We start from the raw sequence: 70,610 nt of genomic DNA on the forward strand, positions 1-70,610 counted from the left end.
TTGATAATTTGTACCTGATGTATCTGACAAAGGAAGCTTTGACTCTTGAAAGCTCATACCCTAAAAATCTTGTTGGTGCTACTGGACTCAAATCTAGCTATTTTGGAAGGATGTGTTTCAGAATGCATCCCTATGCCTGCCGCAGAAAGGGAATGGTTCAGCTATCCTTTAACAGGGAGTTTTTCAACAGTAGTTTCAAACTTGACTGTATTGTTTTATTTTTGCTATATTTTGTTGGACTGCGAATGTTATGGCTGGCTGGTTTTATTAGATTGTGTCTGATATATGACGAGCTGTTGAGCATGGGGTGAAGACAGAAGATACATCTTATTAATATTTATTTATTTAAAATATATATAAGCCAGCTTTTCTCCCAACATTTGGGACCCAAGGCAGGTAGCATCCGGAGTTATAAATAAAATAAAATACACAATGCAACAGGGCATTCAGATTCAGGTCCAATAGCTCCTTAAAGCCCAACAAGATTTCCAGGCTATAAGCGTTTGAGAACTAAACCTTCCCTTGTCAGACACTTCATCAGCATCTGCCAAAGAGAGCTTTGACTGTTGAAAGTTTATAACCTGGGAATTTTGTTGGTCTTTAAGGAGCTACTGGACTCAAATCTTGCTCTTTTACTGCAGAGCAACCATGTTCCCTGCCTGAAAAAAATGCAACAGGGATAGGGGAAGATCACAAGGTTGTTGTTTTCTATCATCTTTATCATTTGGGATTTAAATTCTGCTAATCTGGTTAATTTTCAAATGTCTTGGCTCCTGCCTCAACTTTCCCTCCCTTCTTACCCATTATCCCTGCGCAGAGAAAACAACTTTCAACAAGTATGACCAAAGACGACTCAGCAGAGGCCCCGTCCGAAGAGGACCACCAACCTCCGGCGTTCCAGAGCCCTGTTCTGGAGAGGAGGAAGAAGCCCATTGTCCACCCTTCTGCGCCTGCTCCACTCCCCAAAGATTATGGCAAGTCCTTTCCTTTAATGCTGTGGTTTTCAGAGTGTGATGCAGGCTTCTCTAAAGAAGTGTAGACTAGGTGGTGCCTGTGGGCACCACGGCACCCGTGAACACATAGTTTACACATAGTTTAAACATAGTTAAATTGTGGAACTCCCTGCCCCAGGATGTGGTGATGGCTGCCAGGATGTGGTGAAGGCTTTAAGAGGGATGTGGACATGTTCATAGAGGAGAGGGCTATCCATGGCTACTAGTCAAAATGGATACTGGTCATGATGCATACCTATTCTGTCCAGGATCAGAGGACCATGCCTAATATATTAGGTGCTGTGGAACACAGGCAAGATGGTGCTGCTGCACTCATCTTGTATGTGGGCTTCCTAGAGGGCCCTAGTTGGCCACTGTGTGAACAGACTGCTGGCCTTGATGGGCCTGGGACTGATCCAGCAGGGCCTTTCTTATGTTCTTAACACCATTCCTGGTGCATGCAAATTGCTTTCAGAAAGTGGGTGGGGCTAGGTAGGGCTTTCGCCCAGCAGCACTTCTGATTGGTTGTGGAGATAAAGCAGCATCCTGTTTGTGGTTGGCTTCCCCTCCAGAGGAGCCCACAGGCTCAAAAAAGGTTGGGGACCCCAGTGTAGATGGTTACCAGAGGAGCCTTGAGCGGTCCAGTTTGTGCATTGGGTCAAGAGAAGAATAAGTAATGTGCCATTCCCTTGTATGTGGTGTTGAGTACCATCAGAGTCTGGATCATGCACTGGATCCTTGAGGTCATCTCCCGATGCGAGGCTCTCCAGAGGAGTGCTTCAGCTAGTGGAACGGATCCGCAGGATTCCAGCCTCATCTATGCTTTGTGCTTAAATAGTAATCAGAATTTCTGTGCCAAGAAGTACTCAGTTTTGTGTGTCCTGTATAAAGTAAGCAGGCTGGCATCTGTTTCCTTCCTCAGCATAATTTATCCTTCTGCAGGTCTTGGGGGTGGGTCTCCGCCATATGGGGCACGTAACATCTGCCCGTAACCACTGGAAGTGGTGCTTTTTCTGTGAACGGGTTTGAAGTGTTAACTTGGCATTCCCAACACATTTTAAATCCTGTCTTTGCACTATGAAAACTCAAACTGTCCCCTTCTCATACATTAATACAGCAAAGATTCCCAGGTGCTGAACTGTGTGGTGCCAAATTCTAAAACTTTTAATGTGCTTGCACAATTGGCAGAATGCACACATCCCCTACCTAAGAAACATCCCCCTCCCCAATCAGGACAGATGTAGAAGAAGAGATGGTTTTTTCTCTCTGAATAAATAAATACTGCAAGAAGTCTCAAAGCGGCTTATAATCACCTTCCGCCCCTCCTAGGGTTGAAAGGTCCTTCTTTGCCACTGGCAGGAGGTTTTGGGGTGGAGCCTGAGGAGGGCGGGGTTTGGGAAGGGGAGGGACTTCAATGCCATAGAGTCCAATTGGCAAAGCGGCCATTTTTCTCCAGGTGAACTGATCTCTATCGGCTGGAGATCAGTTGTAATAGCAGGAGATCTCCAGCTAGTACCTGGCGGTTGGCAACCCTACCCCCACCCCCCGCAACAACCTTGTGAGGTAGATGGGGCTGAGAGAGTTCGGAGAGAACTGTGACTGGCCCAAGGTCACCCAGCAGGCTTCATGTGTAGGAGTGGGGAATCGGACCTGGTTCTCCAGACTAGAGTCCGCTGCTCTTAACCACTACACCACACTGGCTCTCCTAACAAATGAATAACTTGGAGGGCCAGACCACTGGTGGTATCCACTTCCTGACATACTGATGTTGTCCCGTCCCCCCCCCCCCACATTCCCACGTCATGCTAGCTGCTACTTGTCAACTTTCTACTGGCTTTCTCAATTCTTACAGGCCCCTCTTCCATTACATATGACCCGAAGATTATCCAGCTGTCCTCGACCAGAGCCAGGGCTTTCTCGGCTGTGGCCCCAGCCTGGTGGAACTCTGTGTCTAGGGAGACCCAAGCCCTGGAGGACTTAGCTCAGTACCACAGGGCTTGTAAGGCGGAGATGTTCCACCAAGCCTGACAGTTCTTTATATCACCTGGCCTTCTAAGCAATCACCTATGCTTCCATCTATTATGCATATTTCTGGTCTCCCATTACCACCTACTAAAGTTATTAAAATCACTGAATGTCCAACACCACAGTGGAAGCAACTACTAGCTGCTTGGTAAACTGAATCAGGAGGAACATTAAATGGCACCATAAGTCTATATTTAGTTGTTTTATAATGAAATATAATTAGGGTTGCCAACCTCCAGGTGGTGGCTGGAGGTCTCTCACTATTACAGCTGACCTCCAGGTGACAGAGATCAGTTCACCTGGCTACTTTGCAAGGTGGACTGAATGGCACTGTACCCCACTGAAGTCCTTCCAACCTGGAGCTGGCAACCCTAGGTATAATTTTATTTTATATTGTAATTATTGGGTTTTATATGAATGTGTTTTAATGTATATCGACTGTTGTAAGCTGCCATGAGGCCCGCTTAGGTGGGGAATGGACAGGGTAGAAATTGAATAAAATAAAATAAAATAATACAAGGCCCAGAAAAAAAATCTTATATCGACTACATAGGGTTGCCAACTCGGGGTTAGGAATTTTCTGGTGATTTGGGGGTGGAGCCTGGGGAAGACAGGGTTTGAGTGTAAAGCCCTAATTACTTTTAGCATTCAATTAAGTAATTAAAGTAAGAGGTTAACAATCAAACAGGTCTTTTATTGATCAATAAAAGAGCTGAGCGCACGTGGAAGAAAACTCTTTAAAAAGTGTCAGAGTCTTCCACACAGAACAAAGAAGACAGCATATTTTATAGGTTATTAAACAGACAGCACTAATTACAATTGCATATAACACTTGAGCCAGTGACCGTTAGAAACGTATAAACAGCTATTTGCATGTCCTATGAGGATCTTCTAAAGGCGTTGACTTTAGCTATTGATGAATAACCGAGAGTTAACATTCCATAATGACATTTCTTGTCTTAAATCAAAGCTTCAGCCTTAATTAGAGAGCCTGACTGTATCAAGTGAGAATGATCTCACTTTGCAGCTGACTTGCAAACTGCTTGCTGGGTCAACCTGACCCAGGCCTCACACTAGTGAAATCTTTGACCAAAGATTTCTGCTTTATCCATCATGCATAGTGATTCTAGATCTGTATATAAGAATATATATGTGTGTGTCTCATGCTATGTGAATATACATATATGTGAAAGAATATATGTTTTCCCCATAAACTAAGTTAATAAGGCATTACATGAGAAGGGGAGGTACCTCAGTGGGGTAAAAGAGCATAGAGTCCACTCTCCAAAGGAGCCATTTTTTCCAAGGGAATTGATCTCTCTAGTCTGGAGATCAGCTGTAATTCTGGATAGGGTGGCCAACTCCGGGTTGAGAAATTCCTGGAGATTTGGGGGGGGGGATCATGGGGAAGGTGAGGTTTGAGGAGGGTAAGGATCTCAGCGGGGTACAATGCCAAAGAGTCCTCCCTCCAAAGCCACCATTTTCTCCAGGGGAACTGACCTCTGAAGTCTAGAGATCAGTTGTAATTCTGGGTGTGGTAGCCAACTCCGGATTGAGAAATTATTGAAGATTTGGGAGTGTATTGTGGGGAAGGGGAGATTTGGGGAAGGGAGGGACCTTAGCTGGGTACAATGCCATAGAATCCACCCTCCAAAGCAACCATTTTCTCTAGGGGAACAAATGTCTGTGGTCTGGAGATCCACATGAAAGTTGGTAACCGTAATTCTGGGAGATCCCCAGGCCAACTGGCAACCCTAGCTAAATGGTATTTTTTTTTATTCTACATTTATATGCATGTGCATGACAGACTACTTCCAGGTAACTTCTAGAGAGCCACAGGATGGACTGAAATTTTAATAGCAGCAATTCACATTAACAAAACGTTTTTAAAGGTACCCCAAAAGTGAAAATAGGGTCTGTTGTTTAGCAGAAATTTGTTGGGTATTAGATAGCGAGCGCCTAACAAAATTAGGGTCTGCTATTGGCAAATAGCAACCACTGGATTATAGCTGAAGATAGGGTTGCCATCTCTGGCTTGGGAAATTCCTGGAGATTTGGGGATAGTATCCAGGGAGGGCACAGTTTGAGGAGGTAAGGGAGCTCAGTTGGGATGGTGTGTCACTCTAGGGCTTCTGTTACTTCTACACTCTGTAGTATACCATTGAGTCCGGCATCTGAAGCTACTGTTTCCTCCAGGGAACAGATCTCTGTCACCTGGAGCTCTGTTGTAATTCCAGGAGAACTCCATGCCCCACCCAGAGGTTGGCAGTCCTAGCTGAGGGCCACAGGGCAGGTAATGACCCCAAGGGTAGGACTGGTCACACTTTAGGGCTTGACTAGGGTTGCCAGCTTGGACTGGTCACACTTTAGGGCTTGACTAGGGTTGCCAGCTTGGACTGGTCACACTTTAGGGCTTGACTAGGGTTGCCAGCTTGGACTGGTCACACTTTAGGGCTTGACTAGGGTTGCCAGCTTGGACTGGTCACACTTTAGGGCTTGACTAGGGCTGCCAGCTTGGACTGGTCACACTTTAGGGCTTGACTAGGGTTGCCAGCTTCCATGTGGTGGTTGGAGATATTTTGCTATTACAACTGATTCCCAAGCGACAGAGATCAGTTTACCAGGAGAAAATGTCCGCTTTGGAAGGTGGACTCTATGGCATTATACCCCGTTGAAGTCCCCAACCCCCCCTCCTCAGGCTCCACCCCCCAAAATCTCCAGGTATTTCTCAACCTGGAGCTTGCAAGCCTAGGCTCTACCCTTTCTTCTCTCTGTTTTTGTGGGCTGCAGCCTGGCATGAAAATCAGGTCCTGGGCAGCCCGACTTAGACAAAACCCTTAAAAGGCAGCCCACGTAACGTGGCAAAGGAATTGAGCTATTTGGGGACGCCCGAGTATATGAGGGCTGTGCCGTGGATGCTTGGCCGCGGCCTCCATTGAGTGCTTGCCAGGTTTCCCCCGCAGGCTTTGTGTTTTGTTGGGACACCGAGCACAGGGAGGGCTGGGAAGAAGCCGGGCAGCCAAAGGAGGCTGAGGAGAAGGGAGAGAGTGAATAGCTGGGTGAGAGGAAGCCAAAGGCCTGGGCATGATTTAGGCAAGAAGGCTGAGGAAGGAAGGCCAAGGGAGCAGTTGTGGAAGACTCTGGAGATTGCCATGGAGACGCCAGGGCCCATCTTGGCTACGGAGGGCAGGAGGAGAGCCGATTCAAACGTGTTGCGGCTGACATGGAGGCAGAGTGTGCGCCCAAGGAGCTTGGCCCTCTCTGCCGTTGTTTTTCATTTTAACCTTTCCCCCCCCCCCCAGTGTTTGCGCACGTGTCTTAGGGTTGCCATCCTCCAGGTGGGGCCTGGGGAGCCCCTGGAATTGTGGCTAAGCTCCAGACGACAAGAGATCAGTTCCCCTGGGGGGGAAATGTCTTCTTCGGAGGGTGGGCTCTATGGCGTTGAATCCCAACGGAGCTGTCTCCCCTCCTCAAACCCTTTTGCCCCCCAGGCTCCACCCCCAAATATCCAGGAATTTTCCAACCCAGGGTTGGCAACCCAAGTACACGGCTGATATTCACTCCTTTTCCTGAGTCTCTCACAGTTGAACGTCTGAGTTGGGATTGGGAATGTATGCATCTTGACTGTGGTTGGCATATATCCGAACATTGCCAACTCTGGACTGGGAAATTCTTGGAGATTTGGCGGAGGTGTCTGTGGAGGGGGGTGTCTGGGAAGGGATTTCACCTAAAATCTGTATTATACCCTCAAAGGTATTTGGTTCTGCCCTTCAAAGCTGCTGTTTTCTTCAGGTGAATTGATATACGTAGTCTGGAGATCAGTTGTAATTTCAGGACAACTCCAGGCCACACCTGGAAGTTGGTAACCCAATTACATCCATGTAGACTACCACATACAGTAAGCCAGTGTGGTGCAGCGATTAAAGTGTCAGACTGGGATCTGGGAGAACCAGGTTCGAATCCCTGCTCTGCCATGGAAGCGTGTTGGGCGACCTTGGAGCAGTCACACCCTCTCAATCTAACCCATTTCGCAGGGCTGTTGTGAGGATAAAATGGAGGCTAAGAGAATTAAGTAAGCCAACTTGGATCCCCATTGAGGAGAAAGGTAGGGTAATAATGAAGCAAATGAAGCAAATAAAATATACACGAAGGCTGCAAGTGAGAGGCTCATTTTGAGCTGTTATGTAGGACAATGTATTTTAGGACACAAACAAGGAAGAGCTTTGTGGCACCCTCAAGGCAAACAGATTTGTTGTGAATTTCATGGACTGGCGCCCACTCTGAGGCATGTGGCAAAGTCGGCTGTGGTCCACGGAAGCGTCTGCTACAAGAAATCTGTTTGTCTTTGCCATGTCACACAGGGTTGCCAGCCTCCAGGTGGTGGCTGGAGATCTCCTGCTATTGCAGCTGATCCCCAGGCGACAGAGGTCAGTTCCCCTGGAGAAAATGGCTGCTTTGGAAGGTGGACTCTATGGCATTATAGCTCATTGAAGCCCCTCCCCTCCACAAGCCCTCCCCTCCTCAGGCTCCACCCCCCAAAATCTCCAGGTATTTCCCAACCCTTGTGTAACAAGACTCCTTTTTGTTTCTTCTGCAACAGACTGACATGTGTATACCTCTGGAATATTATGTTTTTCTAACATCGGTCCCTTTTGCCTTTTTAATTCCGTGTTCAGACCCACCAAGCTCTAGAAGAAGTCCAATGGTGAAGGGCACTGTGGTGGGGGGGTGGGATTTGGATTCAGGGCACGATGGAATTTAGTGAATTGTATACTGTATTAATGGATAAGTAGTGCGCTGAACATGTATTTCTTTTTTCTTTTTATATGTATTATTATTATTTTTTCTTTCTTTTTATTTTTTTATTTTTTTGTGTTTATAATAAAAAATTATAAAAAAAATAGAAGAAAAAGGCTAAAACAGGGAACGGAGGGGAGATCAGTTCTGACCAATGAAACAACATGGGGGGTTAAATTCCCTCCACCCACATTGCTAGGGTTGCCAGGTCCCTCTTTGCCACCAGCGGGAGGTTTTTGGAGTGGTGGGGTTTGGGGAGGGGAGGGACTTCAATGCCATAGAATCCAATCGCCAAAGGGCCATGTTCTCCAGGTGAACTGATCTCTATCGGCTGGAGATCAGTTGTAATAGCAGGAGATCTCCAGGTAGTACCTGGAGGTTGGCAGTCCATCTTCAGGTAGTACCTGGAGGTTGGCAGACTACACATTGCAGTCCAGTCCTGCTCCAAACTGGGGTGTGTGGAGTAGGATTGCCAGCTCCGGGTTGGGAAATACCTGGAGATTTTTGGGGTGGAGCCTGAGGAGAGCGGGGTTTGGGGAGGGGAGGGACTTCAATGTCATAGAGTCCACCTTCCAAGGCAGCCATTTTCTGCAGGGGAACTGATCTCTATCTGCTGGAGATCAGTTGTAATAGCAGGACATCTCCAGCTAGTACCTGGAGGTTGGAAATCAAGAGAGCAGCACAAGACAATTCTTTCTATAATGAGAAGACCAAACTATAGCAATTAATGCTATTAAGAATATGTATTGGAAACATACAAAGAACAAAATTCTGGAGCAAAAAAGTATCACATAGGTAATTAAGACCCCAACTTTCAATAAGGGCTTTACAATACAAATATGAGCCCAAATTCTCAATCCTTATTCAGTCTACATAAATAATTTCATAAAGTGCATGAGTGAACCACGGGAACAATACTCAGTCCTTATAGAGTCCGCATGAATAATTTCATAAAGTTCATCAGTACCTGGAGGTTGGCAACCCTACTTGGCATAGTGGCCAATGCAACAAAATTGCTGCCGCAAGAGGCAGAGCCAGCCACAAAATGATTGCCACTGCTTAACTTCAGTGCTGTGGTGGCAATTACTGCCAAAGCAACATTTTAAAAAATCTGCACAGCCAACCAAATCAAAAGCCTTTCTGGGCAAAAAGCCCATCTGGCCCCAGCCACTTCCTAAAATCACTTGGCGGGCACCAGAAAAGGTGTTGGTGGGTGCTAGGCTTGCCAGGCCCCGCAGCTCCACCGGCGGGAGCTTTGCCGGGCCGCGGCAGATGTGCGCACCCGGTGCGACGCGCCTACGTCGCTTCCTACATAGCTCTAGCGATCCCGGCCGAAACTCAATGGCCAGCGGGCAACCCAGTGGATTGGCGGGATTTTACCCGCCGCCACCGGGCACCTGCCAAGCACCCCCTCTGGCCATCGGCGGGGGGTGGGGGTAGGGTTGCCAAATCCAGGTTGGGAAACTCCTGGAGATTAGGTGAGGACAGGGACCTCAGTGGAATGCCATAGAGTTCACCCTCCAAAGCATCCATTTTCCCCAGGGGAACTGATCTCTGTAGTCTGGAGTTGACCAGTCTCACCTGGAGGCTAGCATTCCTAGTGGCCATGGGCACCACGTTGGGGACCCCTGGGTTAGAGCATGCCGAGCTAATAAAAACCCAAGATGTTGTCAGTCTTGCACTGTAAATAGATATTTACATAATTTCAAGATATACACCCTCCAAAAGGAATTAGACTCAGCTGGTTTTGTGGAAGGGAGCCAGGATGTGGATATTTATTTATTTATTTATTTATTTATTGCCTGTCTTTCCTCATGGTTCAGGGCAGCTTACAGTAATAATTAAAACTTTTTCAATTACAATTGATTGCCAGACCGCCAAGATCAGTTCCCCTGGAGAAAACTGCTGCTTTGGAGGGTGGGCTCTATGGCATTATACCCTGCTGAGGTCCCTCGCCTCCCTAAACCCCACCCTTCCTGGGCTCCACCCCCCCCCCCCAAATCTCCAACCCATTTTCCAGCCAAGAGCTGGCAACTCTAGTTAAGAACAAAAAGTAAAATAGCAAATCCCAAATCTCTCAACCCCAAATCTCTCCCCCTCCCGCCCCTCTTAAAAGATGCCTGCCATTCAAAACCCCTTCAAAAGCCTCAGGACGACCTGCTTCCTAAAAACATAGCAGCTTTGGTGACTCAGTGATACAGGCAGAAGCCGTGGGTCGCTGAATGGAGTGATGCTTTAAAAATCCCCCTCCACATCAGCTGCTTTCCCCATCAGTTGATTCTGCACAAAATGCAACAAAATATTTGTGAGAGAAGTGAAGCATCAACAACGGGGGGGGGGGATCTTGCTTTTCAAAATTTGGATTAGCGCCTTCCCCCGTCCCATAAACCAGGATTTGTAGGGTTGCCAGGTCCCTCTTCACCACCAGTGGGAGGTTTTTTGGGTGGAGCCTGAGGAGGGCGAAGCTTGGGGAGGGGAGGGACTTCAATGTCATAGAGTCCAATTGCCAAAGCAGCCATTTTCTCCAGGGGAACTGATCTCTGTCGGCTGGAGATAGCAGGAGATCTCCAGCTAGTAATAGCAGGAGATCTCCAGCTATTACCTGGAGGTTGGCAAATTTAAGGATTTGGGATTTTTATCTCACCATTTAAGTGTTAACTACCCCAGCAGAATGTTGGGACTCCCCACCCTTACGGGTGGTGACTCGCTTAGCATACTGACGAATGGTCCCTTTGCTTTTTAAAAATTAGATTTGAATTTTACACGAAGACATTTCCCCCTGTACTTCTTGCATTGTCTTCAGACCCTGCTTCTTACTTCCCCTCCTAAAAATAACATACAAAAAATGTCTGCATAGTGAGGATCCGTTCACTGCATCTGCCTAGGCTTGCCAACTCTGTGTTGGGAAATTCTTGGAGGTTTTGCGGGAGGACCCAGGGAGGCCAGGGTTTAGGGGAATAGAGGAAACTCAGTGGGGTGTAATGCCTTAGTGTCCACCCTCCAGAGCAGCCACCACCTGGAGGTTGGAGCAACCCAAAACAGCACTATACTACGTTGCTAATGCAAAAAATGGTGAATTTAATTATAGTGAAAAAGTGCAAAATATATACAAATATGTACAAATTGAAGATACAACAGGATACAATGTACAATCCAAAGAAAATGACCATTGAAAGGATATAATAGTCCTAATTATACAGGTCAGTCAATAATACACGTTCCATTCAGGTATTGTTTGAGAAAAAGTCTCTGGTTATTGCAAGATTTACTTTCAGGTTGTAAACGATGTTATGCAACACCAAAGAAGAAAGCCACGGAAGACAGATGTACGGACGTGTCGTCTAGATCGGGACCACGTTTCGCTTATGGCTTCATCAGCTACCAGTAATATGAATATCAAAATCCTAATATCAAAATCCTAACATTTCATAAGGACCGCAAATAGTTGTATGTGGGTCTCAAAAGAACAAATAGTTGTATGTGGATCTCAAAAGAAACTGAAAGTAAATCTTGCAGTAACCAGAGACTTTTTCTCAAACAATACCTGAATGGAACGTGTATTATTGACTGACCTGTATAATTAGGACTATTATATCCTTTCAATGGTCATTTTCTTTGGATTGTACATTGTATCCTGTTGTATCTTCAATTTGTACATATTTGTATATATTTTGCACTTTTTCACTATAATTAAATTCACCATTTTTTTTGCATTAGCAACGTAGTATAGTGCTGTTTTGGGTTGCTCCAATTATCCTTACAGCACTGAGCCTTATTTTTGTGGTGGACCACCTGGAGGTTGGCAACCCTACAGCTGACAAAGTAGGCCATCATCCCTGAACCCCTCTGCTGGAATGCCATTTTGTTTGTCTCTAAAACGCCACAAGATTGTTTTTGCAGCAACAGATTCACTCAGCAACCCCGCTGGAACTGTTCTCCATTCATTTCTGGTCTTCATTACTACCCCTCCCCCCACACCTTCCTGGGTTTGCCTAAATTTGAATGCCCTGCAAAGGACCGCTTCCTTTAAAACCAAATAAATGTATTTATAGTAAGCTTTTCATAACAAGCATATTCTTATGTTGTCTAACAAGCAAGAAGTGTTGGATACACCTCTAAGAAAATAACATGTTTGTGTGTTTGTGTGTGTTTTTAGACCAGAACTGTCAAAAGTGACGCTCGTGATTTGGGATGTGGAAAACATCTCTGTGGCACAATCACTCTTTTGTGGGTTTTGTTGGTGTTGCCCTTGATGGTGCTGAGCACTGTGTCGAACAAGCTGCTTCTCTGGTTCTCATCTCCCTTGTCCCCTTGCCTCCCCCCCCCCCCGTAAAGTTGGGACCTGGAGATCTCCCAGAACTCTAGCTGACCTCCAGACTACAGAGATCAGTTCCCCTGGATAAAACAGCAGCTTTGGAGAGCAAACTCTATGGCATTATGCCTTGTGTAATGTCTCCTGCCTTATTGTATCAATATTCAATCACAATAAAACAGTTGGAAGTTGAAGGTTCAAAGCAGTTTGTTTTATTGGCCAATATGCAAAATGCTGGTGAAAATTGCCTAAAGCGCAGAGCAATTTCCACGCACATCAAAGGATTGCAAGCATGGATATAGACTTTGATGATGGGTGGTTACAGAGGCGTAATACACACATAAGACTGAACTGTCCAATAAACCTTTTGGACGTATAAGCAATTATTTGCATATCCAATAGAAAATGCTCTTCAAGGCGTTCCCTAATGGTTACCGAGGAGATACAAGTTTACATTCTAGGATGACACTTCTTGTCTTAAATCAAAGCTCCAGGCTTAATTAAGAAACCTGACTGTACCATCCAAACACACATCAGAAATAATGATCTCACCTGCAGCTGCCTTGCAAACAGTGTGCAGGTCACTCTGACCCAGTAGTAAATGTCTCTTGACCAAAGAATACAGGTTACCCATAATGCAAAGTGATTCTAGACTTGTACATAAGAATATATATATATGTGTGTGTGTGTTATGCTATGTAAATATGCATATATGTGACCGCATATATGTTTTCCCTATAAACTAAGTTACTAAGGCACTACACTTGCTGAGGTGCCTCTGCTCCCCAAACCCTGCCTTCCCCAGGCTCTACCCACAAATGTCCAAGAATTCCCCAACCCAGAATAGATAGGGTTGCCAACCTCCAGGTGGTGGCTGGAGACCTCCCACTATTACATCTGATCTCCAGGCGACAGAGATCAGTCCACCTGGAGAAAATGGCCACTTTGGAAGGTGGACTGTATGGTATTATACCCCATTGAAGTCCTTCCTCAAACCCCGCCCTCCTCAGGCTTCACCCCCCAAATCTCCAGCTATTTCCCAATCCGGAGCTGGTAACTCTAAGAATAGACAACCCTACCCATTCCGCTCCCACAAAAAAAACAGGGCTTAATTTCATAGAATCATAGAGTTGGAAGGGACCACCAGGGCCATCAAGTCCAACGCCCTGCACAATGCAGAAAATTCACAACTACCTCCCCCCTCCACACCCCTAGTGACCAGAAGATGGCCAGCACCCAAATTTGTAATCTTGGTTTCCAAGTTCAGTTCTTAAAGACAGGGAAGTTATTAAGAGTGTCTGATCATGTGCAGAGTGCTTTTGCCTCAACATTTTCTTATCTTCTTCTTTTCCTTGCTGTTGCAGCTTTCACATTTTTTGATCCCAATGATCCGGCATGTCAAGAAATCCTGTATGACCCCATCACCACGGTCCCTGAGCTGTTTGCGATCATCCGCCAATGGGTTCCCCAGGTCCAACACAAGATCGACATAATTGGCAATGAGGTGAGTGGCAGGGAGTTGCTTCTAAGGTTGCCAACCTCCAGGTGGTGCCTGAAGTTCTCCTGGAATTACAACTGATCTCCAACTAACAGAGTTCTCCTGGAGAAAATGGCAGCTTCAGAGGGTGGACTCTATGGCATCCCATCCATGCTGAGCTTCTGCCTGTCCCCAGATTCCACCTTTCCCTGGCTCCACCCCCAAATCTCCAGGAATTTCCCAACCCAGAGTTGGCAACCTTGCCAGCTCTCCGCTCCCAAGAGGGGCATTGAGGGCAGGGTTGCCAGCCATGAGTACCACTGCACAACCCCCAAGTGTGGGAATAACCCTTCTGTAAGATTCAGTGGTAATTTCTTCTACTGGACTGAATTTTGATTCCCAACTGAGCACATGAGTTTGCCTTAGTCTGAATCTATCCATTGGTCTATCAACATCAGCCTTCTGACTGGCAGTCGGTCTCCGAGGTCACAGGCTTTCCCATCGTCTCCTACCTGATCCTTTCAATTGGAAATGCTGGGAACCTTCTGCATACAAAGCAGAGGCTCTACCCCTGAGCCAAGTCAGGAACTTTCTGCCCGCAGAGAAGCAGCAGCAGAGAAGAGCTTGATTTGACACCCTCAGAGAAATCTAAAAGGCATAACCTGTTTCTACCCCAAAATTATTAATTTGTATTTTTTTAATTGTTTGAGCTTCAATTTTTTAAATTAAGCCATATCTACATTAAGTATAACTGCAAATATTCCGTATATGACTAATTGCTTATAACAAACCGTTTAAGAACCCGTTTCAACTGTCATAACAAAGCTCAAAATTCTTGTAACCTTTGCTATATCTTGGGATTTCTGCAACTGAGTTAATTTTAATAGCTTTCACATTTCTTTTGCTTTATTTAACAAATCTTTTTTTTGTGGTCTTCACATTGATTTCCTGACTTTTGCAAAAAAACAAAACAACAATCTTGCTACAGTCAGCAAATATAAAACCATGCTTTGGTATGGTTTTGGAACAGACAGTTTTTCTCAAATTTATATCAAAAGCCAAAGACGTGGCTTTTGGTCTTTGCTCTGCCCCAGGGGTGGCAAACTCATTTATTATGAGGGCTGTACATGACATAAATGTCACTTGGTCATGCTGTGCCATGCCTCACCAGCCCAGATTGGGAGCAGGTGTGCGTGTGGGGCTGCCTCGACTGGCTCGCGGGCTGGATAAGAGCTTTCAAAGGGCCAGATCCGGCCTGCGGGCAGTATGTTTGACACCCCTGGTCTATCCAAAAGTTATCAGCTGTTCCTTTGACTCATTTCTCTCCTGGTATATTGCCTTCTTCAGATCTTGAAGCGTGGCTGCCACGTCAATGACCGGGATGGCCTGACTGATATGACCTTACTTCACTACGCTTGCAAAGCGGGAGCACATGGTGTTGGTAAGTGGGTGGAGAGGGGTGTTCGAATTCTAGGAGGTGGCATGCACCTGGACTTCTTGGCCAAATCTCTCAGTACACCTGCTTTTATCTTTCATCTTGGTCCAGTTTCGAAACCGCCTGGTTTCTTTAAAGCAGACATTCCCAACCTTTTTGAGCCTGGGGCACCACTGGAATTTTGAGCGGGGATGGTGAGCCTCCACTCCACAGTGGTGGCGGCCACAGAAGGCAAAGCCAAACCCAAAATGGCTGCTGCAGGAGGCCGAGCCAAATGTGATACTTCCCTCCTTGATTTGCGAAAGAATCACAGAAGGGGAATAAAAAGAAATGAAGGAAATCCCAAGGGGATGAAGAAAAAGAAGAAAAAGAGTTGGTTTTTATATCCCACTTTTCTCTACCTTTAAGGAGTCTCAAAGCAGCTTACAATCGCCTCCCCCCCAATAGGCACCTTGTGAGGTAGGTGGGGCTGAGAGGGTTCACAGAGAACTATGACTAGCCCAAGGTCACCCAGCAGGCTTCATGTAGAGGAGTGGAGAATCAAACCTGGTTCACCAGGTTAGAGTCCGCCGCTCATGTGGAAGAGTGGGGAATCAAACCCGGTTCTCCAGATTAGAGTCTGCTGCTCTTAACCACTACACCACGCTGGCTCGAAGGGAAAAGAAAAGAGGCAATAAAAAGGACAGCATGAAGGGGAAATAGAACTACGCACCGACTTAGGAAAGCACAGACGCTTATCCGTCCACCTGATCCTATAGTGGCTGTGCAGAGGAAAACCCTTTAATTTGACTGAGGCTGGCTAATAAAAAGCCCTGCCTTGCAATGGCCCTGCCTACTTTCTGAAGAGCTCGGTGGGTGCCAGCGAAAGTACTGGCGGGCGCCATGGTGCCCATGGCGCCGCGTTGCGGAACCCTGCTTTAAATTGTCTTTGTTCTGGGCTGTTTCTGGTGAACTGCAGTGTCTCTCTAGGGACTGTTCGTTCTGTTCTGGGAAGGGGTGGCTTCTTCTAACCACGCGGCTTTTACTTCCTTTCCCTACCGCTTGCCCAGGTGACCCAGCCGCTGCTGTGCGTCTCTCCAACCAGCTGCTGGCCTTGGGCGCAGATGTGACCCTCCGCAGCCGCTGGACTAACATGAACGCCCTCCATTATGCTGCCTATTTTGATGTCCCAGAACTCATCCGGATTCTTCTGAAGGCCTCCAAGCCAAAAGGTGAGGGGCAGGTGGAGCCTTTCACAATGTAAGCGGGACTTCACTGTACTAATAACTGTGAGACGTTATGCACTGGGTAACAGGGTGGTCTATTTATTGATTACATTGTTTGCATATAGTTTAAAGTGTTCTGTTCCCTGCAGAACCACCCTTTTAGGGTTGCCAGCTCCGTGTTGGGAAATATCTGGAGATTTTGAGGGTGGAGCCTGAGGCGGGCGGGGTTTGGGGAGGGGAGGGACTTCAATGGGGTATAATACCATAGAGCCCACCTTCCAAAACAGCCATTTTCTCCAGGTGAACTCTGTCGCCTGGAGATCAATTGTAATCCCGGGAGATCTTCAGCCACCACCTGGAGGTTGACAACCCTATGCCCTTTGCATAGGGTTGCCAACCTCCAAGTACTAGCTGGAGATCTCCTGCTATTACAGCTGATCTCCCTCCGCAGGCACAGATAGCGCTGTCTTCCTAGGCTGGAGAGACGCGCCTCCCAGAGTGCGGGAGATAGCGCGGGAGATCTGGACGCCACACATAGGAGTAGGAACCAGTGCAGGTCCATTTACTTCTTCTATACAGAGGCTTTTATGCCCTTCTTCATAAGGGGGGGGGGGCAATTTACCCACATAAATAATATATCAAATTAAAAACAGGAAGACCAACTAGCTGAAGAAGCTTCAAAACGCCCACCAACCTAGAGGTGACATCCAGGTTGGACTTTGCTTTGCGTTTCCCTCCTGAATCGGTGGTGTCATCTGTCCCATGGAGAGTTCCGGGAACTCTTCCCTATCTCCCGCGATCCGGGAGATTCTTCCCTATCTCCCATGCTCTGGGAGGCGCGTCTCTCCAGCCTAGAAAGACAGCGCTATCCGTGCCTGCGAGCGGTGGGCTTTCCAGTCTTGCGGCTTTGCTGCTCCGTGAGTATTGCTGCTCTTCACCGCAGCGTGTGTGGAGCCTTCTGCGGCTCCTGTTTCCACCGGACTATCACGCCTGGATCTTGGCCGCGGGACCTTGTTCTGTTCTTCGCAGCTTTTACTGGCTGTAGCCAGTGTGAGAGAGACTGTTCACGACATTACTATATGTGGACATTACTTTGTTTATTTTGAGATATTTCTTTATGCCTTTTTGCACTTGTGCTGGGATTTTGCATTTATTGAATTTAGATAACAATGGTTTCTGTGTGAATTTAACACAGTTCATTTAACATTTGTTTCATACTGAATATAGCACATGATACAATGAACACAATTGTGGTTTGTGGAATTTTGAATTTATGTAACAGAGGAATTGAAAGTGGAGCCTACGTGCTGGTTGTTGTTGCACCTAGATGTTGGCAACCCTACCATCTGTCTGCCCTGCCTTCCTCTGTGCCTGAGGCATTGAAAGAACCTCTGCCCAGGGGGAGGACTGTAACATGTCTCACCTGAGACATGTTATGTGCGAGTTTTTTAGCGCTCTTTTATTGTACTCTAATATTTGTTTAATGCAATTTTTAGTGCAAGCCCCTGTGCGTCCTGCTTTGTGAGAAAAAGGGGGAATAAAAGCATTTTATATAAAGACAATTTTTTCTTTAAAAAAAGAAAGAAATCAGCTTCTAGTCCTCAGTGAAGAAAGGGTTGTAAATGTACAAGAGTTCTAATTAAGCTATGCAATGGTTCCCCTTTTGAAGGAAGTTATAGCTGATGCTGAGACTGAAGCAGACGGCTGCGTTCTCCTTGCTGTCTCGAGGGAATTCATTCACCTCCCTTGGCAACCCCAGTGGTTGCGCTGCAACCGTACGTAAGAGCTGCTTGCAAGCTTCAGCTCTCTCTGCAGTGTTCGAGTCCTTGGAGGGAAAGGAGAGCTTGCACTGAGCCATCCTTGCCCTAGAAGCTGCTGGCTAAGGGAGAGCTCAGCTCTGAAATGCTGGAGGTTCTGACACACTGCAGAGATCTTCACGGTGCAGCGGCTGGAATGCCAGACTGGGGCATGTAATGCAACCCTCAACCAGAAAACTTGCAATAAGTTGCTGGGGAGAACGGGAAGATGTGTGGGGTCGATTGGCTTTGCACTGCTTTTCTTTGGATTTGACTCCTCCCCCCAAAAAAACAAAGAGCTTAGTGAATTTCTAAATCCATTGGGGTTATAAAAATGTTTGACATAAATTGATCTTGGTGCGTCAGCATTGATTATGTTTCTTGTGCTATATTTATTGGGAGCAACCCTCTTCTTGGATGATTTCTTAGGGGAGAGAAGCACTCTGCACATCCCCAAAGTGCTAAAATATGTTCTTTAGTATTACTTCCCAAGTTCCTTACCCAGTGAGCTTCATGTCTGAGTAGAGATTTGAACCCAGGCCTCCTTGGTCCTGTTAGACCCACTACACAACACTGGCCTTCAGTCTTGAGAACCTTAGGCTCCTGGACTAGTGCTGCTCCAGCGCTGCCTGCTTGCTTCCAACCTGCTCAACCTGTATATTTGTTTATTAATATTAGGTGGAAACCACTGGTTCTGAGAACTAAGCCCTCACAAGGAAACCAGCAAACGTTTCTGTGTGGCTTCCTACCACACCAGGTCATACCTGAATCTCATCATTCCTGCATCTCTACTAACACCAGATTGTCCCCCGGTCCATTCCCACAATTCATTTGTTGGGCTCTCTTCTTACCTTGTCTTCAAGGCAAGCTCTCTGGGCAAGGACATCCATGATTCTTACTGAACCTAGCACACTGTGAGTGTGAAAGGCAATGAGTAGTTACAATCTGATTTTCATACCTACTCAACCTATGTGTTCTTTCCCCTTAAGTTCTCAACTCGACATGTAGTGATTTCAACCACGGGACAGCTCTGCACATTGCTGCTTCGAATCTATGTCTGGGGGCTGTTAAGTGTCTCCTGGAACATGGTGCCAACCCCGCTGTCAGGGTGAGAAAAGGACGGGGCGCGGAGTAGCAAGAGGTGGGAGGGGGCGGGCATATCATTGGGGAGGCGGAAAGTCCAGATTTCTAGATCGTCTTGGAACTTAAAATGTTCAGAGCCCTGTCTTTTATTGGACCAAATGGGTGGTTGAAAGTACCGTCAAGTCACAGCGGACTTATAGCGACCATGTATGGCTTTAAAGGCAAGAGACATTCAGAGATGGTTTGCCATTGCCTGCCTCTGAGTAGCAACCCTGGACTTCCTGGGTGGTCTCCCATCCAATTACTAGCCAGAGCCAACCCTGCTTAGGTCCTAAATAAAACCATCTTCAGCTGCCTCTTAAACGTTGAAAGCAGTGGGGGGAGGTACACCTCCCTGAGGAGGTTGTTCCATAATCGTGGGGCTGCCACCGAGAAGGCCCTCTCATGTGTACCCATAAACCAAGCTTCTTTGATTGATGGGACAGTCAGGAGGGCTTCTCCCTGTAATCTCAGTTCCCGAGCAGGAACGTATGAAGAAGACAGATACCCTGGTCCCAAGCCATGCAGAACTTCAAAGGTCAAAACCAACACCTTGAATTAGGTTCAGGAGTGGACCCGTAGCCAGTGTCACTGCTGTAATATCAGGGTCGCATGCTTCCAAAAGCTGGCCCCAACCAACAGTCCAGCAGTAGTATTCTGTGCTAGCGACAGCTTCTGAACAGTCTTCAAGGGTAGCCCCATGTATAAGTCGGGATCCTTCAAGTACAGATGCCAAGGATTGAACCTGAGACCTTCTTCATGCTAGGCAGGTGCTTTACCACTGAGCCACGGGGCCTCCCATTAATGGGCAGTGTTGGGAACAACATCTCCTGGGACATCTCTTGGTTCTCCCCCCCAGTCCAATGACCTCCCCGTGTCAATCCTGTTTCTAACAGAACAGCAAAGGTCAGGCCCCAGCTGACGTTGTGCCAGACCCGATGGACATGACCTTGGACAAGGCCGAGGCCGCCATGATTGCCAAGGAGCTGAAGCAGCTGCTGCTGGATGCTGTGCCCCTGAGCTGCAACCTCCCCAAGGTCACGCTGCCCAATTACGACAACATCCCCGGCAACCTCATGCTGATCTCTCTCGGCCTCAAGCTCGGCGACCCCGTCATCGTGGACGGGCAGAAAGTGAGGATGAGGCCGGATTCTGACCAGAATTACTCCAGCGCGGTGGCCCAAGAGGGCTGGGGGTGACTTAGTGGCTGCTGCTGCCCCGGTGTGACTCTAACCCAGGGGTCTCCAACCTTTTTGAGCTTGTGGGCACCTTAGGAATTTTGAGAGGGGGTGGGTAGGTGCTACCCCAAAATGGCTGCCACAGGAGGTCTAGCCACATTCTGAAAAGCTGCCTCAGGAGGTGGAGCCAAATGGCATATCTCCTTTCTCACACCTTCTGGGAAGAAGGAAATCCCGAAGGGGCAATGGAAGGACACACTCACTAAGGAGAGCTCAGATGTTTTCTGGTTCTCCTCATCCTCCGGGGGGGAATCCTTTCATTTGAATGAGGGCAGCCCCATAACAAGCTGTAACTTACAATGGCCCTGCCCAATTTCTCAACAGTTTGGCAGGCACCAAGGGAAGTACTGCCTGGCACTGTGGCATTCAGGGGCACCATGTTGGGCAATGATGCTCTAAACCTTTGTCCAACTCTGCAGGTGGGTACTTTGCGATTCTGTGGCACGACAGAGTTTGCCAGCGGCCAGTGGGTTGGTGTGGAGCTGGATGAGCCAGACGGCAAGAACGATGGCAGCGTGGGAGGAATCCGCTACTTTATCTGCCCTCCAAAGCACGGTAGGAGGACACTCTTCGTGGGCGGCTGTCTGCGCTCGATTCAGCAACCGAAAGGCAAACTCTATATTTGGGATTTTTAGGAAAGGGACTGGAAGTAAAATCGCCAATATTACAATGCCACTGTGTAGATATATGGTGTGGCCTTATTTGGAATACAGTGTACAGTTCTGGTCACCTTGTCTCAAAAAGGACATGGCATAGCTGGAAAAAGTACCAAAGAGGGCAACCAAGATGATGAAAGGTTTGGAGCACCTTCCTTATGAGGAAAGGCTGAAGAGTCTGGGACTTTTCAGTTTAGAAAAGAGACGACTATGAAAAGAGACGACATGAAAGAAGTTTATAAAATTTTCCAGGGTGAGAGAGAGTTGTCAAAGTCCTTTTATGCATGGCTGTTTCTCTCACTGTCACCCCTCCGACGACTTCGGGCGTTTGTGTTGATTATGCCTGCCGTTTTCGACAATCAGAGGTCGCCTCGCTCTCCCCCTGCCTTTCCCTGAGTTCTGCCCATGTTTTCAAATTCAAGATAAAAAAGTGAAAACGTGGCAAAACATGGGGAAATTCAGGGGGAGAGAGAGAGAGACGACCTCTGACGGTTGGAAATGGCAGGCATAATCAACACAAAGGCCCGAAGTCGTCAGAGGGGTGACAGTGAGGGAAACAGCCATGCATAAAAGGCCAAAGAGAAATTTTTCTCCCTCTCCCAAAGTACTAGAACCTGCGGCATCCAATGAAGCTGATGGGCAGCAGATTCATGACAAACAAAAGGAAATACTTCTTTATACAATGAGTGATTAAAATGTGGAATTTGCTGCCAGGGGATGTAGTGACGACCGCAGGCATAGAAGGCTTTAAAAGGGAATCAGACAGATTTGTGGAGGAGAGGTCTGTCAGTGGCCATGGTGACTAAAGGGAACCTCCATGTTCAGAGGTAAGTCAGCCTCTGAATCCCAGTTTCAGGAGATAACTTCAGGGAAAGGCCTCGGCCTCTATGCCCTCCAGAGGAACTGGCTGTCCACTTTGTGAGACAAGATGCTGGACTAGGATGGACTGCTGGTCTGACCCAGCGGGGCTCTTCTGACGTTCTTATGAAGGCCTCAGCCTCTGTTCCCTGTTGTTAACCCTTCAGAGGAACTGGTTGGCCACTCTTGTGAGGCAGGATGCTGGACTAGATGGACCACTGGTCTGATCCAGCAGGGCTCTGCTTATGTTCTTGTCCTCTATGCCTGTTGCTGGACCTCCAGAGGAACTGGTTGACCACTGTGTAAGACAGGATACTGGACCGGTCTGATCCAGCAGGGCTCTTCTGATGTTCTTGTGTCCTTAAATTCTGTCTCCTTCCTACCAAAGCAAACAAGAGACATAACATCTGCAGAAATGTACAGTTTGCATGATTCTCATCAGGCCCTGTTGCTGTTCTTTTGTCTTCTTTGCCTCTTCAGGTGTCTTTGCTTCCGTGTCCAAGATCACCAAAGCCACTGACCAGACACCTTCTTCGGTCACCTCAACCCCACGAACCCCCCGTGTGGACTTCTCCCGCATGACTGCAAAGGGCCGCAAAGAGAAGGACAAGGACAAGAAAGGTGTGTGTGTGTGTGTGTGTGTGTGTGTGTGTGTGTGTATGTGTGTGGGCTTTGGGCATAGAAATGGGAGCCAGGATTCCTCCCAGCTCACAGAGGAGCTGAAGAAGCAGGGTGGAAAAAATGGAGTTGAAGAAGAAGAGTTGGTTTTTATATACCGACTTTCTTTACCACTTAAGGAAGAATCAAACCGGCTTACAATCGCCTTCCCTTTCCTTCCCCTCCCCACAACAGACACCCTGTGAGGTAGGTGGGGCTGAGAGAGCTCTATCAGAGCTGTGACTAGCCCAAGGTCACCCAGCTGGCTTCATGTGTAGGAGTGGGGAAACCAATCCTGTTCTCCAGATTAGCATCCACCGCTCATGTGGAGGAGTGGGGAATCAAACCCTGTTCTCCAGATCAAAATCCACCGCTCCAAACCACCACTCTTAACCATTACACCATTCTGGCTCTAGGGAAAGAAGTTCTAGGGAAAGAAGAGGGAAGGGTCCCAGCAAGCTATCCATCAAATAATTATATGAATACCCCCATATTTTAGATCAAAGAATCACAGAATTATAGAGATGGAACGTGTTTTATAAGCTAAGACAATCCACATTCCTTCTCAAAGTGGAAAATCCTCGAGCTAGAGCTAAGGGCCAGTGTGGTATAGGGGTCACGGTGTCAGGCGAGGAGCTGAGAGACCTGGCTTCAAAACTCCACTCAGCCACAAAGTGGGTATCCTTGGGCCAGCCATTTTCTCTCAGCCGAGGAAACCTCACAGGATTGTTGAGAGGATCAAATGGGAAGAGAGAATCACATGAGCTCCTTAGGATATAAATGTGCTAGATAGGCATCCCTCACCAGCTACCAATGAGGGACAGCCTGCCGCTCTCCTAGGTAATAGGTTCCACTGTCAAACTGCTCTTGCAGTTAAGAAATTTCTCCTAATATTTGACCAAAGTCTTCCCTCCTGGGCAAGCAGAGAACAGTTATTTGCCCTAGATCTCATTTCCTTTCCTCCCTCCCTTCCCCCAGCTCTCAGGAAGAAGTCCCTGTCGGTTGGGAGCCTAGACCGTGAAGGGTTGAAGATCGAGATTGGGGACCAGGTCCTTGTGGCTGGTCAGAAACAGGGTGTCATCCGCTTTTATGGGAAGACGGACTTTGCACCAGGTAAGAAAGGACAGTGGGACTGGGTATCCACGTACCTAGCAGGTGTTAGGCTACTGGCTGAGAAGTGGGATGGACCTGACAGAGTGGATTATGATTGCTACTTTTGAGTGCTGGATCTGGAAGTCCTGCCCCTGCCATGGACTCATTTTTGTGGTTTGGGGCAAGTCCTTCTTCTTTCCACTTGCCTAAAACAGGAGTAGTAGTGGCCTACCTCACAGGGGTTGGTGTGAGGTAAAAATATGGTTGAGATTTCTAAACATTCTACAAAATGAAAGTTACCATTTTAAGCATACTAATTTGGGATAAAGTCCCCATTTAAATCTAAGGGACATAATTCTGAGTTTACATATTCAGGATTGCTATGCAAGGACTATTGTTACCCTAAATAGGCTATCTCCACTTTAGTTGGGCCAATTAGCTGAGGAGACAGAGGTAATGAGAGGCTGGGATCTGTAACCTGTGTGTAACAGGATCAGTCCTGGGGACAACTCTCAAATAAGCAGGCTGTTCTACAAACCAAAAGGGCTTTTATTAACAAATGAAATATAAAAACATATATCTTTCAAGCAGTGGGCATACACATGTGAATCATACAAGAACTAAGAAAGGGAAAGGGTGAAAAACTGGAATAGTTCAGGGATGGGTGATATTTACCAGTCCAGAAGAGACGTCCATAGAAAGCAGCATGGAGGAGGGACACAGCCAGCGTTTCTGGGAGCAAAAAAAAGGAGCCCTCACGCAAGTGGGGGTGTATGCACGGATCCAGGACACACACTATGAATGGCCAAAAGACCAATATTTATACCTCAAAATGGGTCCTGAGGTGGTATGAGGTAAGCTGACAGGAATGCCAAAGAATTGATTGCTTTTCTGGGGTTCAAACAAAAGATAGGAGAGGCTTGATGAGTCGTCAGGACCCAAGAGAGAGTCTGGACTATTCTCCTGAAAACTGATTGATGGCTGGGATGGGTGCAGATAGGGTAAGAGATGGTCTGCTTGGAGCTCTGATTAAATCACCTTAGGGTGACACAATGGTGATCTCTATGGCATTGTACCCCACAGAGGTCCCTGTCTTCCCCAGTCTCCATCCCCAAATCTCCAGGAGTTTCCCAACCTGGATCTGGCAGCCCCACCTCCCACCAGTCACCGGGGGGCAGGGGAGAACCTGGCAACCCTAAATCCCTACTGAGCTTCTCCCATCCCCAAGTTCTACTCTCTCCTGACACTGCCCTATGACTAATGTCTGTCTCTTCCTTTGCAGAGATTGGACTGCAAATATTCTGACAATTTTGAGCCCTTTCCTTCTTTTCATCTCTTCCTAGGCTACTGGTTTGGTATTGAACTTGACAAACCCACTGGCAAGCACGATGGCTCCGTCTTTGGTGTTCGGTACTTCACTTGCCCCCCGAAGCATGGGGTCTTTGCTCCTCCCTCCAGAGTCCAGAGGTGGGTTGGGTCATTTTGCATGCTGAGAATGTGTGTAGTAGGAATGTGTGTCTATAAACATGTGCAGAGTTTATTCTGAGTAATCCACAAATATGCCACACGTATGAGTTTAAATTGCAAGGCCTGTAGGTAGGAGAGGCTCAACTCTTGAGAGCAAATGTAGGGCAAATTTGGGCCAGTTGTTCTTTCTCAAACACAGCCGCACCTACCTCACAGGGTTCTCTCCAGATAATGGAGAGAGGGAGGGTCATGCATACTGCCCTGGGCTCTAACGTTGTGATAACCTAGACATCAGGTAAAGGCCAGCTTGTTCATTTGCAGTTTTAACACTGAAATAATGTACTGTTCCTTTTAAACTGATACTGTGTTTTTTTCTTGCGGGTTCTAGTTTATTATATTAATCTGTGTTGTTGTTTTTCTTATTCTTAATCTGCAAACAGCCTTGGACGTTATTTTAATAGACGGGGTAAAAAAATCCCTCTTAATAAATCATTATACTCTTCATAATAATGACACAAGCCCAGACCCAAGGCGGGTGGCCATGAAATCTATTTTTAAAGTCCATGATGCCTGGAGATTGTGAATTAATGGTGTCTTTCTCTCTTCTGCAGAACTGGAGGCCCCAAGGATTCCCAGGGGGACGGCACTTCGGCAAAGAAGGTTCACCAAGTCACTAGTAGGTACACTCTGGATTTTCTTCGCCATTATTTTTTCCTTCCTTCCTTTTCGGCAATGATACATCTGCAGGGCTGACCACTGGCAGGAGTCTTCCGCCTTTCCAAGCGATGTGATGAGCAGAAATTCAGCAGGTGAATCTTTTATTCAGAACACAGAGGCAGTGCTCGGGGGGGGCGCTTCACCTGCTGAATTGCTGTGAAAGAGACAAGAGCCTTCAAGGGGGGAAAAACTAAAAACTTGACAACCTGCAGATGAATTGGGTGTTGCAAGTTAGAAGGAGGATGTTCTATCACTGGGGGGAAATTTTTCATTTTAGCAGAATATCATTTTGAATTTTTGCAAGTTTAGTTGGTTTAGGAGAGATATCCCTGACGGGGGCAAATGTGTTTAATCTCTTAAGAGTGGTGTGCAGAATCTCTTCTCCCTTTGGACTCCCTTCCAGTGGTTGGAAAGGTGTGAAGAGCGGGGGAGAGAGAGAGATTTAGGCTTGGGTTCATAAGAACATAAAAACATAAGAAAAGCCCTGCTGGATCAGTCCCAGGCCCATCAAGTCCAGCAGTCTGTTCACACAGTGGCCAACCAGGTGTCTCTAGGAAGCCCACAAGCAAGATGACTGCAGCAGCAGCATCCTGCCTGTGTTCCTCATCACCTAATATAGTAGGCATGCTCCTCTGATCCTGGAGAGAATGTGCATTTAGTGTCCATTTTGACTAGTAGCCATGGATAGCCCTCTCCTCCATGAACATGTCCACTCCCCTCTTAAAGCCTTCCAAGTTGACAGCCATCACCGTATCCTAGGGCAGGGAGTTCCACAATTTCACAGGCATCCTTCATATAAAGATAATATCAGGTAGGTAGCCATGTTAGTCTGTGGGAGCAGAAAATTTTTTGAGCCCAGAAACACCTTCAAAACCAGGCAAATTTTCCAGGTTATTAGGTTTTGTGACAAAGTGAACTTTCATTCATGAAAGCTTATACCCTGGAAAATATTATGGGTCTTTAAGGTGTTGTTGGTTGTTGTTTTTTAAGCTGATTCATTGCAACCCCATAGGGTTTTCAAGGCAAGAGATATTCAGAGGTGGTTTGCCATTGCTTGCCTCCGCATCACACCCCTGGTATTCCTTGAAGATCCCCCATCCAAATACTTGCCAGCATCGAGACTGAGAGTGTGTGACTGGCCCAAGGTCACCCAGCAAGTTTCCATGGCACAGTGGGGATTCGAAGCTGGGTTTCCCAGATCCGAGTCTGACACTTTAACCACTACACCATGCTGGCTCTCCTTTCAGGTGTTACTAGACTCAAATTGTATTCCTTCACATAAATAACTCCCTGAAAAATGAACAACTAGATTTGAGTCCATCTTAGAGACCAAATAGATTTTGAGGAAATAAGCTTTCAAGAGTCAATGCTGTCTTTGTCAAAAACCATCCCTGAAAATAGAAAATGAAGCTGCCTTATACTGAATCAGATCATCTGTCCATCAAAGTCAGTATTGTCTGTTCAGACTGGTAGCTCTCCAGGATCTCAGGCAGAGGTCTTTCACATCACTTACCACTTGATCCTTTTACCTGGAGATGCCAGGGATTGAACCTGAGAACTTCTACATGCCAAGCAGCTGTTCTGTCATTGAGCCTTCAGAAAGGTTCTACACCCCCCCCCCCCAATTGCTCTGCTGTTCTTTAGTTGCTTTTGGCATAGAGCTTTTCCGCATTCTCATTTTCCTGGCTTGTAAGTTTCTGTTTTTTTGGGGGGAGGGGGTGTCCGTTCCACACGTGTTTTGCTCCCTCTACTGGCCGATTTGATATTACACCGGTTTATGTCCCGCGTACCTCCCAGCAGATTTAAACTGCAGGTTTTTATGCCGGACATAAACCAGGGTAATATTGAATCGACCACTAGAGGGAACAAAGCATGTGCAGAACAGACACCCCACCCCAAGAAACAGGAACTTACAAGAGAGGAAAATGAAAATGCGGAGGAGCCTCTATGGAAACATATCAAAATGTGAACTTCTACAGTCTTACACTTGAAATCAGAAGTGATGCAGTCTATTCTGCCTCCTCATTCTTTTGCATGGAGACAAGGCTGATCAAGGTTGGGAAGCATCATTCGCTGAGTTTGCACCCTTCTGGATTTACTAAATGATTTCCACACCCACATCTTTTCTCTCTCCGACAGTTTCACAGCCAAAGCGCAACTTCACGGCAGTCAGAACCCCCAAAGACATCACGTCGGAAAACTCCATCTCTAGGTAAACAAAGGCTTGGGGCAATCCCACCTTCCTTCAAAACTCAGGACTGGCCAACCTTCCCCTTTCTGTTTTGGAGCCGGCCGCTTCCTGCCTGCCCTCCTCCTTCACTGCTATTGGTAAAAGGAATGTCTCCCCCCTTTTCTTTTCTTTCTGCAGGTTACTTTTCTGCTGCTGGTTCCCGTGGATGCTGCGGGCAGAAATGCAGTCGTAAAAATCCCGGAGAGCCCTCTTTCTCCTCCTCTTCCTCCTCTTCCTCCGCTGTCCCTCGGCTCTTCTAGTAATCAAAGACTGCTCTTCAGTTTGTTCGCTCACCTCTCCTTCCCTGATTGCTGTTCTAGTGAACCCCAGTGCCTTGTTACGACATATTAACACCATCCTTCCAGTAGTTTGTGAGGAAAGTGATACTGGTATCTTCTAGTATCAGACATGTGGGATTTTGGCTAACCAGACCCCTTCTGGCTCCCCTTCTTTTCTAGCACGCACAGACCCGTTTCTAATCTGGGTTGACATGACTCTCTGGTCTTTTTGAGAGTGATCAGAATTATCGACTTAAACCCTTCCAAGTTATTTTTTAAAATGGCCCCCACCTGGTTGCAAGATGTTTCAGGTACTCCTCTTCTGTCTGCCTCTCTCTCTCCCCTTCTCAACTGGTGTTTGCCTGTTCTGTCTTTCCCTCACCTCGCTTCAGCAGCAAAATGGGGGGAAGGGATTAGATGCAGGCACATAATCTCTGAGTTCCCACTTATGGTCTCCAGTGTGCCGTTTGGGGGACGCCGTTAGGCAAGGATGAGGGCGGTAATTGACGTAGCACTTCTGAGTAGGACGAAATCGTGCAAATTTCCTTGGGAGTAAGCCCCAGTGAAATCAGCAGGGCTTATTTTATGAGCAGCCCAATCCCACAGAAATTGTGGTGCTTGTTTTCCCCTTCTGAACTACTGGTTTTTTGCATATGTAGATTTAATGAATAAATCAACCCATTAATTGTGTGAAACCTATATAATTTAATTGACTAGGAGTTCTTTAACTGAGTGCCAGCCCCAATAGCTATGGTTTGGAGACAACTCTTCTTCCCAGTTCTTTACTATTCTTGCAAACAATTTGTGTGTACAAATCTCAGCTTCTTTGTTTACTGCCCCCATGCAGTCCATGTGTACATGGAAGTAAGTCCCATTGAGTTCCGTGGGATTCAAGTAAGTGAGCATTGTATCCCTGCTCAGAAGTCTAACCTTGTTCAAGATGAGAGTAATATTATCCAGGTGCTGTTCTTCACCTAGGCCATCCTGTCCTTATTTCAGCTGTCTAGGGTTGCCAGGAAGCTTGGATTGGCGGGCAATTTTCTGCTCGGAGTACAGATTATGCACAACATGATTACATCACTTCCAGGTTTACCCCCAGAAGCTCCGCATCATGACGGGACGCTTTAGCACTCAAGCCCCTCAAATGCTAGCGTTTGGGAGGGGGGGTGTTGAGTGCTAAAGTGTCTCATCACAAGTAATGTAATTGTGTCATGCGTGGCTTCGCTCTTGGGAAGTTCTTGGCTTCGCTCTTGGGCTCTTGGGATCCACCAGCAGAGAGGGGGGACCTGGCTGTCCCCCTGCAAAAGTCCATTCTGGGCAGAGATCCAGAGGCATAGCAAGGTGCTCTCTGGATCCCGGGTCATATTTGTACCAAACAGGAAGAGAAGCAAATCCACAGCATGAAGGAAACTGAGCACTCAGCTGACCCTGTCTGAGCTCTCTGAGTTGACGATCAAATTAGCACCTTTCTTTCTGGGTTCCCAGCCCCCCCCCTTTTCTGAATTATTCATGGGGTACAAATACAAGGAGACACCTTCTGCACCTTAAATGTAGTATGTGCTAACAGCTGCGCTTAGCGTATGTATGTGCAAAGTTACCATACAGGGAGGAGCGAACCATCCAGTTAACAACCTTTGATAGTGTGTAGTATGTATGTCTCTCTCTGTGTATTTATCAAGTCTATATTTCCAGAAGTCACTTTACTAAAAAAGTGGTTGGGGATAATATAATAATGTCTGGCTTTTATTGCAGCCCTGCTCTTTTTAATTGCAAAGTGTTAGAAAAAATGTTCTTCAGCGGTATTTGCAAACACGCACCATTTGCTCTGTGGTTACCATCTTGGCCTGGGCAGTAGGAAAGCTCTCTCTAGGCCTCATAGCCCCATTCCCTGGGGGTGTCCAGGTGGGTAAAGCAGGACCCCTGGGTTCTTGGGAAAGCTGTCATGCTGGTAGTAGGAGACTGATGCAGGAGTGAACTGATGGAGGCTGAAGTGAACTTGAATTGTAAAATCAGCAAATCTGAAATGTGAATTTGAGGTTTGAGGGAGCAGTGGTTAGAACAGCAATCAAATCTGGATTTATTTATGAAAACTTACATTTCACCTATTCAGGCATTTTGGGTATAAATTTGGAAGACAGCCACAAATCAGAATGTAAGTGTATATAACTTCATTTCAGCCTCAAACTAGGTTCTGGGACTTTCTCTCAACCTAGGAGAAGGGCAGAGCTCTGTATGTCCCTGAACACACTGCGTGATTGCCTACCACTTTGTGTGAGCTTTTGTTCCATTCCTCACCATACCTGTAAAATCAAAATTTGGAACCTGAGAGAAGCATACCTGAAAATCGATCCTGGGGCTGAGCCGGTAACTAGCATTGTGCCAATTCCCTGCTTGAAACCCGATGGTGAAGAGATGGCCGCACCTATTGAATTTCTGCAGTTGTTAAAGGCTCAAAATATCAAGGAAGAAAACCAGTGTCAGTGCTAGAGAGGATGGACGCTTTCACATACATTTTTGACAGATGAGTAGAGAGAGTGTTCTTTGTCCCCTGGCAAAATGCATGGGATATTTGGGAAAGATCGACAAGTACAGATACAGGTACAGTTCTAGCCTTTTTCCTTGAGTCCTCCAGTGCACTCCTCCCCGTATCCCCCAGATTCTCTTTGCTGTTGTGTTGCCAAGATGGCCCCTGGCTTGTACCAACCTGGCCATTCGCTAGGTGTCACTGCAGTGTAAATACACATGCATCCTCATGCATTGCTCTGTCACTAGCCTCTTAGGATACCCCTTTGTAATCCTTCCATTGATCAGCAATAATTAAAAAAGACCCTTCTGTTGATTTCAGCTGCATGTTGGCCATGGTGGGAAGACTCCTGGGTCCCCCCCTTCTAAACCTGGGGTGAGCCCCCCCTGCAGTTGGGTTCCCAGCAGGGCTTGCGTCGTCCTCCCCAAATGTTGTGATTACAACTCGCCACTGGAACACCAAACTCAAGTTGCAGCCCTTTGTGGTGGCTTTCTGTAACCCGTTTTTGGTTGTTGTTTTGGGTACAAATCACACAAGATTGCGTTCTTCTGCCTACATGTATATTCTTTATTTTCTAAAGGACAATAACTTTGTAAATTGTTGAGTGGGTAGCTTGCTGTGCCTCTGCTGAGCTCTCTGTTAAATCTTGCATGATTTCTACCCCTCCCTAACCCCCCGTCCATCCAGGCACTCTGGAAGAAAAAAAATTAGCATGAGAAAAAAAAAGAATCACTATGCTTATTGCTTATCTGTTATTAACAAATTAATAAAAAGTGTTTCTATGTGCATTGTGTAAACAACTCTTTCTTTCTTCTGCATTGAGGGCGAGCTATGGGTGGCCCAGCCCAAGAGCCACAACCAAGGGGCTCACATAAAAAGCAGAAAATATCAGAACAACATACCAAATATTCTGCCAGCAGTCAGGACCTGCATGAAAGTCAGCGGGATCCAAGAAGGGGTTTGGGATATGCTAAAAAAGGGCACGCGGAAGACGGGAGGGAATGAGAATTCCTGCATGGGTACTAAGATCTCAGGGAGAGGCCCTCTTGCCTGCCACATAGACTAGAGAAGCTCATCTGGTGGGTACACAAGACAGGGCCTTTTCAGTGGCAGCCCCACAACTCCGGAACGACCTCCCCAGGGAGGTGCACCTAAGTTCCTCACTCTTCACCTTTAGGAGGCAGCTGAAGACAGTTTTATTCAGGAGGGCATTCAATTAATTTTAGTTCTTCTGCCTACCGACAGTTTTAAATTACTGATTAGAAATTAGTGGTTTTATGCATTTTATTGTATTTTGTTACCGTTTATACTGTCAGTTGCCTTGAGTTCCTGTAGGTACAACAATAATAAAATCTTTAAATGAATAAATAAAAAAAATAAAAATGTCCAAGCATAGAAATCTCATAATAGAAGGAATGGAACCAGAAAACAACAGACACTTCCAGGCAAAAAAGTGGGGGGAAATGGAATCGGGGAATTTGAGCAAAAATCTTGAGGCGGGGGGAGCAAACCCCATGCGTCCTCATCTCAACTAGACCAGAGGAAACAGTTGAGATGAGGATGCATGGGGTTTGCTCCCCACACCACAAGGTTTAGATCCAGGTGGACCTCACAAAGGGGTCAGAAGAGCTCCTAAGTGCAAGCATTTCAAAGTAAGGGGCTTCAGGCTGGCCTCTGCAGGAGACTTGCAAGAAGGCTATGGGGGAGAACTCCAGCCTCTGCCCCACTTTGGGGTCCAAGAAACCAGCAGTCCTGCCTCCCAGTTTCCCCTCTTCCAGCTACCTCCAGAACTCTCTTTTCTCCCACAACACTCTGGTCCCCCTTACAACCCAGCAGGGCTCCTATCTCCCACCCCATTCTTAGGATATACAAGATTCTGGACCCTCCAAAAATCCCCCACCCCACTTTTTCCCCTCTTCAAATTTAGGCAGCCTTCCACACATGAAACGCAGCAATTATGGCTTGTAAAGTAGGGTTGCCACCTCTGGACTAGGAAATATCTGGAGATTTTTTTGGGGTGGAGCCTGGGCAGGGAGGGGTTTGGGGAGGGGCAGGGCCTCAGTGGGGTATAATGCCATAGAGTCCACCCTTTAAAGCAGCCATGTTCTCCAGGGGGACTGATCTCTGTCGCCTTGAAACAGCAAGGTAGACTTCCTCTGAATGTGGAGGATCCACTTAAGTGTTTTGATCTAATAGTTCTTGATAACCTTTTCTCCTTTCTGTGTGAATGTATTGAGACAGCAAGGGAAGATGTCTGCTGCAGTACAAGACAGCTGTGTGTTGAGTCAGTGGGGGAAAAGTCATGGTAAATGATAACGGGGACTGGATAGAACTGCTGTGCATTTGTGCTCCTGACTATCCGATAAGAACCGAATGGTGACGTGCTATGTCTTAGCCTGGAACTGTGATAAAAGTTCATTTCCTGGTACAATCGGGGCTCAGTCTTTCTGCTTGTCAACTGCAGGCTGGGCATCAGCTGTAATAAAACTGTTTTCTCAAATAACGGTCTTGGGTCTGTCTCCTCCGCGAACCTCCGTTTTTCCGCAACAGTCTGGAGATCATTGGTTCTTGTAGGTTATCCGGGCTGTGTGACCGTGGTCTTGGTATTTTCTTTCCTGACGTTTCGCCAGCCGCTGTGGCAGGCATCTTCAGAGGAGTAACTGTCCTTCAGTGTGACTCCTCCGAAGATGCCTGCCACAGCTGCTGGCGAAACGTCAGGAAAGAAAATGCCAAGACCACGGTCACACAGCCCGGATAACCTACAAGAACCAACGAACTCTGACTGTGAAAGCCTTCGACAATATTTAGCCTGGAGATCAGTTCTAATTCCCGGAGATCTCCAGGCCCCACCTGGAGGTTGGAAACCCTACTTGTAAAGACTGCCTAGAGAAGCAATAGGCCAGGATCTAGTATTCTGCTTCCAACAGCGGACAGCCTCATTGCCATGGATAAGAGTATGCTCTTTAGATTTGCTTTTTCTTTTTTTTTACACGCTCTTAAGCTAGTACTGGGGAGGGAGGTCTTCCCCCTGCTCATTCCACAAAGGACCCAGGAGTCCTGGCTCCCAGCACCCCTTGAGCTAATATATATTTTTAAAAGTCCCTCCACCTAAAGCACTGGTTCCCAACCAGGGGTCCGCGAGAACTAAATTAAGGTCCCCGAAACAAAGTTATAAACCCATAATAAATTAATATTTTCAATTAAAAGTTCTCTATGATAAAATATATATATTCAAATATAATTCTAAGTTTAATGTTTCACTAACAGTTATGATTAAAGTTTATTTTCAAATTCCCGGAATTTTTATTTTGAACCTTGGGGTCCCTGCACTGAACAAAAAAGTCCTAGTGGTCCCTGGTCAAAAAAAGGTTGGGAACAAGGCAGGACCCAAGAGCCCGCCTCCTCCTCCTCCTCCTCTCCCCCCACCTTCCAGGAAGTTAAGCTCAAAGCCTACGCCGAGAGCTGATTGGTCCTCTTGTCTTCCGAAGGGCGGGACCTACTCAGCTCTCTGCCGTGGAATCTTTTTTCATTGGGTGGCGAGGCTCCCCGTCAATTAGCTACCCGGAAGCCTGATTCCCTGCTGTCCATTGCAATGATTGGGTGAGCTTGAAGGAATTGGGGTGGGAGGGGGAGGAGGGCGCCTGGGTTCCCTCTCTGGTTTGGGGCAGGTGCTAGGAGCCAGGACTCCTGGGATCTTTTTTTAGAAAGGGTTCAAGGGCAGGCAGGTCATTTAGTTCTTTAGGCACCCCCCCCTTCCCCTTATGTTGCTGTAGGACAGGCAGACATTAAACCGGTTATATCTTGCTTCTTTACAAGTAGCAGGGAAGGGGGGCCAGGGAAGGGGGACCAGGGAAGGGGGACCAGGGAATGGGTTAGGGTGGACATGGAAAGAGGGATAGGAAAAGGGGGCCAGGGAAGGGGGGCCAGGGAAGGAAGGTTAGGGGGGCCTGGCATTTGGACTGGGCCAACCCACCCTAGGGAAGGGGAAGGGGGGCCAGGGAAGGAAGGTTAGGGGGCCCCGGCATTTGGACTGGGCCCACCCACCCTAAGGAAGGGGAAGGGGGCCAGGGAAGGGGGGGCCAGGGAAGGGTTAGGGTTAGGGAGGACAGGGAAAGAGGGATAGGGAAGGGGGGGCAGGGAAGGGTTAGGGTTAAGGTTAGGGTTAGGGTTAGGGTAGACATGGAAAGAGGGATAGGAAAGGGGGGCCAGGGAAGGGGGGGTCAAGGAAGGAAGGTTAGGGGGGCCGGCATTTGGACTGGGCCCACCCACACTAAGGAAGGGGAAGGGGGCCAGGGAAGGGGGGCCCAGGAAAGGGTTAGGGTTAGGGTGGACACGAAAGAGGGATAGGAAAGGGGGGCCAGGGAAGGGGTTAGGGTGGACATGGAAAGAGGGATAGGAAAGGGGGTCCAGGGAAGGGGGGGCAGGGAAGGAAGGTTAGGGGGCCCCGGCATTTGGACTGGGCCCACCCACCCTAAGGAAGGGGAAGGGGGCCAGGGAAGGGGGGGCCAGGGAAGGGTTAGGGTTAGGGAGGACAGGGAAAGAGGGATAGGGAAGGGGGGCCAGGGAAGGGTTAGGGTTAAGGTTAGGGTTAGGGTGGACAGGGAAGGAGGGATAGGAAAGGGGGGCCAGGGAAGGGGGGCCAGGGAAGGGTTAGGGTGGACACGGAAAGAGGGATAGGAAAGGGGGGCCAGGGAAGGGGGGTCAGGCAAGGAAGGTTAGGGGGGAGGTTAGCAAGAGCCGTAGAAGATGGAGGGGAGCACAAAGAAGAAAATTCCTTTCCAAAGGAGACCGCATTGCAAAAAGTGTTGCCGGCCTCCTGGTGGGGCCTGGAGATCTGGAATTACAGCTGATCTCCAGACTACAGAAATCAGCCCCCCCCTGCAGAAAAATGGCTGCTTTGGAGGGTGGGGCTCTATGGCATTGTGCCCTGTTCAGGTCCTGCCCTCCCCAGGCTCCACCCTCTGTCAACTCCACACACGCACACCCCAAATCTCCAGGAATTTCTCAAGCCAGGGTTGGCAACCCTAATAGACCAGGATGGGGTGGGTGGTGCCAGGGTATTATGAGAAAAAAGGATGGTAAGGCAAGGGGCTGGTGCCCAAAGCAACCGTCAGGAAATCCTTATTTTATCAGGAACAATCAAAATGATTTGCAAGTTTTTTGAGCTCAGCAGAGCTCTTTAGAAGGCTTGGTGTTCAGTAGAAAAACAGGGAGCTGCGAAAGATATATATATATATATATACTGAGCTTTTGGGGAAAACCCTCAGTCTGCAGTCAGTGCAGTCTTGCAACAGAATTCAGGCGGTGTTGCAGGCTTGGAGGAGGTACCGGGTGGGGGGGTGGGGTGGGGAGGGGAGCCAGTCTTCCTTTCACAGTATAACAATCAGAAATTGTTTAAATGTCTCCCCATCCCTAACTGGAATGAGCACTCTCTTGGACGGCACAGAACAAAACAAAAGTTTCCATTTCATATTTTTAGTTGCTTCTAATGAAAAGGATTCCCAGATGCTCACCACTGAGATTTTGCTATGGACCTACTCATCCCAGCATCAAATAGCCAAGGCCTGCTATCTCTGCGTAATTAGGTAACCCCACAAAACGGCTAGCCACAGATGTGATTTAGGGTTCTGCAAATTAGGGTTTGCAAAAAAAAAAAAAAACAACCCAAAAAAAGACTTGAAAAACCAAGCCACCCTAATTTTGGGATCTTCCCCCCACACACATACACGGCACCATTAATAGTGATCTTGCAGTAATGCACAGACTGGAATACTACTGCAACTTGGCATGCAAATACTGGTGGTGGGAAGGAGAGCCAGAACCGGCAGTGGGGTGGAAGGGGATGAGATTTCCCCTTCTTTCTGAGGCCCTAGCTGACACCCGCATAGGTATTTCCCTCACCCACACACATTTGTCTATAAACAGGGTCGTGTGCCTGCAGAATATTTTGCCTTGCCTACCCCTGAACTGGCTTCCTCCAGGGAGTTCCGAATTATCTTCTTAGCTCCGTCTGATGCGCTGTTGTTCTTTCCCAGGTGAGCCACGGTGGCTGGCCTGTCCTGGAGAGGTTCCTGCAGCTGTGGTTGTTTGGGTCGCAACCTGGAAGGTTCACCTCTGCTTGGCTCAGAGATGTCGGAGACGGGTACCGGTGCTCTAGCGCTGGAGCCATTTCGTGTAGGCCAGGTACTTTCTTGGCGGGAAAGTTCTTTGCTCCTATAGCGCCGGTGGGACTTCCTAGCTCTCAATTTAGAATTTTTCCATACCCATCTCAACAATGAAGGGGTGATTTCCCTCCTCCTTGGGTGTTGCACGTACCCGCCCGAGAATTTCAGGACAGCTGGGGCCAAACGTCCCTTGGATTTCAGATTTCTCTGCCTTTTCCTGGTCCCTGTTTCAAAAATTTTCTCCAAGGAGCACTTTGGTAGGCAATATGTCTGTGAGATCTCAGTTTATACATGTGTGTTTTTGAAGTACCATTTGCATTAGCGAATATTATTTGCTGTAACTTCCCAACCTTCCCTCCATTGTACGATATTGCCCGCTCACCAGGAAAAACAAAGGCCTGCCCTGCCAGTGTGTTTTTATCAGCATTTTGATGTACAGAAATCAGCAGGTGAAGTTTCACAACACAGGAAGAGAAAGTCTGCACCTTAAGGTGGAGCTGAGCATAACGCTACTGTGTGTGTCTCTTTCGACTTATGCTGACCCTCTGAATTAATGATCTCTAGAATGTCTCATTGTTAACAGCCTTGCTCAGGTCTTGCAAACTGAGGGCCTTGGCTTCCTTGATTGTGTCGATCCATCTCCTGTTGGGTCTTCCTCTTTTTGCTGCTGTAGCCAGCTGAAAAGCTGGCTGTTGGTTTGTTAAGCTATTCATACCCTGCTTTTCTCCCCAATCAGGGCCTACAACGGCTTACAACATTATTCTCCCCCCTCCATTTTATCCTTACAGCAATGACCCTGTGAGTTAGGTTACTTGGAGAAACTGACTGGCCCAAGGTCATGTAGCAAGCTTCCTTGGTACAGTGGGAATGCAAATCTGGGTCTCTCAGATCCTAGTCCGATGCTATAACCATTACATGAACACATGAAACTGGCCTTATATTGAATCAGACCCTCGGTCCATCAAGGTCATTATTGTCTACTGAGACTGGCAGCGGCTCTCCAGGGTCTCAGGCAGATGCCTTTCACATCACCTACTGCCTTATCCCTTTTAACTGGAGATGCCCGGGGATTGAACCTGGGACTTTCTGCATGCCAAGCAGATGCTCTGCCACTGAGCCACGGCCCCTCCCTGTGCCGGGCTGGGAAAGAAACAGTGGTCCAGTTGTCTAAAAATAAAATGCTTTACAATGAGGGAGAGGAAGATTTTGGTTGAGACCAAAATGAAGCAATATGTTTCTTGGGTCGCGTAGAAAATGAAGGCAGTGTTTTGGTAAACTGTCAGTTCATAGGCATGAGTGAATTTTTCTTGTCACCTTCACATAGCCTTAGTGGTGATGAAGGACTGTGCGAAGTTTTGGCAATCCCTAGTCCATGGCAGCAGTTGTAAAGAGGATGACGAGGACGAGGTGGGGAATGTAAGCCTGGGGGCCCTCAATGTGTTTTGAAGGTTTTGCTCTGCCAAGATTTTCTCTTCGCTGTTCACAGTGTCCAGCAGCTGCCTATTATATCCCAGATTTCATCACTGAGACGGAAGAAGTACGTCTTTTGCAACAGGTTTGTGCATTTATTTTAGCCTTCCCATGATGGGTTAAAAATATTTTTGTGGGATTAATTTACAGCCTGTCAAGGCCCATGACTTGTCTCCAACAGTGATCAAGGGAGAAAACAGTGATCAGCCAGATGCCTTTAGGAAGGAAGGGTAAAATGCTGATGGCCATGGTATGTGTCCCTTCCCCAACTGTTTGGTCCTTGGAGGTAGAACTCCCTCTTGACATGGAAACTCTGTTCCTAGTTATGATGGCTGTTGACAGATGCATTCCTTCTGAATTTTCCCACTCCTTAAAATGTTTAAAAATGTTTTCCTGCTGGTGTTGGCCTAATGTACCCATATTTTTTCTATCCTGAGATTATTAATCTTAATTTCTTCAAAGAGTATGTCTTGTTCTCCCATTGTGGACAAAGATGCCAAAGTTCCCATTTTAGAGAGTGGGAACCAAGACTCTGAGTGCATCTGTGTGACTTGGAAGAGAGTCGGGCGCATACAGAGTCCTCTCGACACCTGCAGCTCCTGTGTTTTTTTATCTCCAGGTTTACGGAGCCCCCAAGCCAAAGTGGACTCAGCTATCTGGGAGGAGGCTACAGAACTGGGGTAAACCTCTGACGTGTCTGTGTGGGTGAATCTGATGTTGTGTGCATGATGTGAATAGGTTTGTGGGGGTGGGCTTTTAGTATTTGTTGAAATTGTAATAGTGTGACGAGCTGGTACGGTCCTCTCTGTACCCCATGGCCATTTGTGCCTTGATTCCATTTAGCTCTCTGTTTATGGATGGTTTTCCCACCACTACTTCCCTTGGCACCCGCCAAACTTTTCAGAAAGTAGGCAGGGTCATTGAAACATAGAAACAGAGCTGGAAGGGACATCAAGGGTCATCTAGTCCAACACAGGAAATTCACAACTACCTTCCCCTCCCACTCCCCCAGTGACCCCTACTCCATGCCCAGAGGAAGGTAAAAAAAACCTCTAGGATCCCTGGGCCAATCTGGCCTGGAGGAAAATTGCTTCCTGACCCCAAAGTGGCAATCGGCATTCCCCTGGGCGTGTAAGAAAGGGCCACGAGAGCCAAGCACTGGCGCGAAACCCTTCCTGCCCTCCCTCTCCTGATCTGCCTAAATTCACAGAATCAGCATCACTGCCAGATTGCCTTTTTTTTTTTACTTCAATCATCTGACATAGGATTTTGCCATTGCCTGCCTCATGACGCTGGTATTCCCTGGAAGTCTCCCATCCAAACACTTGTCAGGGGCGGCCCTGCTTAGCTTCTGAGATCTGATGAGATCAGGCTAGCCTGGGATATCCAGGTCAGGGCAGGTGGCCCTCTAGCCTCTGCTTGAAAACCTCCAAAGAAGGTGAGCCCACCACCTCCCGAGGAAGCCCGTTCCACTGAGGAACTGTTCAGTCAGGAAGGATGTCGAGGGGTCTGGAGACCAAGTCCTATGAGGAGAGGTTAAAGGAGCTGGGTATGTTTAGCCTAAAGAGGGGAAGACTGAGAGGTGAAATGATAACCATCTTCAAGTACTTGAAGGGCTGTCATATGGAGGATGGTGCCGAGTTGTTTTCTGTTGCCCCAGGAGGTCGGACCAGAACCAATGGGTTGAAATTAAATCAACAGAGTTTCCATCTACATTAGGAAGAATTTTCTAACAGTTAGAGCGGTTCCTCAGTGGAACAGGCTTCCTCAGGAGGTGGTGAGCGCTCCTTCCCTGGAAGTTTTTAAGAAGAGGTTAATGGCCGTCTGTCAGCAGTGCTGATTCTATAACCTTAAGCAGATGATGAGAGAGAGGGCATCTTGGTCATCTTCTGGGCATGTAGTGGGGGTCACTGGTGGTGTGGGGGGCGGTGGTTGTGAATTTCCTGCATTGTGCAGGGGGTTGGACTAGATGACCCTGGTGGTCCCTTCCAACTCTATGATTCTATTATTCTAAGCTGAGTTTTTGTACAATGAGGAGAAAAATGCTTTGCCTGGGGTCTCCTCTTCTCTCACAGCAGCATCGTCACCTGCTCTCCTTAAAGAACCAACTGCTGCATCTCTTGGCAATTTCTCAACTCTGACTTGCTGTATCAACCTCTGGCACACATGCCAGGCTTCACGCTTAGCCTAGTTTAAAGGGGAGCCCTTTCTCTACTGTCTTGGGGGGGCATGCTCAGCCCCCAGTGACATTACTAAAGGAAGCAACCTAAATTGTCTCCTTCCATCGGTATCTTCCACTAGCAGGAGAAGATTTTTTTTGCTTTGTTTGGCAAACCCCCAATAATGGTTATTGGCACTCCTCTCTGGTTCTGGTATTGTTTGTTTATGTGTTTTTATTGAACGATTTTATAATTTTAATGTTTTTCTTTGTTCTTTAATGTTTTTATGTACTCTACCTTGGGTGTCCTGATTTAGAAAGGCAGCTCAAAAATGTTTTAAATAAAAAAAAATTGAGAAGGGAAGGAAGACCTCTCCCTTGTACTCTGCTAGTAATGTTTCAGGGTGCAAAAGGAGAGGCAACTCAGCAAGCTCTCCTGAGTGAGGCAATGCACCCCTGCTGCATTTCTGTCCTCCCAGACACCAACACTCCTAATCTTCACCAAACTTTAAGGTTCATGCAAGGAGAGTCCCTTGAAGCTACCCTGAAAATTTGGGAACTCTACCTCCAAAAATGCTTCCCCCAGAGCTCATTAAAAACATTCCCATAGGGAAAAGCCTGGAGAAAGCTGAAGCTGAAAAAGGCCGAATAATTATTCGGGTTTTTTGGGAATCGCCTATTCAGCATTGGGAAGATTCCCAGGTTTTGGCATTCGGTAAAACCAAAAACCAAATATTGCTGAAACGGCTAATTTCGGGTTTCTTTTTGGTTCGAGTATATCGATATGCACAACCCTACTTGTAAGTGACTTTTTAGTTTTCCAATATAGCTGCCTTGTGCCTTTCTGTTCATTAAAGGCCATTGCTGTTTGATTGAATTGTTATTGTCCTTTGTAATGTGCCTTGAATCTCAGTGAGAAAGGCGGACTACAAATGAAGAAGAAGATAATGATGATAAATTAATTTTGTGGGTTTTCCTCTGGTTTTTGTGCAGGAGGCCTGCCCCATCCGAAGGGGATGGTTCCAGAGAAGCTGCCCCCGTGGCTTCAGACTTACACTGACAAAGTGTCCTCCCTCGGCGTCTTTGGAGGGAAGCTGGCAAATCATGTCTTGGTGAATGAGTACCGCCCTGGCGAGGGGATCATGGTAACTTAACATGGGGCTTGTTTCCTTGAAATTGGGGATCAGTGTGGGGGCTTTGGGGGGTCTGTTCCTTCTATCCACTCAAATCTCTCCTTGGGCGGAGATGGGTGGCGCTCTTTCTCTGATGCCAGGTCTGCTTCGTTGGCAGCCTCACGAGGACGGCCCGCTGTACTTCCCCACGGTCACCACCATCAATTTAGGGTCTCACACCCTTCTGGATTTCTACCATCCTGTCAGCAGAGGGCAGCAAACGGAAGGCGAACAGGTGAGCAGGATGGGGAAGAGTATCCTCTCGCCAGCCTGGCCAATACCACTGAAGTAGAAATCTGATTTCTTCCCCAGAGGTAGAAGTACCATTCACATGAATTTTTGCCCGCTCTGATTTCTGAAGGCATCCTGTTCGGCTGTGTTTACCAGACATCTGCCTGTTAGCCTCTTCTTCACCTCCTCCCCCTTTCTCCGATTTTTTAGGCGGAGTGCCCTCGCCCACAGCCCAGCTGTTCAGTCTTCCTTATGATTCAGCCTGTGTGGTGTATTAAGAAAAGAAAAGGAAAACATCCACCACATGCCCTTAAGGGAAAACACTGGCACTGCCCAATTGTGCTTGCATGCCCATTTTCTGTGTGGTGGGAATCACGGTTGCTTGGTGCCAGCGGGTACTAAACGACAGCTGTGTGGAACACACACTGGCCAAGTGGCAGATGTGCGGAACAGAGACGGGTGGCTCACCTGTTTGAGTCAGCCCTCTGTAGGGTGTGGCTCCAGATCAGCAGATCAGCTATTTGGACCATAGACATCTGCCGGGCCAAGCCTTTTTCGTTTTTGAAATGCAAACCCTAGGAGTACCTTTCCTTTTTCAGGGGCCCGCCCCCCAGTTGGAGGAGGAGCGCCACTTCGTGTCCCTGATCTTGAAGCCCCGCAGCCTCTTGGTCTTGCGGGAAGACATGTACTTGCGTTACCTGCACGGAATCCGCTTCGTCACGGAAGACACCGTTACAGAGAAAGTGGCCAATTTGGACGTGTGCAGCTGTGAGCTCAGGGACATGTTGTGCCGGGGAACGCGGGTGTCGCTCACCATCCGCCACGTCCCCAAAGTGCTGAAAATGTCCGTTGTGCTGGGCAGGAGGAAGTAACTCTCCATGAGGCCTTGGCAGAGGCTCACATGACAGGGAAGTGCTCCGTGGGCAAGAATTCCTTGCATGTAGAAACCAAGCTTGTCAAGGTGAAGGGGGCTAGCCTAGCTTCCTCCCTCAAATGCTGGTTTTCTTTGTTTAAGAGATTTGGGTGTGTGTTGCAGAGAATTCCATGACGTGAGCCCTTGCCTGCTTTCTGAACTTAAACCGTCTAGATATAAGTTTATCCCTTCATCTGTGAGAATGAAACCAGGAAGATTGCGAAATGCTGCTTCGTGGGAGAGCAGCTACAAGCACCTGCAAATCTGTATGATTTAGTTATCAAGAAATAGCAAACTCGGGAGACAGGAATAGAAGGCCTTGGAGGCAAGGGAGGTGGCCCAGGACTTCTCACCTTCCAGTCTGCAGTGTGGTCTAGCGGTTGGAGCAGGCGCTGTGGAGAGGAAAGATCAGAATGTGTACCACCAGCAAGGAGGAGGAGCAGAAAACCTGCCTTCCAGGGTTCTCTCCCAAGGAAAAGAAAGGCTGGAGGAGTGTCTTTCCAGCCCAGGGAGGTGTCAGAGGTGGGGAAGATGTTCTGATGGGAAAACTGGAAGTGGTTCTTCAAGTGCAGACAACCCGTTTTCGCGCCTGGTCCTTTTCCACATGGCTTCTGATTTTCAGGGCATCTTTTCCTGTGTGGTGTTTTCCCTGTTGCCGTACGTTCCATTTGACAGGGCTAGTTTTGAAAGCACAAACGTTCACCTGGCAGGTGCATTTGAACATCACGGAGAAACCTGTGTCTGATTCTTGCAGAACTTTTCATGTCTCTGGAGTGCGCAGCGGCTTGTCAATGAGGTTCCCTAATGTGTCCCTCAATAAAGGTTTTAAGAATTTAAAAAACAAAACAAGGGAACGTGTGTGGACGAGGGTTCTTCGTCACCCAATGCACTGCTGCGAATCGAAAGACACAGACTACAGAGTTTCAGTTATATGTATTAAGTGGTTTCTGGGGGCTCTGTGATCACAGCAAAAGCAGTCAGATCTTGAGGATTCTGAAGTGGCAGGATGGGCGGTAAAACTCCAGACCCAGAGCCAAATTAGACACGGAGGTTTTTAAACAGCTGCTTCTTAGTTCCCCACAGCAACACAGCATTCAACTTAAACTATGTACCAAGTGTGACAAGTATTTATCTGGATTTCGAGAACCAGCATGGAGTAGTAGATAAGAGTGTTGGGTTAGGATCTGGGTTACCCAGATCCCCACTCTTCCATGGATGCTTGCTTGGGTGACTTTGGGCCAATCACATACTCCCAGCCTAGCCTGCCTCACAGGTTTGTCATGAGGATAAAATAAAGGAGAAGAGAATAGTGTAAACCGCTCTAAGTCCCCATTGGGGAAAAAGGTGGGGCATAAATGATTTAAATAAATAAATTTGAGTCCGAGAGTTGGAATGGGGCTCATAGGCCATCTAGTGTAACCCTGTCAGATCTAGTCCCATGATAATCCCATAAGCAGACATCCACAGACAAGCAGTCCAAAGGAAGATATTGGAAAATCCACAGGTTTACAGAAGCTAAGAGTCAAATGGACACTAATGAAAACTACAAGCACAGTACAGGGCATATATGAAAGAGCATAGGGCAAATCGGGGTAGATCTGGATGCCATGGCAACCCCCTCCCAGGTGTTGTCAGGGAGGTAGGATTCTACCGGCGTTCCCACAGAGTTCAGTCTAAACACGTTGTTTGCCGGGCTAGAGCTGGCCTTGGCCGGCATCTGGAGAAACCACAACATTCCTTGCTCAGGCCATGCCTGACAAACCCCCTGTTCCATGTAAGAAATTTGGAGCTAGACTATATCTGGCCTCTGAGAGCCCTCCAACCCTCCTAGGTAACGGGCTCAGTTGTTGGACGGCTCCTCTTACAGCAGGCGTGTCAAACATAAGGCTCAAGAGCCAGAACCGGCCCCTTGAGAGCTCTTATCCGGCCCGCAAGCCAGCTGAGGCAGCCACTCCCCGCCCCCACTCTCGATCTGGGCTGGCGAGGCATGACCCAGCCCGACCAAGTGACATTTATGTCCTATCCAGCCCTCATAACAAATGAGTTATCTTGGGGTCTTAGGGTGGTAGTGGATAGCTCAATGAAGATGTCAACCCAGTGTGCAGCTGCTGTAAAAAAGGCAAATTCCATGCTGGCCATAATTAGACAAGGAATAGAAAATAAAACTGCTGATATCATACTGCCCTTGTACAAATCTATGGTGAGACCACACTTGGAATACTGTGTACAGTTCTGGTCACCAAACCTAAAAAAGGATATTACAGAGCTTGAGAAGGTGCAGAAAAGAGCAACCAAAATGATTAGGGAACTAGAGCAACTGTCCTATGGGGAGTGGTTAGGACGCTTAGGGCTGTTTAGCTTGGAAAGAAGGTGGCTTATAGGAGACATGATAGAGGTCTATAAAGTTATGCATGGTTTGGAGAGAGTGGACAGGGAGATGTTTTTCTCCCTCTCCCATAATACTAGAACACGGGGTCATCTGCTAAAGCTGGAGGGTGAGAGATTCAAACAGATAATAGGAAGTATTTTTTCACACAACGCATAGTTAAATTGTGGAACTCCCTGCCCCAGGATGTGGTGATGGCTGCCAGCTTGGAGGGCTTTAAGAGGGGAGTGGACATGTTCATGGAGGAGAGGGGTATTCATGGCTATTAATTAGAATGGATACTAGTCATGCTGCATACCTATTCTCTCTAGTATCAGAGGAGCATGCCTATTATTTTGGGTGTGGTGGAACACAGGCAGGATGGTGCTGCTGCAGTCGTCTTGTTTGTGGCTTCCTAGAGGCACCTGGTTGGCCACTGTGTGAACAGACTGCTGGACTTGATGGGCCTGGGTCTGATCCAGCAGGGCCTTTCTTATGTTCTTATGAGTTCGACACCCCTGTCTTACGGTTAAGCAATGTCTCCCAGTGTTCAGTCGAAATCTTGATACCATTAGATTTAGTCTTGCCCTTCGGAGCAACAGTCCTTTACCCTCTTCTGTGATACAGCCTTTCAGGTATTTGAAGAGTGAGCTGACATCTCACCGTCAGCTTCCTCCTTGTTATCAGCTAGATTCGAGTCCAGTAGCACCTTAGAGACCAACAAGATTTGGGGGGGATGTGAGCTTTCGACAGTCAAAGCTCCCTTTTTTCAGATACTGACAAAGGGGCTTTGACTCTTGAAAACACATACTGCAAAAATCTTGTTGGTCTCTATGGGGCTCCTGGACTCGAATCTGGCTCTTCCACCGCAGACCAACCCGGCTACCCTCTGAAACTATCTGCAGATTAACACCCCGTTCAAAACAAAAGATTTCCAATTCATGACGAAGTATCTTTGCTGTCATTCTGGAACAACGTGCCACTTGTAGGTTTTCACAGCTTTGGGTGGCCATGCAACTGGGTGGGGGGGCGTGTAGTGGAAATTTAACAGTCTGGACCATAACAGATCCTGTTTGTTGTGTTGTGGGTTGTCATCGCACCCTAGAAGGAAGGACGGACGTGTTTTATCCTGGTAAACCCCACTCTATTGTCGGTTCTCTTTTGCTTAACTTTTACGGCACACTTTTCTTGTACTGCTATTATCCTTGTACCAGCCTGTTAGTTTGAACAATAAATCATTGTGTTGGCTTGACATCCTTGGCACGAGTAATGGCTTCTGGGGCCAGGCCATAGCTCAGATTCATCCCCAGGAGACCTGAAAAAATGCATGCAGATTTTAAAAACTCATATTGATTTAGGCGCAAGACCTTACGGAACAGGGTAGAAACAGTTTGCAAAAAAACAAAACATGCCACGTGTCAGTTAAAGACTTAACTGGTGACCTTTAGCCGTAACCGTTTCGCTGTGCAAATCTAGTTCCTGTAAAACTTAAAGAGCCAAACAATGAAACCAAGGATCGGTGGCATTTTCTCCTCGAGTTACGTGACCATAATTTTATGAGTCATACTCATAAAAACACACCTGGTGCTGCAAGGGTTAATGTAGGGGGCACCCCTCCACCCAACGATCCGCAGCTCATGCTTGCAATAAATAGGTCCTGGGAAGGCTTGTATGTTTTTTTCTCTTTCCCCCCATGAAGTTGCAAGGGAGAAGCACCTGGTTTGTACCGCCAGCAAGCAAATGGATGGGTTGGGCTTTTTCCCTCCTTACCTTTGGGGAATCAGGTTACCTGACAACCCTCCCTTTCCTGGTTTCTCTTTGTGTGGCTATCTGCAGATAGCAGCTCACCTGCTTTGATTGGGGGCGGAGGAAGCACCTGGGAGAGCGGACAGCGGCTTTTAGGAATCCCTTCTGAACACATCACTTAAGACCTGTCTTCTGTTGAGGCACAAGATCCGGATGAGAAGGTGGGGTTTGCTGCTCCGCGTCTAATGCAGCAGTGGCATTTGGGCGCTGGTTTAATGATTGACAGGCAGGAGCTGTGGAGGAGTTTGGCCCGTGGTACAAAGAATTCCAGCTTCCGTGCTTCGGAGAGATGCTGGCTTTAGATCGAGCGGGGACCACAGAGGTCGTCGAATGAAGGTGTTGGAATGACGTGTTGTGGGACTCCTCAGGGAGACCCAGTGTCTTCAGGTAGGTTGTGAGCCACCTAACATACCTGAGATACTTGTCTCCAGTGTGGGGTGGAGCCTGTTCCTAGACTTAAGGACTTCTGGCTTTGGCCAAGATGAGAATTAAAAGCCATGCAATTTAGCACAATGTTGGTTATTATTTGCATGGCGTAGGGCTTCAAACTTTTAAATTCTTTGATCGTCTGCCTGATGACAACAGCTTTTAATTGGCGGTGCTGCAACCGAGGGGTACGTTTTGGGGCGTTGCAGTAAAAAAATTAATTAAAGATTGCCTTCTAGTAATGAGTGGCAGATTTTGAAGAACTGTATCGTACATTTCCTTCAGTATCTCAAAAAGGCTGCTCTCTCTCCAGGTTTCTCTCCAAATTCTATATAAATGCCAATTGGCAGTGATTACACAGTGGCAGATGAGGTGCAATCTGAGCATGGTCAGAGATCCACTTTGTTACTGACGTGTTTGTGCTGATGAAAACTGCTTTTGGGCCTGCCGTGTAGGAACGGAGAAACATTCGGTAGACAAAATGCAGATCTTTGACTGGATCCACTTCTGATGAAACGATGTGGCAACTGGACAGGTGGTGTTTCTTCGGCCTACTATGTTGTGCAAGTGATTATTTGTGCCAGGGCAGTTTGGAAAATTACTCCAAAACTAGTGAAGGATGGGGAAAAGTCGTATCCGTTTGCCCAGACAAGGGAGGGTTTGATAGCTGACCAATTTGGAAAAGAGCATGGTGTTCCCGAAGGTGTGGCACGTCCTTGGCAAAAAGGCACGTGGCTGGAGGGAGGCCAAACTGCGACTTTTAAGATGCCATTTCTTAAGGGTAAAATGCAACAGAAGGAATGGTGCAGGCAACCTGATATTTATTTAAGAGATTCCTATTCCATCTCTTATGCTTAAAAGGTTTTCAGAGCAGCATATAATATTAATTGGGTGACAATGGGCTAATTTCTTTCTTTCTCTCTTAACCTCACCTGTTGTTGTGAGGATAAAATGAGGGAAGAGCCATACTTTTTCTCTTTCTCCCAAAACAATAGAACTTGAGGCTATCCAGTGAAGCTGATGGGCTGTAGAGTCAAGATGGACAAAAGGAAATACTTCTTTACACAAGGAGTGCTTAAAATGTGGAGTTCACTGCCAGAGGATGGAGAGAAGTGACTAGTGGAGTTCCTCAGGGATCTGTGCTGGGCCCTGTGTTGTTCAACATCTTTTTAAATGATTTGGATGAAGGAATAGAGGGGATGCTTATTAAATTTGCAGATGATACTAAATTGGGAGGGGTAGCAAATATGGTAGAAGACAGAGCCAAGATGCAGGATGATCTTGACAGGCTGGAGAAGTGGGCTAGAACTAATAAAATGCACTTCAACAAAGACAAATGTAAAGTTCTGCATTTAGGTAGGAAAAATCAAATGCATAATTATAGGATGGGGGAGACTTGTCTGAGCAGTAGTGTGTGTGAAAAGGATCTTGGGGTCTTGGTAGACCAAACACTGAACATGAGTCAGCAGTGTGATGCGGTAGCTAAAAAGGCAAATGCAGTCTTGGGCTGCATCAACAGAAGTATAGGTCCAGATCACACGAAGTGATGGTATCGCTTTACTCCACTCTGGTTAGATCTCAACTAGAGTACTGTGTTCAGTTTTGGGCACCACAATTTAAAAAAGATGTAGACGAGCTGGAACGTGTCCAGAGGAGGGCAACAAAGATGGTGAGGGGTCTGGAGACCAAGTCCTATGAGGAAAGGTTGAAGGAGCTGGGTATGTTTAGCCTAAAGAGGAGAAAACTGAGAGGGGATATGATAACCATGTTCAAGTACTTGAGGGGCTGTCATATTGAGGATGGTGCCGAGTTGTTTTCTGTTGCTCAAGAAGGTTGGACCAGAACCAACGGGTTGAAATTAAATCAAAAGAGTTTCTGTCTAGACCAGTGGTTCCCAACCTTTTTTTGACCAGGGACCACTAGGACTTTTTTGTTCGGTGCAGGGACCCCAAGGTTCAAAATAAAAATTCTGAGAATTTGAAAATAAACTTTAATCATAACTGTTAGTTAAACATTAAACTTAGAATAATATTTGAATATATTTTTATAATAGAGAACTTTTAATTGAAAATATTAATTTATTATGGGTTTATAACTTTGTTTCGCGGACCTTAATTTAGTTCTCGCGGACCCCTGGGGGTCCGTGGACCCCCAGTTGGGAACCAGTGGTCTAGACATTAGGAAGAATTTTCTAACAGTTAGAATGGTTCCTCAGTGGAACAGGCTTCGTCGGGAGGTGGTAAGCTCTCCTTCCCTGGAGGTTTTTAAGAAGAGGTTAGATGGCCATCTGTCAGCAATGCTGATTCTGTGACCTAAGGCAGATGATGAGAGGGAGGGCATCTTGGGCATCTTCTGGTCACTAGGTGTGGGGGGGAGGTAGTTGTGAATTTCCTGCATTGGGCAGGGGGTTGGACTTGATGACCCTGGTGGTCCCTTCCAACTCTATGATTCTATGATGCCCACAGGCCTAGTTGGCTTTAAAAAGGGATTAAATAGATTCATGGAGGATAGGTCTATCAGTAACTATTCGTCATGGTGAGTAAAGGGAACCTCCATGTTCAGAGGCAACTAGGAACAAATAACAGGAGTGTTATTTGTTGGTGTATTTCTCAAAGGCATATCCCTCCTGGGAACAGATCTTGGCACAACAGAAGATACGTTAGTGCTTCTTATTTTTCAGATCACTTCTGTGGTTTAGAAACCACTATTGTTTGCAGTAAAGTCTCCCCCAGTTGCAGTTGCAGCAGACACAAACCCAGCCACAGGGAGTGTGTACTTTGACATTTGCAAATCCATGTCTTCATCTGGGTGGAAGCCAATAATACATGGCAGTTTTGTGCATGCAGAGATATGTAGAGGAGGCGTGCACCTTGGAACAGGCAGCGGCTGTTGTAGTCATATTCCCACAAGGATCGGTATGGGGGACAGAATGAACTGCAGGTGACGAAAGGGCTCTACAAGCAACTTCAGTTAGCGCACATTATGGTTGTGCTCAGCACTTCTACGCCACTCCCGGCTCCTTACAAGCGATGCCCGAGTGAAATCCATGGCTTCAACTGAATTAACCAGACCTCTGGACCCCCCCTCCACTCCTGAGCCCTGTTGGTGTTGTATGAATTGTAGAAGAAGAAGAAGAGTTGGTTTTTCTATGCCGACTTTCTCTCCCACTGAAGGAAGAATCCAACCGGCTTACAATCACCTTCCCTTCCCCTCCCCACAACCTGTGAGGTAGGTGGGGCTGAGAGTGTGTGACTAGCCCAAGGTCACCCAGCTGACTTCATGTGTAGGAGTGGGGAAACCAACTGGTTCATCAGACTAGCATCCGCCACTCATGTAGCTAGATCAGAGTCCACCGCTCCAAACCACTGCTCTTAACCACTACATCACGCTGGCTCTCTTTCTAAACAGGCAATTTTTCATTTTTCTCTTTCTAAACAGGTAACCTTTCTAAACAGGCGATTTTTCATCCTTCTGTGCCTGATTATAGAAAGGGCACTTTGAACATGCTCAGAAGTACTCTGATTTTTATGGCCGCTTCTCTAAAATCAGGTTAGAAGTGAATGACAGTTCTAGGGCTGAGCTTGGCTCAAAACGAATCCACCTGGGCCCCTAATTCCTTCCAGAAGAGCCCTGGATAACATCACCCCTGCTCTGCTCTGGGTAGTTATGTTTCTGCTCTGACGGTTATGTTAAAATGAGACCGAGGAACTCCCTTTTCCAACCTCCTGTTTAGAAAGTTGCCCCAGGCATACCCTTTCTTACCAACCCTGGTGCTAGTGCTAACGCTGACGTCTTTTAGCAGCTAACCAAAGCATTTTTTGCTTGCCACCTCCAGAAGCTGTTGCTTAATTCTGGAAATAGAAGATTTGGTTTTTATACCCCGTTTTTCTCTTCCTTTAAGGCACTGGTTCCCAACCAGGGATCCATGGACCCCCAGGGGTCCGCGAGAACTAAATTAAGGTCCGCGAAACAAAGTTATAAACCCATAATAAATTAATATTTTCAATTAAGCGTTCTCTATTATAAAATGTATATATATTCAAATATAATTCTAAGTTTAATGTTTAACTAACAGTTATGATTAAAGTTTATTTTCAAATTCCTGGAATTTTTATTTTGAACCTTGGGGTCCCTGCACCGAACAAAAAAGTCCTAGTGGTCCCTGGTCAAAAAAAGGTTGGGAACCACTGGTTTAAGGAGTCTCACAGTGGCTTACAATTGCCTGCCATCCTTCACAACAGACACCTTGTGAGGTAGGTGGGGCTGAGAGAGTTCAGAAAGGACGGTGACTGGCCCAGGGTCACCCAGCAGGCTTCACGTGGAGGAGCGGGGAATCCAACCCGGTTTACCAGACTAGAGTCCACCACTCATGTGGAGAAGTGGGGAATCAAACCCGGCTCTCCAGGTCGGAGTCCACCGCTCTTAACCGCTACACCACGCTGGCTCTTGAGGTACCAAGGCTCATGCTTAGAGGCTTGGCGCCTGCATTTCCGCACCGCAGTCACAGGCAGAGGGGAGCAGCTGAGAAACGAGGGCCCTCTGTGCACGTTCAGAGCCGCTGTGTTCGTAACGTCCACTCTTGGGCTCAGCCCTGTCCTCATGAAAGCCGTCCCTGTTTAGAGACCAAATATCCGAACGCGGCGCCAAGAGAGAAGCCTGATCAGCCTCCGTGTACAAATACGTTTTTGCCCAAGTCTGCTGGCAAGGTGTGCATGTGTGTGCATGTGTGTGCATGTGTGTGTGTGTGTTAGCTGTTTGCTTTGGAGAGAGGGGGTTAGCTGTTTGCTTTGGAGCAGCCATAACCGCGCAGCTGCCAGGAGAGAATCACCCGCTGTTTGTTTTAGCTGCGACGAGGATATTTGCAATATTTGAAAAGGCAGAAGGAGCTGATAAGGCAGAGCACGGCCGGGGCAGCTTTTGACCCGAGCTAGAAAGGGAAGTGGGCCGGCCCTGTTTTTAAACAGCGGCACAAAAGACAGGCAAAGGTTTTCTTTGGCCTCCTGGAAGGAAACGAGGACCAAGGAAGACGTCATAATTCTGAACCAGGGGCTCCATCTCCGAACCTTTTTACTGGGTATGTTTAGCCCAGTGGTTCCCAACCTTTTTTTGACCAGGGACCACTAGGACTTTTTTGTTCGGTGCAGGGACCCCAAGGTTCAAAATAAAAATTCCGAGAATTTGAAAATAAACTTTAATCATAACTGTTAGTTAAACATTAAACTTAGAATAATATTTGAATATATATTTTTATGATAGAGAACTTTTAATTGAAAATATTAACTTATTATGAGTTTATAAGTTTGTTTCGCGGACCTTAATTTAGTTCTCGTGGACCCCTGGGGGTCCACGGACCCCTGGTTGGGAACCAGTGGTTTAGCCTGAAGAGGAGAAGACTGAGAGGGGATATGATAACCATCTTCAAGTATTTGAAGGGCTGTCATAGAAAGGACGGTGCTGAGTTGTTTTCTGTTGCCCCAGAAGGTCGGACCAGAACCAACGGGTTGAAATTAAATCCAAAGAGTTTCCATCTAGACATTAGGAAGAACTTTCTAAAAGTTAGTGCGGTTCCTCAGTGGAACAGGCTTCCTCGAGAGGTGGTAAACTCTCCTTCCCTGGAGGTTTGAAAGCACCGATTCTGAGATTCTGTCTTGTTTCAAACCAAGCCCTGGATTGGAGGGCTTCTCTTTAATTTTGCATTAGTGTGCATGTGCCCATGGGCTTAACCCTCTGTGTGGCATTTGCAGTTCTGCAAGGTTTTGGCCCGACTGTGTGCTTGGCAGGGAGAAAAATGGGTTTCTCTCCATCAAGAGCAGTGAAGTGAAGGAGTCCACTGTTGCCGTTGAGCTGAACTAGATTTACCAGGATTAGAAAAAGAAACAAAAACTGTGTCCGTGAGAAAGTTACGTGCTCTGTTCTTTACAGAGAAGGCGATACTTCTGCCTTTTGATAAGTTTGCTCAATAGCTTCTCTCGCAACAATATCTGTTTGGGCCGTCCCTTCTAACAAAAGGATCACATCACTTTCCTCTCCTTTTATTTCTACGGGAGCAGAGCCATTTGAAATATCATCCCTGCATTCTCAGTCTTGCACCTGGGGTGGCACTTTGTTACTTGAGAGCAAAACCGCTTTGTCTGGCTTAGCTCCCCCCGTCCACTTCCTGAATTTAGGATGGAGATTTATATTATTTGACCAGCAATCTTGCTTCTCTTTTTCCTCCCAGAGATGGCCATGCTGTAAGACAAGTTATGATGCCATTAATGGGTACTCAGTCCCATTTCTGAACGCACTGCACCTTTACTGTACGTTCTGTATGCCTACCTGCTAGGGATGCCAGGTCCCTCTTTGCCACTGGTGGGAGGTTTTAGGGATGGAGCCTGAGGAGGGCAGGGTTTGGGGAGGGTACTTCAATGCCATAGAGTCCAATGGCCAAAGCGGTCATTTTCCCCAGGTGAACTGATCGGCTGGAGATCAACTGTAATAGCAAGAGATCTCTAGCTAGTACCTGGAGGTTGGCAACCCTACTACCTGTGTCATTTATTTGGATTTTCTGCCTCGGGTACCAGAATGTGTTCTGGCTCGTCTTCTCATCTTCTGAGAAACATCTGCCACCCTTTAGACTAGTGGCTCTTGATCTGGCCTCAGGAATACACCCAGTCTTTCTGGCAAGGATCGGCTGTGTGTCCCCGCTCAGTGCGCTATTCTGCGGTTGCTTTTTGCAAGGCAAGATTGGGAGTGGTGGATCTTACCTTTTGGTGTAGCTTCTTCACCTTTCCCAGTCTTGGGGAAACTCCTAACAAGCTTCCCTCGGGGATCCTAAGAAGATCCTTTCTGGATTGCATCATATTTTCCACGGCAGAACGTAGCAGCAAAACTGGTTCACAGCCCTTGCTGGGCCTCATTCTATTCTATTTTCTTTCTGGTTCTGAGTTGATTGACTGGCCTTGGAGGAAGGTCGGTTTGCAGACAGACTTCTTGTGCGTGCTTTTATGACGCATGTGTGATTTTGGCCTCCACTATTAGAAGAACAGCTAGATTCCAGGCCAGCAGCACCTTAGAGACTAACAATATTTGTGGGGAAGGAATGAGAATCTGGTATCTGATGAAGGGAGCTCAGACTCTTGAAAGCTCATACCCCCATAAATCTTGTTGGGCTCTAAGGTGCTGCTGAACTTGAATCTAGCTCTGCCACTGCAGACCAGTATGTGATGTAGAGAGGGTGAAATTTGGTATTGCTCCTTAAGGAGACAGAAAGGATTAATATGACCCAGACATGAGCCCCAGGACCTCTTTGAAGAATCCCTGAAACGTCAGAATAGGAACACCTTGGAAACATGTCAGAATAGAAGCACCTCAGAGACCGTTGTACAAATACAACCATGGATGTATTTGTATACATAATTGTAAATAGACAAATATATGTAGTAGAATTAATGTAAGGTGTTTATATGTATTAGAAAGCTGAACAATCCTGCAAATGCAGGGTTTGTAAAGCTAACCAATCAGAGAAGGAGGAGGGGAAAGACAACCGCTGTATTGGTCCTCTTAGCCTGGCCCGTGAACGCACTAGCCACTTACCTCGCAAGTTACACGCGTCCAGTTCGCAAGTATCCAAAACGCCTTTAAATTCCTGTTCCCACCGCGCCTCCTTTCTCTGCTGCATTTGATAATCCCCAGACCGGCACGCTCCCACGCATGCCCAGTCGGCGCTCCAAGCAAGGACGGCAATTGGTCAGCATTACTAAGGGAGGCGGGGGGAGTGCGGGGATTGGCTGGCAGCAGGACGTGGATTTAATACTCATTGCATGTTCCCACCGTAAGGCACCGGGTGTGGAGGACGTTTTATTTTTTTACTTCGCCGTATAAGCGGATGCGCTTAACGCGGCGAAATTGCGCTCTGGAGACGTCCTCGGAATCCTTCGGGTGAGCTGCAGTGGGAACATGCAAGGAAAGCCCGCGTAAGCCGGCGCCGCAAATGGTGTGCGGACATGGCCCTGGTTAGAGAAGCACCAATTAGACAGCAGGGGGAACGCAGGAATCCTATTGGCCCTAGGGTTGCCCGCTCCAGGTTGGGCAGAGCTGAGATCCAGATACGTGCAAGCGGTTCAGTGCCTTTTTCAGTTAGTCACCTACTAAGCAGGACTCAACTACTTTACTCACTTTAAAAAAGTAAGTCTTTTTATTGATGTGCTCCAATGTAATTGTGTATATATATGTGTGAATATGCAAGTATTAAAGGTAAAGGTAAAGGTCCCCTGTGCAAGCACCGGGTCATTCCTGACCCATGGGGAGACCATCCTGACGTTTTCTAGGCAGACTTTGTTTGTGGGGTGGTTTGCCGTTGCCTTCCCCAGTCATCTTCCCTTTACCCCCAGCAAGCTGGGTACTCATTTGACCGACCTCGGAAGGATGGAAGGCTGAGTCAACCTTGAGCTGGCTACCTGAAACCGACTTCCGTCGGGATCGAACTCAGGTCGTGAGCAGAGCTTTTGACTGCAGTACTGCAGCTTAATACTCTGCGCCACGGGGCTCCTATATGCAAGTATTACAAAGTCTTAAAATTCAGTAACAATGTATACAGTAAAGCAAGAAAGTTCTACATACTATTCAGTTTTAAAATCCAACACTTAAAATATAACAGTTAAAGAAGTCTGATTTAGTTCAAAGTATCTAATTCACATTCTAGAATAATATATTTGTAAAGCCATACATACCAATACCATCTTCTGAGACCCTCTGAGAGAGATCTGAAGTTCTAGCCCTCTCCCTGCCTGTATTTATACTGTTTCAATCACCTTGAAAAGGAGCTGTCCTGAAAAATCTCCATGCATTGGAGTGACAGCACTGCTGCACTGTTTTAGGAATGTTACTGCACATGCTCAGTTGCTCTACTTTAGATGGCCATATATGGACTTCCACTTCCACCAGGCTAAGCATACTATTTCTTAAACAGTCAGTTTTGAGTTTTGTTATACTTTATATGATCAATTTTATCATCATTCTCATCTCCAGAAAAATGAGATTGAACCTATTCATTAATTTCTAGCTTCTTGTTTTCATGTTTAAATCATAAAATACAATACATTGTTTACATTACATCATTACATCTTAGTCAGCATTATAAGTATAGAGGGTGGAAAGCATTTCTGCATTTGAAGTAATTGGAAGGGCAGGAAGTGCGGCAAACACTCTGTAGCTTAAAATATGTAAAAAGTGCTGTGAAGGCTTTGCTCTTTTCCCATTGAAAAGGCTGGGGAAGGTCATGAAAAAAGGGGGGAAATGCAGCGAGCAAATCTGCACTAACACGGAAATCTTTGACAGAGTAATTCAGAAACATAAGCCTCTGGCAAAGAATATCCAGGCTTTCTTTTCCTTTTAAAAGGAAATTAAAACCTCTGCTGAATAGTTTGCAGTTCATATGTGTAGCTTGGTTTTACATTTAATATTTCTGCATATGTACAACACTAATTCCATAGTTCATGTGCTCTAATATGTCAAAGCCTGTAACACTACAACCTCCCAACGATCGGGAGGGGGGACTGGCAACCCTAGTTGGGGGTTTGAGTATTAAATCAGCTGTGGCGATGTGGCACTTCCAGAAGTAAAACCAAAAGTGACATCATCGCACATGCGCACCCGCATGAACCTGGCAGTCTTCTGCACAAGAAAAGAAACGAGGAGAGCAGGAGAACCCGTGCTGTCAAAAGAGGGCTCTTGGTACTCTCTGGGTTTTCACTCTCTGCCCTATTGTCCCCCACCCTTCAGTTTTTCTCCATCCTTCTTTATTTCAAACCATGGCTTTGTGGCTCAGAGAAGTCTTGATGTGCAAACGGCCCTTCCTGGCCACTGTGCCTTCTAGGGTTGCCAGCTCTGGCTTGGGAGATTTGGGGGTGGGGCTTGGGGAGGGCAGGTTTTGGAGAGGGTCTGCAGTGGGGTATAATGCCATTGAGTCCACCTTCCAAAGCAGCCTTTTCTCCAGGTGAACTGATCTCTGTTGCCTGGAGATCAGTCGTAATTCGGGTTGCCAGGTCCATCTTTGCCACCAGTGGGAGATTTTAGGGGCGGAGCCTGAAGAGGGGTTTGGGAAGGGGAGGGACTTCAATGCCATAGAGTCCAATGGCCAAATCGGTCATTTTCTCCAGGCGAACTGATCTCTATCGGCTGGAGATGTAATAGCAGGAGCTCTCCAGCTAGTACCTGGAGGTTGGCCACCCTAGCCGTAATTTCAGGAGATCTCTAGGCCCTGCCTGGAGGTTGGCAACCCACCCTAGAGCCCACCCTGCAAAGCAGCCATTTTCTCCAGGGGAACTGATCTTGGTCGACTGAGATCAACTATAATAGCGGGAGATCTACAGGTGCTCTGTGGAGGTTGTTGACCCTACTTCTGTCCTAGCGGCAGGTGTCTTGGGGCCATGTTTGGTCAATGCACTCTGAACATGCCCAGGACACCGTTTCCTTATGGCGTCCTATTTTCCAAGGCTGAGCTTAGCATTGAAACTGGAGATCAACTATAATAGTGGGAGATCTACAGGTGCTCTGTGGAGGTTGTTGCCCCTACTTCTGTCCTAGCGGCCGGTGTCTTGGGGCCATGTTTGGTCAATGCACTCTGAACATGCCCAGGACACCGTTTCCTTATGGCGTCCTATTTTCCAAGGCTGAGCTTAGCATTGAAACTGGAGATCAACTATAATAGCGGGAGATCTACAGGTGCTCTGTGGAGGTTGTCGACCCTACTTCTGTCCTAGCGGCAGGTGTCTTGGGGCCATGTTTGGTCAATGCACTCTGAACATGCCCAGGACACCGTTTCCTTATGGCGTCCTATTTTCCAAGGCTGAGCTTAGCATTGAAACTGGAGATCAACTATAATAGCGGGAGATCTACAGGTGCTCTGTGGAGGTTGTCGACCCTACTTCTGTCCTAGCGGCAGGTGTCTTGGGGCCATGTTTGGTCAATGCACTCTGAACATGCCCAGGACACCGTTTCCTTATGGCGTCCTATTTTCCAAGGCTGAGCTTAGCATCGAAACTGGTGCCAAGACCTTGATGAGCCTGAGTGCGTCCTCCTTCCGCCTCTCCCTCTTTCTCTTTCTATGCTTTTGTTGCCATCTGCTGTTTACCTTTCTCGGGCTCTGCCTTTGGCTTGCTTGAGCACATTCTCGGCCTCCCCCAATAAACCCTGTTCCTTTCCAGCCAGGACTGACAAGGACTTGAGCAGGCCCTGAACTTGCTGCGCCAATGGGAGTCATGCGGCATTTGTGGTTTCCTAGGCTCTCTGCAAACGCCTCCTGGAGAGTCGCGGCGCGTCCTCAGCCAAGGGGAGAGTAGGCTGAAGCAATTGCTCCAGGGACTCCAAGGATGCAGAAGGCGGCCTTCAGCTGCGGTCTCCCCCTTATCCGTCTTCCGGACGACTGCCTACGATGTGGACTCGCCGGCCAGCGTGGGGAGCCGGTGCCTGAAATGTCCGTTTGTAGCTTATGCACAGTATCGGTGGAGAAGCGGATCAGGTGAGAAGTGGGGCAGGTGGCAGCGTAGGGCCGGTGGGTCGGTTTCACCCTCATTTGTGTTTTTAAAGAGTGGTATTTCCATTTAAAGAAATTAACACCTCTGTAGTCGCTGACAACTGGTGATCCCTAAAAGTGGTGGTGGTGGAAGAAAGTGCCATCAAGTCACAGCCAACTTATGGGGGTCCCTGTAGGGTTATCAATAGGGCTGCCAACCTCCAGGTGGTGGCTGGAGATCTCCTGCTATTACAACTGATCTCCAGGCGATAGAGATCAGTTCCCCTGGAGAACTGATCCTAGTTATCCCTAGTTCAACCCTAGTTATCAAGACAAGAGATGTTCAGAGGTGGTTTGCCATTGCCTACCTCTGCATCATGACTCTGGTATTCCTTGGAGGTCTCTCATCCAAATACTAGCCAGGGTTAGTATCAACTTAGCTTCCTTGCTTAGCTTCCAAGATCGGGCTAGCCTGGGCTATCCCAAAAGTAGCAGTGCTAAAAACCCACCACAAATCCCCTCCTGGAGGATTTTTCAAGACCAGGACCACCCTGGTCCTTTACATTATCCAGAAAAGCAAATCCCTTTTTACTACTAGTGTTGTGAGTGAGGCAGGATGCTTAAAGGGGAAACTTTAAGAAGGTTTGTTCCAGTGGGTAGCAATGTTGGTCTGTAGTAGAACAGCGAGACTGGAGTCCGGAAGCTCCTTAGAGACCAGCAAGATGTTGGGGGTATAAACTTTCCAAAGTCAATGCTCCAAAGTCAATGCTTTGTCAGATACGGGTGACTTGTATCTGACGAAGGGAGCTTTGATTCTCAAAAACGTATACCCTGAAAATCTTGTTGGTCTCTAAGACAGGGGTGTCGAACTCATTTGTTACGAGGGCTGGATATGACATAAATGTCCCTTGGTTGGGCCATGCCATGCCTCGCCAGCCCAGATCGAGAGTGGGTGGTGGGGTGGCTGCCTCGGCTGGCTCTCGAGGGGCTGGATTCGGCCCGTGGGCCACCCCTGTTCTAAGGTGCTACTGAACTCAAATCTAGCCATTCCTACTTGTATTTGACGAAGGGAGCTTTGACTCGAAAGTTCATACCTTCCAAAATCTTGATGGTCTCTAAGGTGTTCCTGGACTTGAATCTGTCTGTTTAAGGAAGCTGTTTATTTTAAGGATGATGCTTATTACAACAGGGCAGAAGGGTGTGAGCTCGGCCAGCGTGGTTCGTGTTCATGTTGCACACGTCTAAAACTCACCATTCAGAAATGCGAAAACGCAGGTAGATATGTGGGCTTGGCTTGAGGAAATCTCTTTGGTCTTGGCCAAACCACGTTTGGTGTGGAAACGTGGCAGCCCCACCTAGCGAGACGGCCGTGGCATTGTGTCACATTTGTGAATTCCCCAGTGGCTTCTAGTTGTCCACATGAGGTAGGGGGTACGCTGAGGGTCAGGGCTGCAGGGTGTGGGAAGCAAGACCCGAATCCAGATTTTGGGGGTGTCTAAATCTATAACTTGGGGTGCCTGCAGTTGGGGGCAAAAGATGGCACCAGGCCTGTAGCAGGGTTCTTGAACCTGGTTGAGATTCCTTGCCTTTTGGCCAAGCCAGGGGCTCAGTGCTGCCTGCCAGCCACAGGATCCAAACTTCACACCCTTAAGTGCCTGGAGGGCAGACTGCGCCCCATCCCTGGTAGGTCACTAAGCTAGCTTCCAGACCACGATATTCCCCAGATTTAAGGCCTGCAATCCCTCCTGTAGAAGGACCATCTGCAAGCACCCTTGAAACCAGATTTTCTCCCATTGCAAATGAAGGAAGATGTGTCAGATTCAGGGAGCTGCTGTCCCTGCTCCCACACCTTGGATTTTATTTATTAGCTTACTTAATTTATACCCTGCCTTTCTCCCTAGTGGGGACCCAAAGCAGTTTACATCATTCTCCTCTCCTCCATTTTATCCTCACAGCAACCCTGTGAGGTAGGTTAGGCTGAGACTATGCCTGGCCCAGCATGGTGTAGTGGTTAAAAGCAGTGGTTTGGAGCAGTGGAGTCTGATCTGGAGAAGCGGGTTTGATTCCCCCCCTCCTCCACATGAGCGGCAGAGGCTAATCTGGTGAACTGGATTTGTTTCCCCGCTCCTGCACACGAAGCCAGCTGGGTGACCTTGGGCTAGTCACAGCTCTCTCAGCCCCACCCACCTCACAGGGTGTCTGTTGTGGGGAGGGGAAGGGAAGTGATTGTAAGCTGGTGTGATTCTCCCTTAAGTGGCAGAGAAAGTCAACATATAAAAACCAACTCTTCTTCTTCACCCAGCAAGCTTCCATAGCATGAGTGGGCATTTGAACCTGGGTCCCTTGGGTACTAGCTCGACACTCTTAACCACTACACTACCTAAGCTCTCAACTGGAACATGGCACGGTAGCAGTCATTCGCAATGGGATTCTCTTCTCCTCATCCAGTTGTGACTGTCAGCCGTAGTGTGATACCCACTGATGCCCGTGGCTGCCCCTTAAGTTTCATGCAGTGCTGAAACGATTCCTGTTCCCATACCAGGGCTGAGCAGGCATGGCAGCAACAGAAGACCTTCCAGGACTCCCTCTTCCGCTTCCAGGACTGGCTGGGGGCTGCCGAAGTGACTGCCGCCTCCGCCAATTCCTCCCAGGTCTCCTACGCCAATTCCAAGAAAGAGCTGCAACGGTTGGAGGTAAGTAAGGCACCCTTTGGATGCGGAGTGTCCTTCTCATTACGCTCTCCCAGGAGGGGATGGATTAGATATCGGAGATTCTGCTAGTTCTTTTATCTCAAAAGGGGTGGTGATGCACCAAATCTAACTCCAAGAAAACAAATGAGTCTTTTAGACCTTGGCTCCTACCCTTGCAAGGGAAGGCAGGTGGGGAGAGAATGCCCCTTTGTTCTCTTCTCCCCCCGCCCAAATTTTGTGTTTTGATTTTGCTCTAAATCCGCCTCAGCCTGGGTCACTCTGCGTGAGAAGAAGGAGGAAAGATATCCATGGTACTGATGGGTCTTTTGTGCATGGCTGTTTTACTCACCGTCACCGTCACCCCTCCGACGACTTCAGGTCTTTGTGTGGATTGTGTTTCCGATCGTCAGAGTTCGCCTTGCTCTCTCCCCCTGTGTTTCCCTGCATTGTGCCAGTGTTTTGAGGAACCTGTTTTATCTCGAACTTGAAAACATGGACACAACATGGGGAAACGCAGGGGGAGAGCGAGGCGACCATAATCCAAACAAAGACCCAAAGTCGTCGGAGGGGCAACAGCGAGGAAACAGCCATGCATAAAAGACCATGGCGACTCCCAGCCAATGGCTAATTGCTAAATTAAAAGGCATCAGGTCTGCCCAGGGAATTGTTCAGGTTTACCCATAATTTCTAGAAACAAAGAGATGGTATGTATACTTGGGGGGGGATCAAAGCTTTCTTCGAAATGCCACCTACTGATCTGGAAGTTATTGCACCGGATGTGGGAGAATCCTGATCAGGATCCGGAATGGTGTATTTGAAGGGCTTGGACATGCCCGGTGAGATGGCGGACTATTTTTTTGCTTTGAAGGGACAGGTGCCACGTGCATGCCAAAGATTTTTCAGCCCCTGGAGTTCTACAGCATTTTGCCAGGTAGCTGGATTGAGGGTGGGAATTGGGGTTGCTCTTAAATAAACACAAGCTCAAAACCTTCTTCTGGCCTGCAGAACTGATTCACACGTGCAGGAAAACAAGGTTGCAGAATAGATGCACCACTGCAGGGGAAGCAGATTCTGAATTTTCCTTCTCAAAAAAAAGAGAGAAAATCCTCCCTGTAAACAGAAAAGAATCAGAGCAAGGAGAAAAAGTTCCATTCCTTGTGGTAGCTTTCTGGGCAGGTTTTCTGTTTGCAGGGAATTTTTAACAGAGGGGAGACATTCAGAAAGGTGTTTCTCCACCTGCTGTCTGAAATAGGGCTGCCCGCTCTACCCCCTGATCGTCCAGCAGGTGTGAACTGGCTGAATATCGTGTTGGTCTCTAAGGTGCTCGATGGGCCATAGATTCAGGATGGGCAAAAGGGAATATTTCTTTACACAGCAAGTGATTAAAATATGGAATTCACTGCCAGAGGATGGGGTGAAGGCCACAGGCATGTGTGTGGGTAAAGTGCCGTCAAGTTGCAGCCGACTTATGGCAACCCAGTAGGGTTTTCAAGGCAAGCGACTGACAGAGATGGTTTGCCATTGCCTGCCTCTGCATAGCGACCCTGGACTTCCTTGGTGGTCTCCCACCCAAATACTAACCAGGGCCAACCCTGCTTAGCAGCCAAGAGCTGATGAGATTGGGCTAGCCTGGGCCATCCAGCTCAGGGTGCCAGACACAAACAGCTTTAAAAAGGGATTAGACAGATTCATGGAGGACTGGTCCATCAGTATCCACTAGCGACTGTGACTAAAGGGAACCTCCACATTCAGAGGCAGTCAGCCGCTGAATACTGCTGCCAGAAAGCAACATCAGGGGAAGGCCTCAGCTTCTGTGACCTGTTATTTGACCTCCAGAGGAACTGGTTGGCCACTGTGTGGGACATAGGGTTGCTGATCTCCAGGTGGTACCTGGAGATCTCTTGCTATTACAATTGATCTCCAGCTAACAGAGATCAGTTCCTCTGGAGAAAATGGCCGCTTTGGCAATTGAACTCTATGGCATTGACGTCCCTCACCTCCCCAAACCCCACCCTCCTCAGGCTTCCCCCCCAAAACCTCCTGCCGATACCAAAGAGAAACATGGCAACCATACTGGGACAGGATGCTGGACTAGATGGACCCCTGGTCTGATCCAGTGGTCTCTTCTGATGTTCTTATCAGGGGAAGGCCTCGGCCGCTGTGCCCTGTTGTTGGCCCTCCAGAGGAACTGGTTGGCTGTTGTGTGAGGCAGGATGCTGGACTGGATGGACCCTCACTGGTCTGATCCAGCAGGGCTCTTCTGATGTTCAAACCTCCATGAATTTCCCAACGTAGAGTTGGCAACCCAACATCCAACCCAAACAGAGACTCTTGTGCACTCTTGATCCGCTCCCCACCCCACCCCCTGTTCTTTTTTACTTCTTCTTCCTTTTAGGTGCTCCAGAATCAAGTCCTGGAGAAACTGATGCCCTTGGAAGACTTAAACCGGCAATATCGGCAGCTGGTGAGGGCCAGCAGCACCGGCCTGCACCTCAGATCTGTAGTTCATCAGGTCAACCAGCGCTGGGACAACCTGCAGAGAAGAGCAGCTGCCATTTACAAGAGGGTGAAGGTGGGGACCGGCGGGCTGGATTGAGTGGAAATTGAGTGGAAATGTTCTGTATCGACGGAGCAGGGTGGGCTGGGGGGTGGGGAAGAAGTATTAAATGGGCCGGTTCAAACATTTGGTACCTCCCTGATTATTAGAGGCAGAAAAATTTACATCTTGGCATTGTTAAAAGACGATGAAGCGTTCAGTTCTGTTTGATAAAACCCTGCTGACATCGTCTAACTAACCCCCCCCCCTGTAAATAGGGTTGCCAGATGGAGATCTCCTGCAATCACAACTGATCTCCAGCCGATAGAGATCAGCTCACCTGGAGAAAATGGCTCCTTTGGCAATTGGACTCTATGGCATTGAAGCCCCTCCCCTCCCCAAACCCCGCCCTCCTCAGGCTCCATCCCAAAAACCTCCCACCAGTGACGAAGAGGGACCTGGCAACCCTACTCGTAAACAAAGCAATACTGTTGGCAGCAGCCCCTGGTTTCTGATTATACCATGGAAATGCCTCTTCACAATGGAATTTGGATGGCAATACCCTCTGCTGTTTGTCCCAGGAATAACACACCGGGACCAAAAAATTTTAAGCTACATCAGCGTGTTCCTACTAAGATCTTGTCCAGGGCTGCTCCACACAAGCCCTTTAGGCGGAGGTTTCCCAGATTAATTCGCTCAGGTTTTAATGGACGATGCAGACTATTCATTGTCAACTTGTTGTTTTCCTAGTTGTCATCCTCTCCCCCACCCCACCCTGGCGTGATTTGTGGTCCTTTTTTAAAACAAAAATACAGCTGTGACACAAACCTGCCCAGTCAAAGTCTATTAGGGTCCTCAGAGCTGTCTGCCCCTTTAATTTCTTTGCCTTTGCTTCGGCTTGCAGAACCGATAACGGTCAATTCACAATTGCTGCAGCCTGCAAGCTAACAGGAAGGAAATCATTAGTCTGTAAGCCAGGGTTCCCCAGCCTTTTTGAGCCTGCGGGCAGTGCCCTGGGCCCTGGCACAAAACGGCTGCTGAAGCTGACCATCCGTCATACAGTGGAGATCCTTGTGCTGTGGTGGCAGCTGCTGCCAAAGCGACGTTTTTAAAAATATAGTTTTGCACACAGAAATATAGTTTTGCTCATCAAATATCCAATTGGCCAATCAGAAGCGATGCTGGGTAAATGCCCCACCTGGCTCTGCCCCTTTCTAAAAAAACACTTTACAGGGCCAGGAAAGGTGTGGGTGGGTGCCCGGGTGCACACGGGCACTATGTTGGGGACCCCTGCTGTAAGCAAAAGAACAAAAGTTTACTTGCAGGGAGGACAAGGACTTCTGCTGAATGGTATTTATCTTTGAGTAGGATCTTGAACACACATGGCCTGCATTTTTATGGGGCACAAAGTGCTGTATTAATTGCTCCCTGTAACCTCCGTTTTGATTCTGCTTGCAACGGACCAAGGGAAAGGAATGATTGTGCAGTACAGAAGCACTCTGCCTACGTCCAGCAATTACCCCCTCATATGCCCCAGCTAGGGTTGCCAGGTTCCTCTTCTCAACCGGCGGGAGATTTTGGGGGCGGAGCCTGAAGAGGGCAGGGTTTGGGGAGGGACTTCAATGCCATAGAGTCCAATTGCCAAAGCGGCCATTTTTCTCCAGATGATCTGATCTCTATCAGCTGGAGATCAGTTGAATTAGCAGGAGATCTCCTGCTACTACCTGGCAGTTGGCAACCCTAGCCCCAGCTCTGGATGCAGTGTAGAAGCAGCTCAGGTGGCGCTTGGGTAGGGTTTCCAACCTCCAGGTACTAGCTGGAGATCTCCTGCTATTACAACTGATCTCCAGCCGATAGAGATCAGTTCACCTGGAGAAAAATGGTCCCTCCCCTCCCCAAATCCCACGCCAGAAATCTCCCGCTGGTGGCAAAGAGGGACCTGGCAACTCTGCTCTTGGCTCTGAATAAATATGGCAGCGTTTGCTCTTTCTTTTTGCCTCCTCCCCTCAGTATTTTGTGAACCAACGGGAAGAGTTTGAATGGGAGAGGGAAACCATCTGGGTGTGGCTGTCGGAGCTGGACCTGCGGCTGACAGATGTGGAACACTTCTCCGGAGGCACTTCGCTGGAAAAAATGATACAGCTGCAGGTAAAAACAGGAGTAAGATGTCTTGAAAAAACCAGTCCGTGCATGCGCGCAACTGCCCACTCTGGAAATTTCCTTGCATTTTTCCAGTGATTAATTGAAGGACTGCAGAATCTGGTTTGTAAACTTAGAATTAGGCATCCCGAACATGCCAAAACTGGTTTAAGTTGAAGTTTCTAGACCTCAGGATTCCTTCAGTTTTTATTTTCCAAATATGCAAGATACAAAAACTTGGACTTGGTACCCTGCCTAACCTCCATCACTCCTCGGCATCCAGAGCTGGAGCATATGAAGTGGTAATGAGCAGAGTGTTTCTGAGCATGGGCAGAGTGCATTTGGCTACCTACAGCACAATTGCAACCTATGCCTCCTGCGTCTGAGATAAAGGGAGCTTTTGTTTCCAGAGACATCTGAGTTTGAGACATTTTAAAGAAAAGTAATTTTAGCCTATTTAAAGAGTGGTGAGATGTTTAGCTGGGGAGAAAAAGGGGTTAGAGGAAGCATTGAATGCATCCTGGCAGAGCAGAAGGGGGCTACACAGACTTGGTGGGATGACAGGAATGTAGTAGTGGAGGGATATGAGTTGTTCAGGAAACACTGAGAGGGTCGAAGAGGAGGTGGAGTGGCGCTGTATGTGAGGAGAGGGTTTGCTTGTCAGGAAATACTGGAGGAGGCGGGTGACGGCCCAGTGGAAAGTATCTGGGTGAGGATAAGAGAAGGAAGGACAAACAGTATTGTGGCTGGAGTCTGCTGCAGACCTCCTGACCAGGGTGAGGACGGGGATGCTGCCCTCCTTGAGCATCTTGACAGGGGATCCAAACAACATGACCTGGTAGTTATGGGAGACTTCAACTTCCCTGATGTGTGCTGGGAGACAAACGACTAAGAGTCCACAGTCACGCAACTTCCTGACCTGCCTGGCCGCAACTTCCTTTTTCAAATGGTGAAGGAAGCTACAAGGAGCTACTTCATATTGACTCAACTTAATATTAATCAACAGGAAATAATTGGTAGACTGGGTGAAGGAGGTGGGGACCCTGGGGAAAAGTGACCCTGTCCTCCTAGAATTCCTTTTGTTGTGGTGGTGGACCAAGAAAGTTTGTAGCCCCACGTATATGTTAGATTTTAGTAGGGCAGACTTTAATAAACTCAGAGGCATGATGAGAATCATTCCATGGGCAAGAATGCAGGAAGGGAAAGGAGCAAGTGAAGGGTGGACTCTCCAAAAACAAGAGATCTTGCGAGCTCAAAGCCGTCACTATTCCAACAAGTTGGAAACATAGTAGGGGATCCAAGAAGCCAGTGTGGATGAACAGAGAATTCCATGATAAGCTATGGGAGAAAAAAGAAATGCTAAAGAGATGGAGAGGAGGACATACCTCGAAAGAAGAGCATCTGGGGGTTGCTAGGCACTGTAGGTCAGCCATCACAGAGGCCAAAGCTCAGAGTGAGCTGAGGCTGGCCAGGGAGGCTCACCACATCAAGAAAAGCTCCTTCAGATATGTGAGGATTAGACACAAGGTAGAAGAGGCCATAGGCCCAGTGTTGGGTGAAAACGGAGAAACTCTGACAGAGGACAGAGAGAGAGAGGAGAAAGGCTCAATGCCTATTTTGCCTCATTTTTTCCCCTGAAGAAGGGAACGGGCTCATCTAGAGATGATAGCAGGCAAGGCATGGCATCCGAGCTGCTGGTTGACATGGGCAGAGAGGTAGTTGAGAATCACCTGGCTGCACTGGATGAGTGCAGATCCCCCAGGTCAGACGGTGTGCACCCGAGAGGGCTCAAAGAGCTTTCTAGAGAGCTCGCAGAGCCTTTGTCCATCATCTGTCAGACCTCTTGGAGGACAGGAGATGTGCCACAAGACTGGAAAAGGGCAAATGTTGTCCCAATTTTCAAAAAAGGGAGCAGGGATGGCCAAGGTAACTACAGGCCAGTCAATCTAACCTCTGTCCCAAGTAAGATACTGGAGTAGATTTTAAAGATATTGATCTGCGACCATCTGAAGGACAACTTGGGGACCCAGGAAAGTCACCACAGATTTGTTCCTAACAAGTCCTGTCAGACCAGCCTCGTTTCCTTCTTTGAATGAGTGACGAGCTTACTGGATCGAGGGAATGCAGTCCATGTTGTTTACCTGGATTTCAGTAAAGCTTTTGACAGGGTTCCCCATGATGTTCTGATGGGTAAACTGGAGGACTGTGGACTGGACTTTAGGATAGGTAGGTGGATAGGGAACTGGTTGGAGAACCCCACCCAAAGAGTAGCGGTCAGTTGCATTTCATCTGAATGGAGGAAGGTGTCCAGTGGGGTGCCACAGAGCTCGGTTCTGGGCCCAGTACTTTTCAATATTTTTATAAATGATCTGGATGAGGGGGTGGAAGGACCACTCATTAAATTTGCAGGTGACACCAAATTGGGAAGAGCAGCGAACACCCTGGAAGATAAAGATAGAATTCAGTGAGATCTGAACACACTGGGAAAGTGGGCAGATGTGAACAAGATGTAATTCAACAAGGATAAATGCAAAGTTCTACATCTGGGTAACAAAAAAGAGAACACACATATTGGATGGGGGTTATAGATCTGGGTAGCAGTGTGTGTGAACAGGATCTTGGAGCATGGGTGGACTGTAAGTTAAATATGAGCAGCCAGTGTCATGCAGCGGCAAAAAAGGCTGATGCATTCTTGGGGTGTATCAACAGAGGCATAACATCCAAATTGCAAGATGTCATAGTTCCGCTGTACACTGCATTGGTCAGGCTGCCCCTGGGGTACTGTGTGCAGTTCTGGAGGCCTCAATTCAAACAAAATGTGGACAGAATCGAGCAGGTGCAGAGGAGAGCGACGAGGATGATCAGGGGACTGGAGACCAAGCCCTACAAGAAGGAAAGGCTGAGGGAGTTGGGAATGTTCAGTCTAGAAAAGGGGAGGTTGAGGGGGGATAGAGAGCTGTTCCTGTTGGCAGCAGAGGATAGGACTCGTAATAAGGGGTATAAATTAGGGGCAGAAAAATACCGCCTGGTCATTAGGAGGTGTTTGTTTGTTTTTTACAATAAGATTAGTTCAATGAAATCGGCTGCCTAGAGAGGTGGTGCTCTCCCCCTCACTGGCAGTCTCTAGGCAGAGGCTGGACAAGCACTTGTCTGGGATGCTCTAGGCTGATCCTGCATTGAGCAGGGGGCTGGACTAGATGGCCTGTATGGCCCCTTCCAACTCTATGATTCTAAACCTGCTGGTTTGTTTACTTAGAAATTATCAGGCTGAGGCTCCAGTGGGAAAGGTTATCACTAGGTTATTATGTGCAAATTTACAATGCTTCCGGGAGTCATTAACCCGTTGAAAGTCTTGTACTTAACATCTGGTCTACAGAAGATTGTGTTTAAGTGAGCACCAAAGTTAACCTAGAATTCTGTACCAATTAACCCTAAATGCCATAACTAGAAAGGCTTAATTTAGGCAGGATGGAAAATTCAACTGGCAGAGCGTTTGGTTACTTGGCTGCTTGGTTTTTATTACACACAACCTGGATTGTATAGTCCTATCTGCTTGTGTGTGTTAAGTGCCGTCAAGTTGCTTCCGACTTAGCGGCAACCATATGAATTAATGTCCTCCAAAATGTCCTACATAGAATCACAGAATCCTGAGTTGGAAGGGACCACCAGGGTCATGTAGTCCAACCACCTGCACAATGCAGGAAATTCACAACCACCTCCCCACCACACACACACCCAGTGACCCCTACTCCATGCCCAGGAGATGGCAAAAAACCCCTCCAGGATCCCTGGCCAATCTGGCCTGGAGGAAAATTGCTTCCTGACCCCAAAGTGGTGATCAGCATTACCCTGGGTGTGTAAGAAAGGTCCACGAGAACCAAACACTGACCCAACCCTTCTTGCCCTCCCTCTCATGGTCTGTCTCTGTTATCATTAACAGTCTTACAAACTGAGGGTTATGGCTTCCTTTATAGAGCTGATCCACGTCTTCAACTTTTCCTAGCATTACTGTCTTTTCCAGTGATTCTTGTCTTGTAATGTGACCAAAGTATGACAGCCTCAGTTTAGTCAATTTAGCTTCTAGGGTCAGTTCAGGCTTGATTCGATCTAGAACCCACTGATTTGTCTTTTTGGCAGTCCACAGTATCCGTATCCAACACCACATTTC

The 70,610-nt window shown here is 47.6% G+C and overlaps 2 protein-coding genes across 2 annotated transcripts; both read left to right on the top strand.

Moving 5' to 3' along the window:
* The first annotated feature begins 832 nt into the window (after window positions 1-832).
* Window positions 833-28,467, top strand: CLIP3 (CAP-Gly domain containing linker protein 3). The gene is made up of 13 exons (XM_056846769.1): window positions 833-974; window positions 13,491-13,630; window positions 14,951-15,044; window positions 16,088-16,249; window positions 19,029-19,147; window positions 20,058-20,294; window positions 20,819-20,954; window positions 22,394-22,534; window positions 23,549-23,683; window positions 25,006-25,129; window positions 25,741-25,805; window positions 27,986-28,058; window positions 28,215-28,467. Exons 1-13 carry the CDS (start codon window positions 839-841, stop codon window positions 28,267-28,269), a joined length of 1,617 nt encoding a protein of 538 aa, XP_056702747.1. The 5' UTR covers window positions 833-838; the 3' UTR covers window positions 28,270-28,467.
* An 8,516-nt stretch (window positions 28,468-36,983) lies between these two features.
* Window positions 36,984-42,945, top strand: ALKBH6 (alkB homolog 6). The gene is made up of 6 exons (XM_056847452.1): window positions 36,984-37,061; window positions 38,529-38,597; window positions 39,132-39,192; window positions 41,664-41,815; window positions 41,961-42,077; window positions 42,673-42,945. Exons 1-6 carry the CDS (start codon window positions 37,008-37,010, stop codon window positions 42,943-42,945), a joined length of 726 nt encoding a protein of 241 aa, XP_056703430.1. The 5' UTR covers window positions 36,984-37,007.
* Window positions 42,946-70,610: the final 27,665 nt, after the last annotated feature.

This window comes from Euleptes europaea, chromosome 3 (assembly GCF_029931775.1).
Source record: "Euleptes europaea isolate rEulEur1 chromosome 3, rEulEur1.hap1, whole genome shotgun sequence".
NCBI classification, from domain to species: domain Eukaryota; kingdom Metazoa; phylum Chordata; class Lepidosauria; order Squamata; family Sphaerodactylidae; genus Euleptes; species Euleptes europaea.

What these genes read in the sequence shown, in the direction of transcription:
- CLIP3 (XM_056846769.1), top strand. Translation starts at nt 839, where the DNA reads ATGACCAAAGACGACTCAGCAGAGGCCCCGTCCGAAGAGGACCACCAA. An exon ending in TCGACATAATTGGCAATGAG is followed by an intron (nt 13,631 to 14,950) that starts GTGAGTGGCAGG and finishes TGCCTTCTTCAG; the next exon opens with ATCTTGAAGCGTGGCTGCCA. An exon ending in TCATCGTGGACGGGCAGAAA is followed by an intron (nt 20,295 to 20,818) that starts GTGAGGATGAGG and finishes CCAACTCTGCAG; the next exon opens with GTGGGTACTTTGCGATTCTG.
- ALKBH6 (XM_056847452.1), top strand. Translation starts at nt 37,008, where the DNA reads ATGTCGGAGACGGGTACCGGTGCTCTAGCGCTGGAGCCATTTCGTGTA. An exon ending in AAGTACGTCTTTTGCAACAG is followed by an intron (nt 38,598 to 39,131) that starts GTTTGTGCATTT and finishes TTTTATCTCCAG; the next exon opens with GTTTACGGAGCCCCCAAGCC. An exon ending in GCCCTGGCGAGGGGATCATG is followed by an intron (nt 41,816 to 41,960) that starts GTAACTTAACAT and finishes CTTCGTTGGCAG; the next exon opens with CCTCACGAGGACGGCCCGCT.